Consider the following 72,089-nt stretch of genomic DNA (forward strand, 5'->3'; position numbering starts at 1 on the left):
TTTCCTGTGTTTCCATGGACATATGGAACCTTTTGGCTGCCCTTTCAATGAGGTTATGGAATCCGCCAATGTCTGCGGGTGGAGACTCCGTAGACTGTGGCTCGAGAGGCCGGAGAGTGAGTGACGTAGTCCTGGTCTGCGTCATCGTCGCGGACTTCCCCTTCTTCATGGTCCCTCTCATCGTCATCGGACGAGATGGTGTCTTGTGCTGGATCCTGAGTTGTAGGAAGGACCAGCGGAGGGGGCTTATGTCGTGGTACAGGTGCAGTCACCTGCGGAGCAACAGGAGTGGCTTTTTCTGGAAACTGCTCTTTATAGTCTTGAATGAGGAATCGTAGGTCCGAAACTAAGGATGCTGGCAGGCACACCATTGGTGTCACTTGTGTGTGTACCCGAGTATGGACAGCTTGATCCACAGGTTCCTCAACATCTTGCTCCTCATCTGTACTCTGGCACTTAAGCACCAGTTCCGAAGGGCTAGTGGCCTGGGTAAACGGTTCCTCATCCAGTTCCTGGTCTTGTAAGAAGCAGGATGGTGTTAGTTGTTGCACCTTACTAGGTGATGTCATGTCCGGCGTGATTGGCTTTTTAGTAATCCTGATCGTGACATGGGACGTCTGGGCATCCATAGCATGAGAGAGCAGCTCAGACTCCTTCCAGGCACTAGTTGCCGTCGACGCCTGTGCCGACGGTGCCAGCAAAGAGCTTTCCGTCGCCGGCGGAGTTTTACCCTTCGTCGACGGTATATCCGTCGTCGATGCCCTAGTCGACGTTCTCGCCGACGACAACTTTTCCGTCATCGACGGCTTCGTCGCCGTCGACTGGGTGCTCCTCGTCGACGAAGGAGGCTTCGTCGACGTTGTGGCTTTTGTCGACGGTGTCGTCGATGTCTTCGGCGTCGTCTACGACGTAGTCCTAGTCGTCGAGGGAACAGTGGATGACAGCGGTCTACTCGTCGACGGTGAAGGTGTCGTTTGTCGACGAGGAAGACGCCGACGAGGCAGTCGTCGTCGACACTTGTCGTCGACGTAGAGACGGTTTTCAGCGCTGAAGAGGCCATCGACGTTGTCGTGGTAATCAGCAACTGCTTCCTTGGGACAGGAAGGTCCTTGTCAGACACAGGTGGCTTGCCCTCTGAAGACTTTCTGGCCTTCTTAGGAGGGGTGTCTGAGGGGCCAGGAAAGGAAACCCTAGGCCTCTTCAAGGAGAACTGCGAGGCGCCAGATATGCTCTCACCTTCAGAAACCAAGTCGCTCTCTGGTTTGTTTTTAAGTCTGTCCAGCCATATCAGAAGTCGTCCTTCCCGGTCCTTCTGAGTTTTATGGGAGAAAGTACGACATATTTTGCAGTCCTTGGCCTGGTGGTGGGGGTAGAGGCAGTATAAACAGGTCTCATGTTTATCCTCCACGTGAAGCCTTTTTTTTACCACATGAAACAGGCTCGAAAGAGTCCTTTCTTTTGACTATCAGCCATAGCAAAGAAGTCGAGAAAATATAGAGTTTTGATGAAAAAATAAGTTTCCTGAGGAGAACTCAGGTGGAGACTCCCTAGCACAATGTGCGGTAGAAAATCTGAGAGACTGAGGCTCCTGACAGGAAGGTTCTGGAGGGAGGTAGTAGCTGATTGGTTGTTTCTCTTTACTTTGGTCCTTTTTACAAAAGGACACAGACAGGCTACCAAGGTGGGACCCTTGGGCCTACTCGGTTTGGTCCTTCCTACATAAGGACCTAGATAGGACACTAAGGTGAGACCCTTAGGCCTATTCTTTTATATGTATGCCTTAGGACATTACTTTTTTATATACCGGAGGCTCCCGTCTCGACGACGGGGAATGATTCAGGCATGTGAATCTATGAAAGACACCCAAATACTGGATAATAACTTGTTATATAAATATGCTACAAGAACAACAAGCATTGGCATAGCCAATAGGTCTCGCCTTTGGGACCTTATAAGTGTTTAGTCATGCAACAGTTTGGTTATCCAGCACAGTATCCTTTGTGCAACAACAAACACTTATAAGGTCCAAAAGGCGAGACATATTGGCTACGCCAATACTTTTTCCTTTTTAGTGCACCGCCCCCTTTTTGTCATGTGTAAAATGCCTGTACCACTGCCCTCATAACATGTAAATAAGAGGTGGGTTTGACTAATTGTTAAGTTTATTTTGTACCGGAAATATAAGAAAAATATGTCATACTCTGAAACAGTGCTCGCGAATAAGTTAAGTGTTGGCAAGAGCTATCCTATTCACTGAATCGGTGTTATCATGATGTATGTATGCAGTAGGATTAAAGCGAGTCACCTATGAGTGAGGTGTGTGTTGTGTATTCTGAGAGCTGTACAGGATCCCACATTTTTATTTGTGATGGGAGCATGGATTACAGCTCTTTTGTCTGATCTGTCTTTATGTGTATAAATGTGTATAATGCTTTAGATGAATTTGTAGGTGGTATTTGCATAGCGTTAACCTACGCGCAAGGAAGGCAGTGGAGTGCCCTGCTGGGTCAAAAGAAAAGCTAGTCAACAAGTGATTAGAGAGGGGGTTCTGTATTGACAGGGGTTCTGTATTGACAATGTGGTCACATCTTTAAAAGGATGGTTCTACTTCAATATGTTGTACAGTATACATGAACAGCATTGTGAAATGGTTAACAAGTGACTGTTCCTGGGCTGGCAGAGAGGGTGGGGACTTCTAATATAGCACAAACTCGACCCAAAGGTATCAGAGCGCTTTACATGAGCACCAGTTACGTTACATAAGGAGACGGTAATTTTTTTAACGCACGGGAGATGAAGTGATTTGCCCAGAATCACAGGATGTGGAGCGTCATTGCAAAGACTCGTACCCAGTTCCCCACATTTGAGGTAGACCACCCAAGCCGTCAGCCACGTCCTCCCCCAATAAATGTACAAACTGCATTGCCCTCACCCCCCTTTTGTGAACCTGGAGATCTGAGGGATTGCAGAGTCCTTTACAAATAGATGCAGAGGCAGTGCATTGTTTATATGTTCCTGCTCTCTAGCAGGCGAAGCTGCAAGGACCTCACACCCAGAAATGTACAAAAATTCACAAAGGTTAGATCCATGATCCAAAGTGTCACATCAATGTCTTCCATTTTGTTATGGTGGGTCACATTGATGAATAAGGGGGTAAGGCCAGATGAATTAAAGGCGTAGTAGGAGCAGGTGATTTCCTAGGATTGCTTCATGAAGGTAGACCGGTGCTCCGATGTGTCGGAAGGTGAATTCTCCAAAGCATTTAAATAGAACTTCCTTTGAGCCTTGAGACTATCACTTGCCCAGCCAAGTGCCGAGGCTTGAGCCTAAATACTAACAATTTGAGCGCTTCTGCAGTCCCCATGTGCATTAAATTACACTAAAAAACGCTTAGTCAATTTAATGGAGCCCAATTTACTTATCTTGCAAAGCCGAGTAGAATTCATGGCCTGCAATCACAGAAGATGTGAATGTTAACGTGCTGAACCATCTTTGCCCGCCTGTCGTAAGGGTTCTGCGGCTGCATGATGTTGTGCAGAAAAATTGTTGGATACAAGAGGAAAATAGATTTGACCAAAACTTGGACCCTCAAACTACATACTTGGCGCCAGATCACGAGATAAGAAAAGACCTGCTCCACGCATCCGGTTTACAGTGAGGTAATTTTTATGTGCCTTGCACATAGGTGGCCGCCACGTTGATCGTATTATTTCTGTCAGGATGGGAGATGTTCCAGCCCTCAGTGCGAATTCCACATTTTGATAACTGCACCAAAAAAGCCCACTGTTTTGCTAGCGCTCCGACTGTAGAATGCATATTATTGAAGTCATTGTTATATTCATATTATCATTCTTTGCATTGCCTATGTATGTGTGGCCCTAGATAAGGAGACAGAGGGGGCAGGACATATGAGTGACTTGACAGCGAAGCCCTGATAAGTACTTGGGCCGCCTTGCGCCACACCCAGACAAACCAGTGCGGCCATGAAAGCAATGAGGCTGTGCGGCCGTAAAAGTGATCACGCTAAGGGCCAGGCTAATTAAAACAAGCGTAGCCCCGCAGCTGTGAATGTTAAAGCGACGCACAGCGTTTACCTTATGGGAGCAAGCATATTGCACACAGATGGCGCTGCTGCACGCCCCCGCAAGGTAAACACCATACATGCAGGCGTACTGATTGGAAACAGTGCAGTACGTGCACAAGTTTCCCCAAAAAGTACGGCGCCATGGCAAGAGGTCCCTCCTAAGCAGCGCTTGCACGCTGCGTAGGGGAGACCTAAAAAGCTAAAACTATGGAAATCTAGTTCCACCAAAGCGGATGTTATCTGTTTCCTGCTGCTGAAATACGGTTAAGAGAAGCGGACTAGGAACAAGCATTGGTAAATGCAGGAAAATATGCTACAGCCAATAGAAATGGAGGAAAGTTAAGTGGCATGCTCAGGAACAAATGAGGAGCCAGAAAAGAGGAGGTGAAATACAAGTGAGTTTAAAGTTCATATTGGAAACAATAGATTTCTCAAGCACAGCGCAAGCGAAGTGCAGGCGAAACCTAAAACGTTAGCAGCACAGCTGGCTCTGGGTTTTACAAGTTCAGACAAAGTATTCAATGCAAACCAAAGAGTGGGGCAGGCAGAGCTGTACTGTGGTCACAGTTCTTCCGAGTTCCACATCTTTCCCTCGCAAATGGCAAGAATAAAAAAAAAAAAAAAAGAGAATAAATAAAGCACCTAATTGAAGGAGATGGAAAGATGGCTAACTGCCACAAAAAGGCTTAAAAATACCAAGTGGGTGGTAAACTAGAATTACATTTCTCTATTCTCAATAGCGTAGCGCTGGCTAGTATAATCTCTCGAATGTAACCAAGGCAGACTGGATATGGAAGGGTCTTCGGACTAAACAAATATACATGATTCATTTAGAGTAATAGTTTATAAAACAGCCAGGCTAGCCATTACTTAAGTCACTAAATTAAAAAAGGCGCACAGCATTTCAACTCCATACACCTAGTCACCACCTCAAACCCCAATAACCGTCCTCCCATTCTGTTAAAATCCAAAGAACACTGCCTCTATTTCACAACTGTTTACTCTGCAGATTGCGCTCAAAGAAAAAATATATATGACACAGGTGGTGGGTTTTAATGCTTGTTTATTTTTATTTATTCCACCAGCAACAAGAACAAACCAGTGAAAATGGATGCAAGCTGAAAATGTTGCAGCCCGCTACATGTCAGACCAATCTCCTGGGCTGCACACCACATCACACCTGCTGCCAGACATCCCTCAAATCAGCATCGCTGCACGCTCGAAGCAGTGAGGGAAACAAAGTTGCATACACCCTTTCACTTTCCTTCAAACAAAATATCAGTTCTCTTTTGACTAATTTATTTTTAAATTAAGAAAGAAAATGGGGGCTAGACTCGATTATCTGTGTGCACGTTTATTTACGACCTGCATGGAAACAGGACGGAGCCTTGACACAAGCACCAACTCACTGTGCCAGCCAGTACTTGGATTCTTTCTAACCCCCACCCCCCGCTACTCCTCCCCCCGAAAAATGTGGGAGAAAATAACTAAGCAATTTCTGGGAGATTTTTTTTAAAAAGTTGCGATATAAAAAAAATACAGTGACCCACAGCTTTTTAACACTGAAGTTAAGTGTGATGGCGATACAGTACATTAGCTACGATTTGGAGACAGCAGTCAGATATTTAGTATAAAAGCAGTTTTACAGCACAAATATACCGATATGGTCCACCCCCTCCAGTCCCCACTTTCGTTTTGAAGGATGGTTAAATCTTAGTAACGCATGGACGTGGTTCGATTAGGGGAGGAGCAGGAAGTGCAGTCCACCGAGATGATAGAAAGGGTTACATCAGGTCCCCTTGTGCTCAGAGAATGGCATATTTGAAGAGGGCCATAATTGCAGCACTAATTAGCCCAGAGATGGGAACAGTGACAAACCACGCCAAAAAGATGTTCCGGAAGAGACGCCAGTCAACAGCCTTCCGCGAGCGTAGCCAGCCGACCGAGACAACAGAACCGACCTGGAAGAAACAAGCAACATGTAGAAGCAGGCAAATCAAGCGAAGCCGACAGTGTTCACGCAAACATCTTCTAGGAGCTACAACTGTGCCCTTCATAGAAATGCCACCAAACCGGATCAAAACCAACGCATTGCGACAAAACAACCGAATAAGTCTGCAATGTATTCTCTGTAAATTGTCGAATTGAACGTCCTCGATCACCTTACATTTGCGCTACAAAGCAGTCTCCCATATACCCCAAATATACACCATGAGACAGTATATCCATTTAGGACTTTGTTCTCACTACAGCAATGTTTTAGCCCCCTAAAAACAAATGAAACAATACTTACTTTACAATGTGTTGTGCTAATGGGAAGGCCAACGTTTGATGCAATCATGACTGTGAGAGCAGATGCCAATTCAATACTGAAGCCACTGCAGGAAAACAAAAATTAAAGGTTAAATTACTGAATTCCTCCCAGAGCAGAAAAAAGGGCAGTATAATTTTGCATCAATGTATGCAAGAGTGGGATGCATGCACTGAGGAGTTAACCATGCCTACTGTAAAGCATGATTAGATACTACTTCAGGTAAGGGGCACCGAGTAAATCAAGACATTTTATCAAACTTCAAACTTCTCTGGATTGCAGAAAACTAGAACCGACTGCAAGCATTGTGAAAATTTGGATTGATTGGTTAGACCCGCTACCGAACTAATCTAGTATTTTGCGTTTTAACTCCAACTGACCAGGAAATACCCTTCCTGGACCCCAATGATCAGCCTAAAGCAAGACTAACTGGAAACAAGGAACTATAAAAAAAACTAGACAGCCATAGTTCTTTACTATTCAGCAGTTTCCACCCAAAAGCACTACGGGAAAATCTATCCCTATGGTCAGTTTCTTCGCATTAGATGGAGCTGTAGCAACCTGGAAGACTTTACCAACCAATCAGAGCTAACCACTTGTCTAGCAAAATTACAATACCCAGTCAAGAAAATAAGAATTGCTGAGAAGAGAGCCCGCAGCACCAATAGGAAAGGCCCCCTTGTAACACACCCAAGGCTGAAGAAAAGAATGACCTGCGTGACCACTTGGACACCTGAATCAAATATGATCAGACAGAGGTCATAAGAAAACACTGGTGGATCTTCCAGATTAGTGACTTTGCACCCAGCTCCAGAGATTTGCATTCAAGAGAACAGCAGACCTAAAAGATATGCTGATCAACACAAGACCCAAAAAGAAGGAGCCACAACAAAACCTACTGTGGGATCTACCTCCTGTGCTCGGCCACTACCTATGTGGGAAATGCATAGCCTACCCCCTCACAAGTGCCACTAAGACTGTTACATTGACCGATAAGTTGGCGTGGGCAAAAACATACTAATTGTAATACATGCAATTGCGTGCATCGCATCACCCGCACTTGCCAACTTAAATACGTGGGGAGGACGACTCACCCTGTTAAACAAGGATTACTGAACACAGGAGTAACATTAGGTGTAAAAAAAAAAACACACAAAGTGTGTGCACATTGCACAGAAATTAACCATACTACCAACTTACACTGGACAATTTTGGAATCCCACCCCCAAATACAAAATGAAGCACTGTTCAGAAAGGAGCAGTTTTGGATCTTTAGGCTTTCTTCCCACCTCGGAGGGCTAAAAGGACTATATTGCCAGGGGGGACCAGACCAGACCAATGCAGTGACCTGAGGAAAATTGCTGACAACTCCGGTCACGCCCTCCAGAGATCCATAGAGGGGACCTTTAGCACTGACAAAACCCCTGATTTAACACCACCTACCAAAACACTGAACATATCGGTAAGGGACCAGTCAATATGCATAGAGGGGTCACTACGTTTCTCTTGGACTCTTAATTTAATTATGCTATTAGACAACTTACTTCAAGAGCATCCCAAGCAAATATGATATATAAGGAGGGCCATTACCCCTCGAACCCCCACTCTACCACAACATTTCAGTTCCATCAGCGCTCCCATTGCTAATTAAATTCTAGGCTCAATTAACCAGCACCCGCTTAAAAATTAGAAAAGAACTCTAGCATCCTACGTGTCAACGAATTAGCAATAAAGTTTATTCCCAAAATGGCTGCTATCCCACGAGCACTAGCAGCAGCATGCCAACATGCAGTTCTAAATAACCCACCCCCTGAGTTACACTTCAGGGGAACCAGGACCGGGGTAGGAACACGGCTAGTTGCAGTGCCACCTTCCGCGAGTATGCATCTCTTTAATCCAATACTGCCGGACATTTTCAAGAGTCCTCGGTAAGACGAATATACTGTAATGCTATTGACTGCATGCTCTCCCTATACCCTCATTTCTGTTATAGGTTTTGAGCAATGAGGTGCTCTGGGGAAAAGCTTTGTCAGCCTAGACCAACTTACTAAGGGATGAGTCACCAACCAACAGTCCGTTTCGGACACAGCTAGGTAAGCGCTCCTGTTATTTTCTTGACCATCCTGTGCCCACTACCTAGGGGTAGCTTGCCTGAAAAAAACACGTCAATGTCTGAAACCATGTGTATGCAAATACACATGGTTGCTCACTGCAGGAACAACGGGTTAGATGGCTACCCCCAGTTTGATCCCTCCTCATGGAGAATGCATACCGTGTTTTTACCCCTCTACAAACAGTAGTTTTAACTCCATGGCTGCTAAGGCAATTCCCCTCCTGTGCTGGGAATTCGCTATTTTCATTGTTTTATGACGAGCTGGGCTCGTCATCAGTGTATGAGGAGGCTACACCATGACGAGCCCAGCTCGTCATGAGTGTGGAAGGGGTTAAATCACCTAGCACTTCACCTCCTAGTGTATATTGCTACAAGATCCCCAAGGGCTACTTGGATGGTGCATAAAATATTGATTATTGTGTGCACACTACTGTTTGCCACCGTCTTTGGAGCACTATGATGATTTACCATAGCATATACTAATTGTATGTATGTCCATATATGTTTGTCTGTATATTCTCTCTCCACAGGTGCTGAGACATCCCTGAATTTGGGGTTTTTTGAAACGAGCAAATTGCTCTTCTGATTTTTAAGCACTTTTTTCACTTTTCTTTTTTTCACTTTCACGTCCCCAGGTTAGGGTGGACTATTAGAGTGTCCATACCGCCGGGGTATAGTCCTGAAGAATGCCTTGGTGAATCTATACCACTAGTACGGCAGAAACATGTTGACTGATTAATATAACCACGTGGTATTTAGCTGAATTTAAACCAAACCCTAAACCTTGGCATGTAAATTCAGACACATATACCACTTACCGTGTCTTAGGGATCACTCATTAAAAAAAAATTTTGATACCCTTTTAGGCACTTTTAATCATTATTCCTTCACAACACGTCCTCCCCACACGACCAGCTCCGCAGTCTTTCTGGCGTCGTGGCACACCGAAGAGGCACTCGGTCTCTTCGGTGGGGCCCGATGATGAAGCAGGACACTGACCAGGTCGGTGTGTGAGGGCCTTCCTACTCAACTTGAGTGATTGTGTGAAAACCCTCCCATCATTTGCTCCATAGTCCTAGCAGTCCTATGACTGACTAGACCTCTCTTCTTTTGTTGTACTACCCCCAGTTTCTGCACTTAAACACATTCGGACACATCACAACTAATTAGTTGCTTCCACAGACTATTTGTGTTTGTCAGTCATGTTCTGTGGTTCACAATCCGGCTATCCTACGGATGGATATTCTTTCACACACTGTCTCCAGGACTGACTCCTCAAAGGATATATAATTGGAGCAGCTCACGCACTGTCCGATACTGACAACAGAAGTACATATTGCTATGAGCACAACGGATTTCTCGATAATACCAATGTTTTAGTAATTTCTCAATAATACCAATGTTTTAGTAATTTATTCTTTAACTACACGTCGATAGCGCCAAACCACACAGGAGTTTTCCAGCAATTTGGAGATAGCAACACAACAAGGGACAGTACAGGGAATAGAAATGAGCTTCCAACCTGGGCAATAAGGATCTCATCACTGCTCGACCTACATTGGGTTCACCTTTTTTGATACAGTTAGCGTCGCAAAAAACATTCTAAAGCGCTTTAATTATCACTTTCAGGTCACATAACACTTGGTCAAACCTGACCTAGTATTCACATGCAAAGCCAGTCATTACTTCACTGCGCCATTTTCAGAACCAGCATTACAGTAGCGTAAGAGTTGAGATAAACTCCCTATTGACTCTTGGCCCAGATGAATTGCCACTAGACCAGATAGGCAAGAAACAGGTCGACCTCCCATATGCCCGAGGACCATTGCATCCACATAGGCCTGCCTGTCTTTTTTAGTAAGGTTAATGCATCCCTGGATGCAAATTTATACTTAGGACTGCCCTAGACCTATTTTAATAAATTACCTCGCACTCACTACACTACTTAGTCCGCATGCACCTTACTGCTTTATCAAAAAAAGAGGTCTGCTAAAGAAACTCTTCATGGGTGCCTGTCGGGCATTGCAGCGCCGACCCGACGAGGAGCACGCTCATTGATGAAGCAGGACATCCTTTGGGGTGTGCGACGGCACATCAGACCTGAACACTCCCACCCACAATTAGGAACTGCACACTAGTTTGTTATACGAGTCACCCATGCATACTGTAAAGGCATTATTTGATACTACTTCAGGTGAGGCGCACCAAAGTAAAATAGCATTCGGACAGTAAGACGAGGACACTTGCAGAGTATCAAAAAAAGCACATTCATTGCGGTGCGTTTCGCAGTAGTGCACAGGACTGAAAGCATTGTGACAATTTGGATTAATAAATTGGAACGCAAATTACTAGTCTACTTCGGTAGCAGGTCTCAAACTGTACAAGATCAGAGTCGCAGTCTCATCTACGGTTTTGAACCCAAGCTACAGCATAAATCTCAGGACTACCTTCCACTTAAGACTTTGTTCTCTTATCTAAAATATAGAGGTCAAAATCTATTAAATCGTCCTTATTAGGTTCACAGTTGGTCATACTGGAGATTTGTTTTGGCTACCAAAAACTTTCAGAGACCATAGAGCTTTAGCTCGCAAGAGTCCAGGAACAATCAGTATATTAGAAGAGAGAAAACTGCCCACTTATGCTGTAAAGACAACTGCATCCACTACAGGCACTCTTTCGCCATAATAAACTAGAAAGAAAACGTTTAGATCTCTTGAAGGCTAGTTGCCATGTGAGACGTTCTGGGGAACATGACTAAGCTAGATATAGGAAGAAATTGTATATTCCTTGGCTCTTAAGAAATGCTCTCCGCCAACTGCTTTGAGAGTTAAGCTTTCTGTACCAATGTTTGAAACCCTCTAACCTATAACCATTACTTATAGTAGCTAGCACATATTAGTATTGTCACACAACACAATGCCAGAAGATTGCCACCCAAGGGAGTATGAAACGGTGGAGGCAGTGTTCAAATCATTATCAAAACAAACAGTGTAGCCAAAGGGTTATCAATCACCTCCGGTAGGTAGTCCTTTAGTGAACAGAAAGGACTAGGCTGCAGCTAGCAAGGCTGACTTCGATGCCTTTTCAATTCGATTTAGAACAAAGCCAATGAATGGCATGGATCCCTCTGGTGTATGTTCAGCTGAATTTCTGATATGATTAAGTCAGAACGGATTGATACTTACACATCAGACTTTAAATCCACATTGACATGGAGGTTAAAAGAATTTTAGGGAGCACCAAAAAGATTAACAGGAGACTCTAGAATCTCTTGCAGTACATTAAAGCTCAGTGAGGTTGAGCCACTAGAATGGACTCCAAGAAATAGCATGAGCTGCAGTTCAACAGAGAACTCATGGTTTTGTAGTGCATTTATCTACCAAGCAAGTTTTTCCAGCGCTAGACATTGGATAGGTGGCTTGGCCAGAAACATGCAAGAGTTAGAAGAGCCAAGTTTTTTTAATGTTTGCGGAAGGCGGTCAAGGATTGACAGCTTCTCAGCAGGTCTGGCAGCACGTTACAGAGCTAGGGGCCCAGATAAGACAACGAGCAAATTGCTGAACTTCGCTTTAACATTGTGGCATCAATCTAGAATTTCAATGGAGTATCCACTTTACTTTGAGACAAAGTTTGGAAACAGCCCTGGTAAATTTGAAAAAGCAGGGTCCTAGTGCTCAAAAACTGAGATCACTGCTTAGGGATGTGTATAGCCGTTTAGGTGGCTTTACCCTTCGAATCCATTCACCTTTTTCTTGTCCAATGCTATCAAAAGGTATTCAAGAGATTAAACTGTTACCTAGGTCAATAGCTTCCCACGAGTCTGGTGGAGAGTTCTCCCAAACAAAGAATCTTGATCCAAAGGGTAGGTAGGACATCTTCTCACACACCATTTTAGAGTCATTGACCAATGCTTCCAAGAACTTTAGGAAGCCTGTAACAAAGGGCCAGGGAGCCAAACTATTACAAAGTGGAGCTGTCAAGTCCAGAGGTCAATTGTTCAGGTGTCAAGCTTCAGAGGGACCACAATGGGGTACCAAGTGATCAGTCTCATTCACAAGAAATATTGCAGTGAAGACAGGGTCTAAGGAGTACTTCATACAGTAATAAGGTGGAAAATACAACAAAGTGCAGAGCATATGGGGTCAAGTTTTAGGTGGCAAATCTATCAAAGTTATTTGGGCTATATTTTAAAAACTGTCGAGAAAAAAGTGCCCAGTTAAACATTTCCCCTTCTTAAATTAACAAGATCCATTACGTGTTCCAACAAAAACACACTTGGAGGAATTCAACAAAACCATGATGGTGAAAGCCATTCCTAGATGTACACGTGGGCAGTGACCAGAACTGGTGTGTATCCTAGAGACTGTTGGTGCAGCTGAGGACTACTGAAGAAAAGACTGACTAGAGTGGTAGTGGTTATTCAGGGGTGGCAGGTAGGGGTGCTGAAGTGGTGCGATCAGATTGTATGCAGAAATGCTGTACCAGTTGTGCGAGAAGAATGGATACGTTTCGGCTGCTTATGCTGTGCCATATCCATTATGTGCATTAGTCAACATGCAAAACACAAACCTCAAAACCATCGGCTGTTTCACAAAATATTAATACCACTATCAAGAGATCATGTTAAGTGCTTTAAGTACCTTCTGATACAAAGAAGAATTAAAGCTACAAGAGTGCATTCATACTGAAAGGAGTTTGTAAAAGCAAGGCGTATGGTGAAAGAGCCGTTCAAATAAGTCTCTGCGCTTACCTAGAAGGTGTGATTGGCGTTAGATCTTTGCCCATGGTCTGAATCACTCTCCTGCCCCAAACCCACAGTCCGATGCAGATGCCTATGCCTCCGTACAGTAGCAGCCAGATCGGAGTATGCGCTTTAGTATTAACGTCACCGGTTTGATAGACCAGCCACAAGGCAACAAGGGGTCCAATGGCATTACTGAAATTAAAACATTCACAAGTTAGAAGAAAACAGCAATCGGTCAGAAACCTTATTAAACACTTGGCTCACCCTCCTCACTGCTCAAAACTAAAGCAGAAGTTTCTGGGAGTAAAGGAACTACAGTAAAACTGCATTATAAAAGTGTGATTGCAAACTTAGAGCCACAAATACAATGGTGCGTACGCGAGACATGCCAGTTGGTCAACCAGTTTCACAACTGACTCCTATTGAGCCAATTCTTTAGGAGTCCGTTCCAAAATCTAAATCCAGACTATGCATACAACTAGGTTGAAGGGAATTTAATAAACATTTTAATTGCTGATTTTTAAATGTACATCAATTGGCGAATGGGTTAGTCCTTTTGGACAGAAAGAGGGTGACCTGAAGCTATTTAATCACCGGAACACCACTAAAGCATTTCTGCACTGTGCTTTTACATATCAGTATTATCAGATGTTCGATTAAACAATTGTCACTCTAGAAGAACGTCACAGGGCACAAATGGCGGCAACACGTGTAAGCATACCACCATAAAGTTAATAAGCCTGTCAATAAAAAGGCCCCCCCACCAAAAAAATAAACCTTGCTGAAACTAAATCTCCAATAAGCAGTCTTTCAATTAAATGATTTTTAAAAATGAAATAAAAAGTGAGGTGTTAGAAGTACCGTTACTGCAAGGATATTTTCCTTTAACTAAACTGCGCCTATGGTACAGAGAAAAACTAGCTTGGGGCAGGCACTAATTGTTATAAGCTTGAAACATAACTGCATAGCTCTTTGGGACACACCACTAAGCCTCGCTAGGGAGGTAGGTAGAACGGATTGCAGGTTTGTTCCAGCACGGAGGAGTAGTGGGAAACCACAATCACAAGGGCCATTATGTTAGATCGATGCCTTTTACTGTGGCTGCTACAAACCGTTTCGAGCTGTTTTTGTGCATAACAAACAGGCATTGTCTTTGTGGGTGGCAGTTAGAAACAACGGGCCACTGGATGTCAAAGCAACAAGGGCAGCTTTGTTTCCCTATTTCGAACACACCAGCGCACAATGGAGACTAATTCGATTTCTGTCCGACACTTTCCTAGGTCGTGCTTCGATCACTGCTCAATCTCAACTCTACCAGACAGTTTTCAAAAAGAACGCATTAGGCTTATTTAAGCACAACCAAAAGTAGAGTGCCAAGTCACTAACAGGTAGAAATCCACTGACCTGACATCGTTGCCACCATGTGCGAAGGAGCCAAAGCAGGCAGTGAGGATCTGCAGGAACTGGAAGAGCATGTTAATTTCTGGCTTGTCCTGGTCGTGCCATTCCTCTAGAGAGTGGGTGCTGCCTTTCGGGTCTTCAGGCTCAGTCTCCACCTTGCTCTCGTCTACCTCAGCCACCTCTGGGAGAGGGTCTGCCACTGCATTGCAGTAGCTGGTATAGCTGTCCATCCGCGTACGCTTCTTGTTCTCCGCTCCAGTCCAGGTGAGCTTCTCTAGCTCATCCCCCTTTGGTTCATTATCCCTCGGGCGGAAGGAATCCAGAGGCATGCCGCATATGGCCATGGTGTAGGATGTGTAGCTGTTGTTGCGCCTCAAGGGTTTGTCTGCATTGTCCCCCATGCAGTCGCCCACCTTCGCAAGATGGAGCTTGTGCAGCAGGTCCTTGTACAGGCCCGAATCCTTGTGCACTGTATGGTACTGATACTGCCCGCTGGAGTTAATCTGGTTACTGACCGTTTGATTGAATTGTACATGGTTCCCACTAGGCAACTCTACACGACCTAGAAAAAGACAGGGCAAACCAGTTAGTGGCATGCTACAAACTGGGTTAAGTGAAAAGCGTTAGAAGCATAGAATACATGATGTAAATATAAAGGATGATGAAATTGCATAAAATACATTACATAACAAACAAAAAAGGTAGCACCGTTTGAGCTGCAGTAAAAAGGACGGTCCCCTTCACCCCACATTCATTGTGAGCTTTTCTTGAGGGATGCAGGAAGTGTAAGGGGCAGGCCGGATGCAGGAAGTGTAAGGGGCAGGCTGGCTGGCCAACCAATGAAAGAAAAACTAATGCCACTCCCTCAAAGCAGATATTTCAGGCGGCGACAGAAAACAACTGCTATAGATAAGGAAATAATAATCAGGACCCATTGATAGTGGGACGCAATTCACACATTTAGACATGCAAAACGATCTTAATCGCAAAGAGAATTGCTACAAACTGAAAAGTCATCTTTCCAGTTTGGGAATTGCAGCCAGCTGACCAAACTCACCATTCACTCCACCGTCGACGTTGGTTTCTTTAAGCTCTTGGCTGGAGGATTTCTCTCTCTCAGGCACATCGTCAGAGTCTCCCAGGTTGAAAGAAACAGTCCTCTCCTCTGTCGCAGCTCTCGGGATTACAGGAGTGTCCCCACACTCCACGGAGCCCTTGTTCTCAATGCAGATGCCATTACAAAGGGGAATCTTTACCTCTTCAGGATCCGATTTGCGCAAGGAAGAGTGTCGCTCTCTGGACTTGATGGCCATAAGTGGGCTTTCAGAAGGACTAGACTTGTGCCCTGTTGAGAAACAAGACACTGGAGGACGAGTTCCCACCAACAGTGGCATTTCATAGGCGTGGGTCAAATACGAGAAATCCCCATGCACAGTATTCCATAACGGACTTTTCTGAACTATGTTTTTTTTTAAATGGGTTCCTTCACTGATTACAATGTTCACTACGGATTTCAAAACAAAACTCTGGCAATCGAGGTCCAGTCACCACAAAGCTAGCTGAAGTCCTTTCAGATTCGACAGTGAAAGTCAGCAACCATCAGCAAATATTACATAACGTCCATACATTACTGTAAAGGACACTACTTCGCATTTTTGCAGCGTTTCCTTTGACAGCTGTGAACAGTGGAGCAGAGTGCCTCAAGCTTAATGGCTGCCATCACGTTCAGTTGGAAGAACGCTTAAGAGTTTCTAGGAGCAGCAATGCATGTTGTAGGCAACCAGGTTACAATAGTGTTGAAGTAAGGGGCCAGTGAAATACTTTGATCACAAAGAGTGAAATACTAACAGTAATGTTGCGCAACAGGTACATGGCAAGCCATGGCCTTCTAAAGTTTCCCATCGGAGTCAAACATTTCCACCATCCTGGTTCACCTTAACTGTATTCTGAAGCTATAAATTACCAGCCACAACAAACCTTGTGTATGCTATGACAAGAGTGGTTACTAGGGTACTTTACGCAATCCCTACACTTGAGTGACAAGTGCTGCCACCTGCACCATCAGCAGTGGGATTCGATCTCAACTTCAGGCTATCCTGGGAAGCACAAACTACAGAAGAGGCACGAAAGGTTAACCCAAGCAACACCGCAGGGTTAGATTCTTCCAATGTCCTGAAGGGGGCTCATGCAGCACTCACTTATAATCCTCCATGCCCGTCCGTAATACGATCCAGGCATGGTATGCCCAGAATATAGCAACAGCTTGTTATGACTAATGAGACAAGCCAACTAAGGTGAACATGGACCAAACGAATGCAAATATACTGCAGTGCCAAGTCTCGAGCCCCAATCACTTCAAATCACCACTCTAAACAAACTTCAAAGAGGCATGTCAGGTGAGCGGGAGCTTGTAATTTACTTCATCTACTAAACTAATACCAAAAAAAAAAAGCGCCAGTTTGCTTCAATTTAACATATACTATGTACAAATACAGCATTTTCTTCCAGGAAGGCTTAAAATGTGTTTAATACAATTACTTTCTTATCAAAACCAGACTACGCCCCATAAACATTGTTCCAGTAGAAATTGTATGGTATTACTTACGATCAATTTTCCTTCTCATCCGTGGACAAACGACGAACCAAACAATAAGCGCGCAGATCACAGCACATCCCACGGCAACCAGGATAACGCCCCACAGTGGAACCTTGTCGAAGCCGAGCACTATGGAATAAAAGCATCATTAGACGCCAAATATGACAGCAACTCGTTTTTATTCGTCAAACACTACTTTTAATGGTTCTAGCTGACATTCTACGATCATCACACATTCCTTGAAAAAGTGTGCTAAGCAGAGGTGAACGGTCTTTAAATCAGGTGACGGCTGCACATCTGATCGTACTGTTCAAGAAACTCTCCCCAAAAATATTCAGGCTGACTGGGGATTTTAAAAAGGTAAGCAGAACTGATGGCTGGACTAGAGGTTTATCGTGATAGCAGGGATCGAGAAATACTAAACCTCTGCTCCCCCGTTTACTTTGAGAATCAACTGAACACTGTTAAAGACAAATATCAAATGTATCCAGTGAGCAAGTGTTTCCAGTGAGCAAGTGTAGAAATTGGCAAACGCCACATCCACAGTGAAAGAGACACATGAAATTTAATAAAAATCGGCGCTATAGTCTGCAAGTACTCCCAAAAAAAAAGAAAAACCACAGAAAACTCAAAAACGACGATTGGCGAATCAGCTTAAAAGAGCATTCAATAAGCTAACGTGGCTTTATGCTGTGCTTACATCTGTACAAGCAGTACTGCAGAACCAAGGGGCAGCATTTAGCGCGATAGTTCACCATGTCCTTGGCGGAGTGACAGTGCACTTCACAATTGCCTAGATTCTGAAAAACTGTTTCAACCCAGCCATCTTATGGGAAGACGAATGACTAACTGCAAGTTATGGGAATTACTTTTGGCCTTCAATTTATTTATAGAACTTTTTCCTAGGACACTAATCTAATCAAAGAAGAAAGGAGCTACTGTATCGAACTCCCAAGCTAGCAGCAGTTCGGGGTCTCAAGAACACCAAATAGAGAAAGCGCCTGCATTATCGGTCGTGCGCCACACCCTGCACTTGAGCTTCAGTCGTGCAGCGCACAGATAAAGATGCAGCCGGTCACGTGAACACTGCAGCATCGCTCTTCCAAGCACTTTTCAGAGCCAAGTACTGACAAACATAACCATCAGTTTGGGGATGCAAAACAAGTAGCAGTAAACAAGCCTGGGATAGCCTCACAAATATGTTTGTGCCCACTTTTGACAAGGAGAGTCGTGTGCAGCCATACTAACTTCATTCTGCCTCCCTTTTTTTAATGGGGCTTGGGGGGCGGGGTCTAAGCACATGAAGGCCGGACTAGATGGAGTGCCATCAAGACATTCCAACCCCGTTTACAATAATCAATACACAACAGAAAATGGAATGCATCTCCAGTCAGAAGTGTGGTATGCGGATTAATAAAAGCACTAGTTGTAGCCAATATCAAAGTCACAACTAAAGTGAAAGGAGGTTTTCGTTAATGGCTCCACAAAAGGCCGCAGACTAAATTTGACTGGTGCTTTAATAGGCTACAAAACAAAGATACCATTTTACAGCTATAAAAGGCAATTGAACAAATGAGCCCAGTCAAGTACGTGTAAAATGCGTGCTGACTGGTCAGCATGCAAACCTCAGTGCAGTTGAGAAAGTACCCCCCCCCCCCCAAAGACAGGGTTCCAATACATTTACCATGCATAAATCCAGCTTCAAGCAATATTTACGCTCAGGTGAGCCAACTCTACACTTAGCTTTTCCTTTTGATCATCCCACCCTAGCAAAGGAAGGCCAACTGGGGACACAGCTGCTCCATTATTGCCACCAACACCAAATGAGAAAAAAGAAAGGTTCTCATTATTACTGTGAAACAGAGTCGCAATCTCCACACCATTTACCCCTCAATGTAAAAATCACCAGCTCTTTTGAGGACTACCGTTAAACTCAGTTGGTACCCCTACCTCAGAGACTTCTCGGTTGGCATGTACACATACCCAAAGCACATCTAAAATTTACATAAAACATGTAACGAGGAGAAAGCATGTGGCGCTTGAGGATTGGCAAGCATATCAAACTAGCATATTTAAACAGTCTCTTGCTTTCATAAGATTAGCCTAGAAATTACACCATCAACACTGGTGCTCATGCCAAGCGCATACCCCTTTGTACTTACACGGTGCACCAGTATACATGATGGAAAAGAGGTTGATGCCAATAGTGCAGGCATAGAAGACCGGTAATGCTCGCAGTCCATTGGGAACAGGATCAGGCTACAAAACAAAAGAACAGCATTTCTAAAAACATCCAAAGACCAGTTCACCGTAGGAGATAACATGTTAAATTCCTAAACCAAACAAAAACAAGTCATTAATTATATTTCTTTGGTGAGAGACTGCTCATAAATATCATTGGTGGAATAAGTCAAGGAAAGGGTTACCCTGTAAGCATCTGTTCGTGGCATATAGTTCTGTAGAATTACATGCTGTGCATATTTCTGCCATCTAGAGTTGGGCAATTTATTTTTCTTCAAAGAAGTCTTTTGAATCATAAAGTTAGTGAGATTACTCCTCTTGGTAATAATGCGCATGGGAATCAACTCTATTAAGACTCTTCCTGTACTGCAGGTGAGGATGCGAGTATGAAACGAAGAGATAAGTAGAATGATGTCCATGAATAAGAGGAAAAAGATCAATACTGTAACAGCCAGAGGCTACCGGGGAGGGCGCACTTGAATCTATAGCATTAAATTCCACGAACAGATGCTTACTAGGCACAACATTTTCTGTTAGAGACACGTGTGGCTGTAGATACACATGCTGTGCATACACTGGAAAGTAGTTCTCTCAAAAGCAGTGGCTAGCCTGTGGGTGTTGCAATGATTTAGAAAAATGTATGAACTGCCTGATCATCATTAGCTTATTGGCAGGCTAGAACAGCCACAGTAATATTTTGTGAAAGTGTAGCGTAGATCATGTAGCTGCATTGCATACATCAGCTACTGGGATGTTCAACAGGAAGGCCCTAGAGAAGGTCTTTTTTTTCTCGATTAGTGTGCTCATAAGGGCTCGTTTTACATTCAAAGTATGGAGAGCCCAATCCGCAACGGAATCTAGCTGTGAAGGGGAGGTTGGGGGTTCAGGTGGCGCGCACCATCTTGGGTAGAAATTTTGGTATGGTGCCGAGGACAGCCCTGTCCCTATGTATTTGGAAAAAGGTTCTTCCCGAATTAATGCTTGAAGCTAGCCGACTTGCCAGCGTGAGGTAACCGCAATTAGAAAGGTCACCTTCCAAGATAGGAATTGAAGGGGGCAAGTACGAGAAGGCTCAAATGAAGGGCCCAGAAGTCATGCAAGTACAATATTAAGATTCCATGAGCGTGCTGGTGAAACCAAGGGAAGAATCACTCAAGACCTTCCACGAAGGCTTTAATTACTGGTATTTTGAAGAGATCTGTTTATTTGGAAGATCGGCAGCTACTGCGGCTAGATGCAAGCGTATGAAGGTAAAGGCTGTCCCAGACATTTGTACGTGAAGCAAGTAAACAATACTCTAATGCAGCTTTGAACGGGTCAATTTGTATTGAGTGGTAGTATCAGACAAACTTTTTGCATTTGGCCGCTTAATAGGCCCTGGCAGTAGGTTCGAGGGCTTCCTTGTGCATGCTCATGCACTCGGGTGGAAGATTAAGGTACAAAAGTTCTACAACCTCAGGAGCCAGAAGGCAAGACTGAGGCACCGGGAATCGGGGTGCCCAATTTCTCCATGGTTCTGCGTGAGAAGACCCGGCCTGTTATGGAACCTCTAGATCGGGACGAAAGGTCAATCAGGTGTGAACCATGGCTGGCGAGTCATGTGAGAGCTACCAAGATGGGTGAGGGATGCTTACTGAAGCCTCCGAACCACAAATGGAGGGAGAGGAGGAAAAGTGTAGACAAATATCCCCGACCAATTAATCTATAGTGCATTTCTGCTGGACTGTGGAAATATGGAGGCAAAGTTTGGGCATTTGGTGTTGTCTGCCGTTGCAAACAGATCTTTGAGGGAACCCGCATTTGTGAAAGTAACAGTGGAAGACTTCCCAGTGGACTTGTGGCTTCATTCTGCTTTGGTCAGCAACACTTTGGTCTATCCCCAGAAGGTATTCCGCTAACAAATTAATGCTGTGGCGGAGAGCCAACTGGTCTGAGATAACAGCTGTAGACAGCGTCCCGTCCCCCTTCATGGTTTTCGATGGTAGTAAATGGCTGTCATATTGTCTGACTGGAAATGGACAACCTGGCTTATCACGTGAGGCAGGAAGGCCTTCAAAGCTAAATGAACAGCTAGAAGATCCAGGTGGTTGATGTGCAGAACTGGTATCTGGTCTCCCCCAGACCCTGTACAGTTAGATCCAGTTAGAGTGCACCTTACCCCAGAGCACGAGGTGTCCGTTGTAACAATGGTCTGAGGAACAGGGTCGAGTAAAGGAGAAGTAGCAGCCCCCTGATATGGTCTTTCTGGTTCGGTGGGACTACGGCGTAGGAGAGCTGGGCTGATCATAGGGTCCTTTGGGGTGCATGGAATTGGAGTTGGCTGTTCAGGTATGCTGGTCCGGTGTCGTGGAGGGCTCCAAGCGTGGGTGAGCATCTTGAAGGCGACTAGCTTCAATAGGGAGCCAGTGGAGCGTGCGTAGGTGCTGGTCGATGTGGCAGTGTCTTGAGGACCAGTCTTGCGGCGGCGTTCTGGATATTCTGTGGCTTGCGTATGAGGTTTCTTTATTCTGGCTTAGAGTGCGTTGCTGCAGTAGAGTCTGCTGGTGACCAGGGAATGAGTGACAGTCTTTCTGTGTTCGAGGAGATCCATTTGAAAGTCTAGCATAGGAGGCAGAGGGTGTGGAAGCAGGACGACGAGACTGCATTAATCTGGCGGTCCATTTTGAGTTCGGAGTACAGGATGATTCCCACTTTGGGGGTGGGGTGGGTGTGGCCAATACAAACAGACTGCCGAGTAGGTGGGAAGCCCTCAATCTCCAGGTCAGAGTTGCCTTCAAGGGAGAAAGTCTTAGTTTGCAGCAGATGGCTGTGGGTGTTCCCCCTAGACGTTGTCAGGGCTGAAAAAGTCTGGTGTATGTACTACCCCCTTTTGAGACGGATCAAGTAGACAGGTGCAACAGTTGTGTCTTTTAGGAGCAGATTGAGCGGCAGGCGACAAGTCGCTCCAGCAACAAACTACAGAGCTTATGTTGATTGGTCTGAGGGTATTTCGCGTGACAGCAAGGAGAATAGCGAAAAGGCATCCATTCCCACACCATCAAGGCATGGTGGAGAGACGACGTAGACGGAAGGGCTGGACAGGTGAGGAGTAGGTGTTGAGGTCAATATGAACACGGGGCAATGTAAGTTTTCAAATTCCAATCTACAGAGGAAAGAGCAATGCAAGCCAAGTACAATGCCAATGGACGGTAGGTACCATATTAAACGGGGAAAAAAATAAAATCTGTGTTAAACCAGAGCACACGTCCGAACCAGACGGTGGAAAGAAACCAATCTAACAATGTAGGAGTCTATGCCCATGTGCATTAGCACAAAGGTGTCAATACTCGAAAAACTTCGAAGAAAAACAAATTACACACATCTAGACCCAACACTAAATGTAAGGAGTATGCACAGCATATGTAGATGCAGCCACACATGCCTCGTACAGAGGATTTCTTTATGGAACTCAAAGCCTATTTAATTGCTACCTTTGCAGCATTTCCTCGCACTGCACAAGAAATTCACTGGAATCAACAATTTCATGCAGGTTTTCAAAAAAGGAGTCAAGACAACCCTCTTTAGAGTAGCAACATGTTCTGCTTTAACGTTAACCTACAGTGTACAACATAGCAGTCATGACTAGGTGCGTGGGTTTCAATATTGCTAGTGTGTTATCCAATGAGTGTATCGCACACAATGGGGTCCTGAGGTTTTACTACTTTAGCCACATGTCCCGTATTGTGCCTTTCAAAAGTAGTCCAGCACTGGATTAACATAGGGGGGGGGGGGGTATAGCATTAAGACGCCACAATGTGCACACTTTTGCAGCGCCAATCCAACCTGCATTAAGTGTAGTGCCCATTTAAACAAACACAAATGGGTGGACTAGAGCTCGATACTAAAACGGATCTACAAGAGTCAGTGCCGTATTACAAAAAGATCATTCAAGCAGCCCAGGAAAATGTATGGTTCACCCTTCATGCAGCCTGTTCAAGGAAGAAGCTACAAGATTTCAATAGCCATGTCAGAATGATCTATTGCGGTATCACTTCGAGCCAAGTCACCCAATCTCCCAGATTGGGCCAGAAACAAGTGAGCTGTAACAAGCCCTTCACAGCAAACTGAGGCAGCTCTTGACCAAACGCACAATAAAGCAAGTGATCAAAGGAGCGCAACCTAGCTGTCACAGATGACCACAATAAAAAGGTCTTGCAAAGGCAGTTATGCGACAATATAGGCTATTCTTAGACAGTTTTCATTAACAAATAAAAAACCATTAACAAATAGAAAACTAGTGGCAGATTTTTTCTCTTTTCAGCCAAGCAGCCTCCCCACTTAGTTGCGTTATATTGCAATAATTCTGCCGTTTACATGTCCGTCCCATATTAAATTGCTCTTCAGCAGAATTTCCAGTTCTAATGTAGCATACTCTCCCACTCTTTCGAGCAGTGCAGCTGTAAGTCTTTGGCCCTGCACTTCTCAGCCATCTCACCACAACAGTTAGGGCTGTGCTCCTATGCTAAAGCAGTTGTGTGGTTTCCATTCTGTAAGCAAAGAAATGTATAGGCCATAAAGACAATGGAAAAAGTGACCCAGCTTATTAGAGGTCTGAAATAAAAATCCATTCTTCACTGATAATGCAGTGGAGAAATAACATGCATGCAGGTTTATATCTGAAGCCCATTTTAGCAGAAATGGTTCATTACATCACTAGGCATGCTAGTCTGGCTCACTTAAAGGTGTATCTTCTGTTGTTCAGAAGCCCCATTATTGCAGAGCAAACTCCCCATTTCTTAGTCCAATAATAACCAAGGTATGCAGTGCAAAAAACAGGAACTCACCTTGCGGAGAATGAACTGACGGACGAGAAAGAAGAGCAAAGCAGACATAATACCAGAGAGAAGTGGTGAGATAAACCAAGATAAAACTGGAAAGGAGAGAAAAAAAAAAGACACTATTAACATTACAAACTGTAAACAAAGGAAATCATAGCCTTGTTGGAAAGTTGCATTACTTACCAATTCTAAGCAGCTCTATCCACTGGACTCCTTGCTGCCCTTTGGCCACCAGTGAGAAACCAATTGTGGCTCCCACAATACAATGGGTACCGGAAATAGGAAGCTTCAAAAATGAAGCTACTAGCTGCCATACAGCCGAACCTGAAAAAAAGAAAATGTATGCATTAGTTTACAGACTGATGCGGTCCGAGAGACACAGAGAGAGACAGATGGCGGGAGTTGCCTCATAGCTAGTTTAAGTGTTAGTATGTGCCCTTTCGATTATTGTTTCACAGTAATTTGAATTATATAGTAGGTCAAAACATTGGCAGTATTGGAGTTTTAAATAGGTCTAAAAACCTTTTCTACTTTAACGGTCACTCGTCTAATCTGATGACTATGCTCTGCAATAAAGGCACAATTAGAGTATGGATTACACATAAAACTTATACCTACTGCAGTGAGTTCAATATGTTTGCAACAGCTTTACTGAGCACATACACCATCTGCTTACTCTATAGAAGCTGGACACATACAGCACAAGCTGCTGAAGGAGCTTCAGAATTAAAGGAAATTAAATGCAGCTGAAGGTTTAAACTATTACAGGCATGCCAGGTCTCCCACTTGTCACCAACACAAATCAGCCAAAACAGAGGCTGTGTAACAGGAATGTCCCCGATATGGGGATAAGGATGAGCAACCAGCGAACTCATTATCCCAGTTGCATGATCGCTGGTATTCTGACATTCTTTCGGACTAGCACGTTTGACAATCGTGTGTAAACGATCACCCAGACAATCGTCCAAGTTGCTAGATTTGAATCTGGCTGTGTGGCCTTGAGAGGTGAACCAATGTACCTTGCTCACATGGCTGTTGTCTGTAGCCTGGGACACATACATTAAGAAATGAAGGAGTAAAAGGTTTCCAACTGATAATCAAAGCAGTTTTTTTCTAGTACGTATGGTGCCAACCGGTACCACATGCATTAAGTTCCAAGTTGACTGTAGTGACCAGACGCTGCTCTAACATCCAGATCAAATGCATGTGTGTATAGTCCGTCTAGCAGAGATCCATGTTCAGTTTGAGTGTATGCTTCACTAGACGAATGGGTCCCATTCTGGACGGCCCCTGGTACAAAATATCACAAGAAAGAGGTTGCAGCTTAGCCTTCCCAGGCAAGGAAGAATATTACGGACACTGCCGCACTGGGAGAAACAGCCCAGACACTAAACGATCAGGTAAAAGCAGCTTTAAAAATGTAGTGGAACCTCAGACGTTTTCGTAGATTCTCTCTCACGGTGCACTACCATCAGGGCCGATGGTAGGCAAGCACAGGGGGTGTAATAAGAATGGTTGAGACGGGGCTTGCTACTCCCACACAAGGACTAATGACAGCTATGTGCGGAGTTTAACACTGGATTGTGCTGCGGCTGTGGGTCCTTCAATTGCAGCCCCCACTCATTCAGGTCTAATGAGACAAGAACACTCAGACAAGACTGGGTCTGCTCTACAATTCGAATACAACCACTTCCAAGCGGGACCTGAACATTACCACTTAGTTCCAGTGCTTTTATTAATCAAGGAAGTTTCTACGCTACAGAGTAAAAAAAACGACACTCCGGACTGGTGTCTGGTTGGGTAAACTTCAGAGAAGATCAGTGGGTCTGTCTGTTAACTTGGAGTTGAAGACCTTCTGAAAGCGGGGGAGAATTGCCTGGCCCCTATAGGGAGGCAACCGCTATGAAGAAACTCAATGTAACTGGTACCACCCACTTGGTCTACCAGCCTCACCAACCTAACCTCAAGACACTCATTCATCCTACAAGAGGCATGACAGATATCCGCCAGTGTTCTGCAGCTATGAGCTACTGTTAACTAAGAACCTAAAGGTAAAAGCCTGAGGGACAGCTAAAAGTGAGCACTCTTATTCCCCCACCACTCCACAGGGAGGACACTGCCACTAACTGAAGTGCAGACTGCCACTGTATCCACCCAAAAAGCCAATAAAATCTTTTTTGGGGGCAGATCAAAGGTGGCCTGTCAACCTCACTTGTTAGGAGAATTTGATGGCAGTGTGGTTGCACATATCTAACAGAAAGTGCTCATTGAACCAATCAATACTGAGGTGAAGCCAAGAGCGCTGAAGACAGTGCCTCCCGTACCCAAATAAAATAGGTTGTGACAAAAACAATTTGAATTCTCTAAGGACGGTCTTACAGGTCACAGAACTAGAAAGCTACTTGTACACTTTGTGAGCCTTCCGCTTCTGTTAAACCAGATCAGTTTCTGTGCAGAATTCCCAATATTGCAGTTGTGTCTTAAGTTATTTCTGTGTAGCATTGTGTTTTGTAGTGCATTAAGGAACATATTTCATAAAAATAAGCACGGGACAGAAAGAGGAGTCCATAGACTCTGCCATCACACTACCTTACTGAAAATCTTTGCTTAATTGCCCTGCAACTAAAGAAGGTAAAGTGCTGAGTGGGTGTATTGGGTGTTCAGTTTGCAGGACCATTGTAGGTCAGGAAGCAGTAAACTAGTTTGTCTCATGAACCGCAGAACAGGCCAAGAGAGATTCAATTTCTTTAACACAAAGGGGGGAAGGGGGGGGGGGGGGGGGGGTCAGAAAACCCAGATACACCTCTGAAAAACCACATTGGCAACAAATGTTATACAAATATAGTGGTGGGGTTAGTATTCAGGTGACTAGATTCTGTAAGTCATATTTGTTCATTTAAGGGGGAGCAGCAACTGGTTATTCAAGGGGGGGGGGCGGAGACATATGCATGCCTTGGTTAGGCCTGCTTCTCGGAAGACATGCAAGAGTAAAAATAGACTTATGTACTCAAAGTATTCCACACATGCCACTACTGAAAAATGATCTGCACTTCTGTGGGGAATGGTTTAACATGTACAGATGGTGACAGTGAAAGGCACGGACTTTTTGGGATAAGGCAGCTGAGGAGCAGGTTAGACAAGTGATTAATACAGCTTTTTAATTTCACTAAAACCTACCTACAACACAAATGGACATTTTCACACAAAGCAGTCAGTATGAAGTAAAACGGAACAGGTCATAATTATAGTTTCCTCCAAAGACATCAAGTAGAGCTTCACCAAAAAGCATACTTCATAATCTGGTCACAGCCAAGTACCAGAATGCTTTTCTTTACGAGTTCCCTTACTTTTGAGGCAGTAATGTACGGTATGCAACCTATGGTCCTGGAAGCTAGCTAAAGAAACTAATTATTCCTGACTATCGTAAAAGTTCACCTAGGCAGAGCAAGTATTAGTAAAGAAAATCAGCGTGGCTTGAATTTTCAGTTGTAAACCAGACCCATTGGACTTCCTAAAGCCACCAGGTGCTAAATTTGCTTTTCATCATCATGCCAACAGCAGATGAGAGCTACTGGATGTGCTGAATCTTACTATCAGCCTGGTGGCTAGAGGCCACAAAGGCTAGTTCCTCGAATGAAAACCTTTGTAGTAACGTAAGTGAACCAATGAGCCTTGCAGTAAGAAGATGCATAGCATTTTTGTAGAGAAGGTATGAAAAAAAAAAGCAGCACGAGAGTGGGACTTTTAAGAGTGCTTATCAGATAATAAATATTCCTTTATGCATTTAAATAGAGCAGGTTTCGGGGGTTGAAAGTACCTAAACAGGATCATCCTCCTTTGTGAAGCATGTAAAAATTGGTCGAAATACCAGCCTTTACTGCAAGGAGGCAAAAAGAAAAGGCCCTAATGTTGAAAGAATGTTATGGATATTCTGCTAATGGGAATTTTTTACTTCCAATTCAGATACGTGCCCAGGTACAGCAATGATTGCTGAATATTTTCGTGTACGCCACCACATCCAATGCATATTTGCAGGAGCGCAACTCACTATACTGTAAAATCTACACTGCAGGATTTGTTTTCTTAGTAGAAACCAGCACATAGATAATCTATATGTGGAACTGCCATTGCCCACCAACAGTCTAGGATACAAGTTACTAAAGACCAGCAAATGGTGAAGTATTCTCCACAGCCAGCAACTGTGCAGAGCTAGGGCTGGTGAGTTAATATGCAGCCTTGTAAACATCTTCCAGCCCAGAAAACTGTTTTAGCTATTTGGCTAACCAGGATTGCCTCGATGTTGGTATGTACATCTTTTCAAAAACACTACAGACCACCTAGATCATTTAATCACGAAGGCTTTAGTGAAGGTAGCCAATTTTTGCAGGGAAAAGCAGGTTTAGAGTATAAGCAACACCACTGTGTAATTAGTTGGCTACTAAAAGGCGGCTGTTTTCAGTCTGACTGCAGTGTCTGGGGTGACAAGATGCAGTGTTCACCATTTAGAAATGTGTTTGAACAGATACTCAACAGCTCCCAAGAACACTGGTTGGGGCATTGCTGTTTACCCTAGTGGATCCTAGGAGGCATTTGTAAACTATAAATATCAACCACCAATGCACCGATTAGTAACGTGAATGGTTTCATGTATGATACTAAGAACCTTCATGCATGGGCACCAAGTTGGGCTAATGGGGATGGTTATACATGCAAAATTGGTTCCCAGCACACTGGGCCTACGTGGTAGCCTTGCTGGCAAAGTATATTAAAACAGTTTGACAGACCTTGGTGCTGCAATAGTTCAGACGAGAGGGGCACTTTAGATACCTTTTCAAAGTGGCAGAAAGTAAAGTGGATTTTGTTTGTGCAGCAGTTTCCATGCCATAGCAAAGTCATACAATTGACATACAGGCTTCATTTTAATTGAGTGTTGGACAAAGGGGGGGGAGTGCTTAAAAACGGATAGTTGGGCTTTATGGACAACTGTCAAAAGGGGTTCCTATTTTGTGATGCTAAATCAAAGGATTATGGAGATTTTTTTTGGGGGGGTGGGGGTCGGGGGCAGGAGTCTCCGCCTCACGAGCTTAATGTTGACTCAATTCTAAACGCACATTTGGGCATACACTTTAAAGCTTGACAGACACAAACTTACCAAACATGGCACTCACAGATCCTGCCATCAGTAGCTCTTGGGTGGTGTTGTACATTTCCACATCAATCAACCCTTTGCGGATGGTCTCGCTGACTTTGGCTCCCAAAAGGACTGAGCCCACCGTCTCAAAGATGGATGCCAAAATGCATGCTTGCCGGAGCGTCACCACGCCAGATCCCACTGCTGTCCCAAAGGAGTTTGCTACATCATTGGCACCCACAGAAAAGGCAAGGACGAACGCGATGATAAAGCCCACTATGAGCAGCCAAAGGAATGCAGTCAACGGCCCAGCACTCTCTGCGCCCACTATGCTTGTAACTAAACTCATCAAGGCTGTCGTTGATTCCATGTTTATCAAAATTAGTGGTTCAAAAAAATATTTAACTTGATATGTAAACAAAATGAGGTATGAAAATATTCAATAAATAATGTATTATAAAATTAAATAAGACTGTAAACTATGATATGTATTGAGGAGTTAACCTATTGCTATCCTCTACGTATCAGTGTCTGTTTTCTAGAGTTCGTGCAGCTCTGACGAGTTAAAGATGATGAATAAAGCCCCATGGTGAAGAGAGATATACGAGCAAGTTCTTCATTCTGTAGGGAAAAGGAAAAAAAAAAGCTAAAAACCAGTCACATACGTCTTAAACAAGAGAATGAATTAAGTAGTTCAAATTAAACATTTACTGAAACAATTTAAGCAATTAATTAAGTAGTTCAAATTAAACATTTACTGCAACAATTTAAGCACCTAAATGTATGGGCGAACTGGACTACTTTTTTGGCTAAGAAATTTAAATACCTGCTTAGTGAGGGTTATAGCAGAGGAGGTTTTGTATTTGAGTGCCTGCAGCAGTGCAGTTATTGATTCAACGTGCAACAAAGCATTCGATGATATAGGAAAAAAGGTATTTATAGTTATTAAACATAAACATGGGGTGGGGAGTGGAACTCTTAATACTTCTTTTCTTCAGCCGCTAAAAGTTTGAGACTAATCTGTAGCATGGAAACTACCATCTAGATAGACAGCTTAAACCTCACAAAGAGGGATAGCAATTTAACAAGGGTTTTGGATTGCTTTTCTTTGGGGGGAAATTAATTCGTTTCAGCGAGGTCTAACTGCAGCTACCACTATAAAAGGGTAGCTTACCGAGAATATCAACTTCAGGAAAGACAACACTGAACAGGAGGGCTGGAAGAGCCATTGTTACGAGACTCAAAACCACGCATTCAGTCAAACGCATTACATTAACTGAAACTGGGCAGACTATACTTGTCAGTGGAGTTGTGGATAACTGTATATTTTTAATAACTGGTAACGATGCATCATACAGACAGCTTCGCGGCTAAGCCAGAACTAAAAGCATCACCGAGAGTGATAGTGAGAACTGGTCTAGGTGTGTAGTCTGTTACTTCACTTTTAAGGCAGATTGGAGAACAGCGTTCATGCCGGGGAACCCAGTAAGTACACCATTAGAAGTGAGAGCTAACTGGCATTTCTTTTACAGTAGTCAAAATGAAAATTAGAGAACCCACAATGGCCGACAAAACAGTACAGCGCACAAAAAAAAAAAAAAAAAAAAAAAAAGTCTACTAAAACGGCTAACGGACTTGCAAAATTGCCCTGTCCGGGGAATCCTAAAAGTCAGCATGTATTACAGTACACATCAACTATTTCAATCCCAATGTCATTGGACACAGTTAATGCCTCAGGACCCTTTGAGAATCACAAGGGCAGCAACCTTCTCTAGTGCCGATGTCAATTTTAAAACTTCCTCATTGCCACCGATGGCTTTAATTATAAGTGAGGGTCGAGCTGAGATTTCGATGTACCTATTCCTATGGATATGCAACAAAGACAATTATGTAATGCTACACTATGATAGCAACAGTAGTGTTAAGAATGAGCTGTCTGATTATCTGAGAATTTCCATGGTTTAAAAAGAGTATTTAAAAAGTCAAACAACTGAATATTAAAGGTTAAATAAGAGGCCAAACGTGCGGTAAAGAAAGATAGGGCTAGCCTAGACAGAAATATTTCAGTAACCTAAGCGGCAAAGCGCTCAGCTTATCGAAGTATTAGCGATGGTACAGACTTCGAAATTCTGATTCCGCTCGAGGTTTCAATGCAAAAAAGCTCACCGGTTCACCGAAACATCCTATTAAACATGTAGAAGAATTCTGATGCAAGCCTGCATAGAACAGAAGGACCTTTAAATAGCAAAAAATGGTAGAAAAGCCTGCATTCCCAAAGATAACCCTTCCGCCGTGAATTTGAATTTGAAGTGACCTTCCCGCTCATTCCGAAGGTCTCTGCAGAACAGCAGAGAAAGAGGAAACGATTCTTCCCGCCCACGTCTCCCGCCCAGGCTGTCTAGTACGGCGCTGAAGGGCGAGAGCGTCAAGGCTTTTAAAGAAGGCTATCGGCAGTCTGGCAAATACTCCAACCCTGGCACGGGGATGAGAAAAGGTACTACACCCGAGGTTGGCAGAGAGCCATCGGGCACGATAAGCGCTGCGCGCTTGGCATAGAAGAGGGTAGGTGAGGAGTCTTAAACAGCAACAAAGAACTACCGCCTCCCTCTGATAGTACTCTCACTGTGCGCCATTATCCATTCATTGACAAGTCAATGCTACAGCTATAGTCTGATACTAGAAAATAATCCATTCTGAAATGCGTGCATTATAACGAGATGGTTGTCGTTTAGTTAAAAGATATGGGTAATTTCAATTCCCGCAGAATCCTGCCACCCTCAAACCGGATTCACCAGACAGACTACAACCAAACGCATGAAATCACCCGAACGACGGAAGATAACAAAAGCACGGACTGCAATTTTCGGACAGGACTGGGTTTTGTTTGCACCGCTACAGCAGATGAGTCCATTCTACCCTCCCATCCTCCATTAAGTCGTCCCAGCCATCTCAGAGCCCCCGCCGCCCGCTCCTCTCCCGGGGCACTAGGACAGCTGAATGCGAAACTGGCGCAGCCTATTTATAGCCTGCCCTAAACCAAGCATCTGATGCCTGCGCACCTTCACAATTTACCTCGTGTACTGATCTATTGTTTCCAATAGCACCCTATGTATTCGATGCACAATTGACGTGAATTGCGTCCATATTGTTCATAGGTTTCAACACTCAAGTCAATAAATAAAACTTAAGGATAATAAATCGCTGCCTGTCTGGATGAGAGCGGTTGTCACAGCAAAGCAGGGAAAGGGAGCATGAGGCGGTGCTGCAACTCCCCCTTTAGAGGAGAGTTCACAACGAGAAGAAGCCGGTTTTATCTGCTTTCAAGTTGAGTGAAAAGCCTTTACTCAAGGCGCGCTTTTCTTAACCCATTTACCCACCTCCCAGCATCTACATGTAATGTTAAACTTAAATGCACAGTTCGAGATGACCCCTTGTGGACTATCGGTGCCTTAGCATGCTAGGGCACGTTTCACATGAAGCACAGCCCGTTAACATGCAAAACCGACCAAGCAAGGCATTTTAAAGGCTTGCCATGCTGGGTGAGGCTTACTCCCGCCAGACTCCCCATAGGTGCGGACAGCATCAAGGATGCAAGCAGAATGCACCCTGTCTGGGTCGCATGCGGCCTTCCTGACCTTTACATGTGACACTTTGGTCAACAGCAACACTGGGCTGCTATTTTCTCGACTACGCACTAACATTGAGGAGGAAGTAACTAGGTTATCCTGGCCCGCCCGACTTTATAAACACTTATTTTTAAAAACATTGCAGCAAAGTATAAAAAAAAATATAAGGTCTCCTCAAAATTCAAAAAGTATATTTAATTAGAGGCAGAACAGTTTCACCTCAGACCACCACATTATAATAATGCATTTAAAAGTTTTTTTTATTTTTAACTCAATAGTTTATCAAGAATTTACACACATTCACTATTCACCCCACACTGACAACGTCAATAGTGAAATGAGATGCAAGTCAGTTAAGTGAACTCTGGGCTGGGTACCTATTATACATAAACATAGTCAAATAAAACACATGAGAAAGTTTTAGACAATACACGTCATGTACTTAGACATCCTCCATTGATATGATAATTAGGAACAAAGGAGGGAAGTGAACTTAAGGAATTGCCTATAATCACAGTGCGGTTTCAGAATTGTGCAATTAAGCTACTGGATGTTATGCTCCACTTACACTACACGCACATCACTGGCGCCGCCCACCCTACTGGCATCAATGCGGCCCACAATCACATCAGACAAAACGTTTTGGCCCTAGGGAAACTGAGTATCCATGGATAATGAGAATATAATGCCCAGATCATAAGTGCAAGTAAGTAAGACGGTTCTACTGTTAACAAGGGGAAGGGGGCATATTTAAGGCAGGTTTCGCATCAACAGGTTGCCGCAATGATACTGAACCATCTGACAGGGTACAAGTCTACCATGTTAGACAAGGGCTGCCCAAGAAAGAACGATTTGTGAAACCGAGCAAGTATCCGATCAGACACCCGCGAAGGCGTAACTAACGTCCTCCTGTGCAATGTAAGTCCAGGGATATATGTGGATTCCAACAAAGTTGGAAGGCATATTCATCATGGCATGGGCACCGCATCATTCGATGAATGGAAATTGTGCAATGATACATTAGCCCTGTTTTTATATGATAAATGTGCTAAAAGCTACATTTTATAACTGTGCTAAAGTAGATTCTGTATAGCAATGGTTTTAAGTAACAGTGCTAAATTAAATAATAATCAATTAATTAATAAACATGGCGAGTGGGATCCACGTACCAGAAAAGAGACAGCACAGCAAGCCACAACTGTAATCGTGTGGTGACTGACCTACCATGGGACACAAAACTGCCCTTTATAGAAAGATACTTGCAGTCGGGTAGATTAAGGCTCTTTTGATGCATAGAGATTAAGTTCTTTTTAACCAATTACACTTGAAGGGATAGAAACTATTTTTGTAGGATAACTGCTCTAATAGGAGCAACTCCCAATGACGTACACATTGTTCACTCAACTAATGAACATTAGGTTCCCAAGTATGTATGCTTGTGAATCACGTGTACAAACATCCATATCCAGCTCTTAAATGCACGACACCTTGTCGAAGCGAGAAAATGAAGCGTTATAGGTTTCCTTTGATAATTATGTAGGCAATTAAGCGTATTCAATGGCGCGTTACACGTTTTCTATGACAACAATGTATGGAATTGAGCGTATTCAACGATCCCAGTGTTGCCCTGTGGAAAAGCGGCAGAGTATAACATCGTCCGATAAATGTAACTGGTTTACTGAATTGTTGGGGAAATGGGCACGAAAGCCCCCACAAACACTCATGTATGCTGTCTGTAAACCAGCCTGCTGTACTACCAACGCTCAGGTCTAAAACTCTGCCCTGCAACAACATATCAATCACTGCTACTGCTGGGGGTAAGCCACCACCATATCGCAATTCAGAAAAAACTTCAGCTCCCACTTTCACTAAACAAACCACGTGCCTGATGCCTTGTTTCACGCAATAGGTCGGTCGTGCCTACATCATCCTAGTCTCCGCAAGACAGCCTACAGTACACAACCAGCTTCAGCTCCGTCACACTACGAGCCTCCTCGCGTGTGTGCTCCCAGCCTTTTATCATGTTGAACATTTACATTCTAGTTCAAATGGGACTCCATCCAACCATATTACAATTAATATCGCATTATTCTGTTACGTGTGAACTGCCTTCTTGTTCTAGAAACTCCCACTCCGTCTCTCCTCACATGGCACGGAGTCTGGGGCTTTGTACGCCCCGTAGTGGCATTTATGTAGGGCACGTAAGAAATCAGAGTATCCACAAGGTGCCGCGAATAAGGCGCCGGGGAACAAGATAGCACAGTCCGAGACAGCCATATTTCGAGCTTCAGACAGGAAGCTCTTTCTATGGCGGCGCCATTATGCCCTAGGAAGGACAGGCCTGACTACGAGCAGGTGGGATATATTCTGATTGATAATAGACACCTCGCGCTTACCAACATTGGAAACGTGAAAGCCGCTGTGCACAAGAAAGGGGGGGGGGGAGGATAAGCCCGCATGGTATATACAGTTTAATACACACTAGAATCACTGAACCCCTTTACCGGCTTCATGCCGGGTCTGTCTGACACGCACGCATACGTAAGATACCAAGCCATGTGACTAGTACCGAGGAAGAGAAGGAGTGGTTAACGGACTTAAAAGCGCGGAAGGATACGAAGTTGAGTCGAAAAATAAATACAACCGAAACTTGGTGGGAAAGGAGGGGCATGCACGGGATACAAAAGGAGCAGAGACGAAGAGCAAAATTACGGCGCGCAAGTACTCACCAAAGCCTATAAGGCCGCACTACTTCTCCTCCGCTCCTTAACTGGACGAACCACTGAGTTGACCGCGAGATTCCTCCTCCGCGCCTGCGCACAACCCGCTGCTGTGAACAGACTAAAACAAGGGGGGGGGGTAAAAATCGGGATGCTCGGGCGGGAAATCGCCGAGCTCGAGGCCTCCGTCACCGAGCGAGTCTAAAAAGATAAAAACAGAGCCGCGAACACCGCCGCCATTCACTGACAGATCCCGCGCGCCAGCTGTATTTATAGAAGGCTGGGCAAGGTTACGCCTCCCTGCGTCACCAACTCAACCCAGCCTGTGCCGCCCCGGGGAGTGTCTGCCAGAGGGCCCGCCTACATCCTGTAGGAAGGGGAGGACGGTCATAGAGCAGGCTAAGCTCAGTGACCTCCCCCCAGTGGAACGTGTCTCTCGGAGCCACGCCTCTTTAGCGTCTGCTGTCAGTATGCGGCTGTGCTCACATTTTGCAAGAAGGTCCTTCGCAAGTCCCGCCCACATCCTCTGAATATGTCACTCACAAGCCAGACCCCCTGCCCAACCCATCCTGAGAAGCGTCAGTCAACATATAGGCTCCACCCGCGTTGTCCACCGTAGCTCCAAAGCCCGTTAAATTTGGTTCACACACAAAATGTATTCCCTCATAATGCGACGTACAGTCAAGGGACTGGCCATTGACCGCATATTGCTCGTTGACGCTCAGACCCGAGCTCCCTTCCACATGTGTCAATCAGAGTAAAAGCCCCTCCCTCAGACAGCGTGCTGCAGGAATGCTACCGTGACGACACGCCTATCGCCCGCCGACCACCTAGGTGCCAGTCGAACTGTAGGCCTCTCCCACTTTGGAATAGCAACTCGAAACGCGTCACTGCTTGTAACCAATGCAAACAAAAGAGGGGCAACAAGGGCAGGGACACAGACATACGGAAGATAGGGTAACAAACTGTCCTGAAAGAGGATTGTTTAGGGGAAAGTTTACATTTTTGGTGTCCGTTTCTGAATACTTGCATATATAACACTTCGGATAATACTTTTGGTAGCCCGAGGAGGTTCAAGCCTAATCGCTGGTACAATGAAATCCTGAGAAAATCTATTTGTGTGTATATATATATATATATATATATATATATATATATATATATATATATATATATATATATATATATATATATATATATATATACACATATACATATATATATAGATATATCTATATAGATAACTCCAACCACTAGTATATGTAGTAGACCTTTTACTCAATACCATTCCTATGTGATTCTTAGAGTTTATCCATTTGTAGCTCTTCCTTGAGTGACTTTACAACTTGTACATTTGCAATTTTTTCTGTTTGTATCTTTTATGTAATTTATGTAATCCTAAATCCTTATGTATTGCAACTGGTTCTTTTGTAAAGCGCTCTGACACCCTCGGGTAATGTTCGCGCTATATAAAATCACATTAAATAAAGTGTGTCTTCGTTACGTGAGTCAAAAAACGCCCATCAAAATGTTTGTGGCTGAGCGTTATGTCTTCTAACAGTACAAGAAAAGGATGTTAGGGCTTTAGCCAATTTTTTTTAGGTCCCTTCTACCGGACACACTATTAACGTCCGTTCCTTGCACTTTGGGGCCCTGGTTTAAAGGGAGGATGTGAGGCCCCTCTACCTTCTAGTTCGCATGAGATGTGGCATCACAGAAGGTGACGTCACAGGACTATTAATCTTCTTTGGCACTGCTGAAGTTACAGTATGGATATCAGTAACATAGATATAAAGGTAAATGCCCAAATGAAAATAAGTCAATCTATTTTAAGGCGGTATTAAGTGGATTACATTAGCCACAATGGATGGAAAAGCTAGTTTCCGTTTTCAAAGAAATGCTCGATTTCCTTACTTGATAACTAATTGTTTGCAGATTACTACATGATGAAGTTGAATTCTGGATAATGGGTGCTCAGCCCAGAAAATAGGCTACCACTTACTAAGCATCATTGTAGCCATGATCCAGCGCTGTGAGTCCCAGGGAAGAGTGGGCCTCTCCTAGGACTCCTACTGCTACATTGTGGCTGGGAGGTGCAGGGCGGGGAAAAGCATTCCTTAAAGTAAGTACTGAACCAAAGTAAGGTGGGCAGCCTAAACCCAAGGTCATGGCTTTCAATGAGGCTGGTTCTCTGTTTCTCAGGTACAAAGGAATTAAATTGGACTCTGAAAGGGATCCCTATCAGCTCTGTATTTAAGTCCTTTACAAGTCAAAACACTGATCAATATCTCAACAATGACTTTAACACCTTGGCTGCTAGAGGCATTTTCCTCCTGTGCTGAAAAATTGAATATCTCATTGTTCATGACCAGCTCAACCGTGCCTCATGACGAGCTGAGCTCGTCATGAGCAGCGAAGAGGTTAAACAACATTAAGCTGGCCTCCACCATCACTATGGCCCTGATCTATGGCAGTCTATTGCCTCCCTTCGGATTATCTAGCTACACCACCAGAAACACGGAGCCTTGTCTTGAACATTGGTAAATGTAATCTGTAATATGTTATCGTGTCATGAGTTTTTGGATATGTAACCTGTAAATACAATGCCTTATCTCCCTCATGCATCCTGCACCTTGTCCCCTACTACTCGATCCATAACTGATTGATGTTAAACCTGTTCTGTTTATTGCTATATTTTCCTGTAAAGCTCTATGATACCCTAACGGGTCAAGTTCGCGCTCTATAAAACGTATAAATAAAATAAATAAAAATAAACATCTCAGTTTCAAAGAGGTAATCGGTGACAGGGAGTACTCGTCCCACATTTCCATTAAAGTATTGCCTACATCTTTACTTGCCAATATGTTAATACCAAAGAAGGTACACTTTAATATTTTTGGAGGTCATAGTTGGAGGAGGAAGTGGCATTTGGATTGCCACCTTCAAAAAATAAAATAAAAAGTCAATAAATCCATAGTTTGTAACTTAATTCAAATGCCATCACCTGATGCACAGACCTAATGTACACAGTAATAAACCATACTGTGCAGTCTAGTACCATTCCTGGCTTCTTTTTAAATCTTCTGATTCGAATTACATGGGTGATTGATTTTTAAGAAGACTTTAGAACTTCAGAGTTACATCTTATGCTGGATTTATACCAGTGTACTTCTCAGTGATATCGATCTCTCACAAGATGGTTTCTTGCATGCACCTCAAAATTACTTCATCTGCATGCGTGGAGAAAGTGTCTTTAATCGCATACAACGCTCCCTTTTATTATTATGGTCCTCGTCCAAGCTTTATAAAACTCCAACTAAATAATAATGGATATGTTCCAGACGTGGCACCAGGTACTAAACAATACTGCAAGTGACGATTCAACAACAAAAAACATTTTCCTGGAGCAATAACACCGAACCAGAATTTACTTGCACGAAAATCCATCCGCTAAAATCACATCGGGAAAGGTCTGCTTTGCAACCAGAACCATTCCTTGGCCCCGCCTGACACTCTGCCAAAGTATGTGGGGAGCATGGAATACACCCCCTGCCAGGACAATTCCACCCGTGCCCACTCAATAATAATGGCACATGTTCAACCACTGCTCTCTCTAGGATGGAGAATTCCCTGCAGAATTCTATCCAGTAAATTTAAGTCCACGCAGTTATTATGCCTCACTGAATCTCTTCACGGAATTCATTACTTGCATTCAGGGTCCAAATATCCCAGATATAGCTTCTCGTAATGTTTTCAGTCCTCCTGATAAGGAGTATATAACCAGACAGTAACCTCTAGAGGAACCCTCATCCTCCCAGAGATGGACATGACTCCAGAAGTGGCCTCCATAAATGGACCATTACACAAGAACCAGACTCAGCACACCAGATGATGTCTCCTGCGTGGTACACAACACGCCAGAAGAAGTCTCCTAAACCAGGCATCTCTCCAAAACTTGATCTACTACACTAGGTATGTGCCCTGCTGCAGTAGCAACACTCCAGATGATGCATGGAGGACCTGATACATTTCAGATAAGGCTTTCAGCACTTGACCCAGTATTCCAGATGAGACGAGACAACAATGCACATGTTAAAAACAAAAAGTGATGGGTGGAGTGCTTGATAGTTGCTGGTAATTACTAGCGTCCTCATTCCACCACACCATTTTTTGCCCACTGTGCAACCTCAGACAGAGGCTAGCCATTTTTAAATCATTCTTAGTCCTGCTTCAATAGAACAGTCTAGTTCAAACTGCCAAGCCATCTGAACGGGGACACAATCAAACGCAGAACAGTCTTGTTATTTTTTTCTAACGTAAACACTGAGTGCAACAGATATGCAGAGGCTGGTTCACTTCCTCACAATACCATTGCACCTTAATAACGAGACCAAAAAAGGCAAAAAGAGCATGGAGTTACCTGTGTTTCTGGAGAAGATCTGGCATGGCAGATTGGCTGGACAGCTCTTATTGGAGCAGGACCAAGGCTGATTTGCATTAAGGCTCGCTCAAGAGAGGCATGCTGGGAAAAAATAGCTCAATGGACTGGAATAAGGCTCAAGTAATTAATTACCAATCAATCATTTGTAAAGCGCACTACATACCTGCGAGGGTCTCAAGGCGCTGGGGAGGGGGTGGGGGCGCTACTGATCGAACAGCCAGTTCTTGAGTATCCTCCTGAAGGTCAGCAGGTCTTGGGTCTGTCGTAGGCTCTGAGGGAGGGTGTTCCATGTCTTGGCGGCGAGGTGGGAGAAGGATCTCCCGCCGGTGCTTGTTCTTCGGATGCGCGGGACGGTGGCAAGTGAGAGGTCAGCGTAGCCTAGCTGGCGGTTGGGGATGTCGAAGGAGAGCCGTCTGTTGAGGTAGGCTGGGACGGTCTTGTGAAGTGCTTTGTGTGCGTGGATGAGGAGTTGAAGGATATCCTCTTCTTGACGGGGAGCCAGTGCAGGTTTCTCAAGTGGGGGGTGATGTCGCTGTGTCGTGGTACATCGAGGATTAGACGTGCTGAGGCGTTTTGGATGCCTTATAGTCGTTTGATGAGCTTGGTCGGGGCTCCCGCATAGCGGGCATTTCCGTAGTCAAGTCTGCTGCTGATGAGGGCCTGGGTGACTGTCTTTCTTGTATCTGCCGGGGTCCATCTTTAGATCTAGCGGAGCATGTGGAGGGTGTTAAAGCAGGAGGCGGAGACGGCGTTGACTTGCTTGGTTATTGAAAGCATTGAGTCAAGGATGATTCCCAGGTTGTGTGCATGGTCGGTGGGTGTCGGGGCTGCCCCCAGTGCCGTCGGCCACCAGGAGTCATCCCAGGCTGAAGGGTTGGAGCCGAGGATGAGCACTTCAGTCTTGTCAAAGTTCAGCTTCAGACGGCTGTTCTTCATTCATTCGGTGACGGCCTTCATTCCTTTGTGGAGGTTGGCTTTGGCGGTGATGGGTTCTTGGTGAGGGAGAGGATCAGTTAAGTGTCGTCGGCGTAGGAGATTATGTTGAGGTCGTGCGTTAGAGCGACGTGTGCGAGGGGGGCCATGTAAACATTGAACAGTGTCGGGCTGAGGGAGGATCCCTGGGGTACGCCACATATGATCTCGGAGGCTTTGGAACGGAATGGGGGAGGCGGATGCTCTGGGTTCCACCGGAGAGGAAGGAGGTGGTCCATTCCAGAGCCTTGTCTCGGATCCCTGCAGCGTGGAGGCGTGCGGTGGCGGAGAGGTCTAGGAGGAGGAGTGCTGCGGTCTCACTGTTGTCCAGCAGGGTCCTGATGTCGTCAGTGGCGGTGATGAGGGCAGTCTCGGTGCTCTGGTTGCTGCGGAACCCTAAATGGGAAGGGTCCAGGATTCTGCTTTCTTTGAGGTACCGGGTTAGCTGTCTGTTGACTATTTTCTCAATGACCTTGGCCGGGAAGGGGAGCAGAGAGATGGGCCAGAAGTTCTGCCTTAGGTTTTTTGAGTAGGGCGTATATCTTAGCGTGTTTCCAGCTCTTTGGGAAGGTCGCGGTCTCGAGGGAGGGATTGATGACGTTGTGCAGGTGGGGTGCGATGGAGCTGCTTGCTTTGTTGAAGACATGGTGCTGGAATGGGTCTGACGGAGAGCCGGAGTGGATTGTTCTCATGGTCTTAATGGTGTCATCGACGCTCACGCTGACCCAGGCTAGCAGGGGGTCGCGGTCGATTGTGTGTGGAGGGTCTGTTGTGTACTTGTCTGTTGGGGCTGTCTGGGTGTTAAAGCTGTCGTGGATGTCTGCTATCTTGTGGTGGAAAAAGGTGGTGAGGGAGTCGCACAGGGATTGCGCCGGCGGTTTGTCGTTGGTGTTGGAGCTGGGGTTAGAGATTTCCTTCACGATATTAGAGAGCTCCTTGCTATTGTGGGCATTGTTGTCGAGGCATTCTTTGAAGGAGATCCTCTTGGCCGCCCTGATGAGGTGGTGGTGGTGGTGGTTGCGGATGGCGCCGTTGTGTGCTGGCGTGGCTGTCCGGAGTTTGTTCACTGTGCCATTCCTTCTCTACTTTCCGGTAGGCTTGCTTGGAGACAAGGAGTTCTGGGGTGAACCAGCTGGCCCTCTTGCTGGTGTCTCTGTGTGTGTGTGGGGGGGGGGGTTCTTCAGTGGACGAGGGTGTTGGCGCAGTCCTCGATCAAGCATCTGAGGCTGTGGGCAGCATCGTCTGTGTTGGAGGGTTCGGTGGGTGGGCCGAGAGCGAGGTTTGCATGGAGTTGGACTTAGGTGATTTTTCTCCAGCGGCGGGGAATCTGTTGGGTGCGGTGGTGTGTGGTGGGTTACTGGAAGGCGAAGTGGATGCAGCGGTGGTTGGTCCAGAGGAGTTCGGTGGTGTGGCTAACGCATGCAGCCTTGAGGAGAAGACTGGGTCGGCGGAGTGGGTGGGCGTTGTGACAAGTTGCTTCAATCCGAGATTGGCGAGGTAATCGATCAGGGTTGTGGAGTTGTTGTAGTTGTTGTTGTCAAGGTGAAAGTTCAGGTCTCCGAGGAGGATGTAGTCGGTGGAGGTCAGGGCGTGAGTGCTGATGAAGCCAGCGATGGAGTTGCTGAACTGGGGACGGGGTCTGGGGGGTCAGTAGACAAGGGTACCTCTGAGGGTGGAGTTTGGGTCTGTGTGGATCTGGAAGTGCATGTGTTCGGCGGTGCTGAGCGCGTCGTCGATGCTAGTCGAGACCCTGATGCTATTCTTTTGGATGATGGCCATTCCTCCTCCCACTCAGTTGGTGCGGATTCTGTGGGTGATCTTGTAGCCGTCTGGGATGGCTACAGTGATGTCAGGTGGCCTAGATCAATTCAAGCATTTCGCCATTTTTTGTTTTTTTTGTCTTTGCAATGTTATTGTGTCCCATTTGTAGCATATGTAATCAAATATATTGTCATTAATGATATTTATATTATAAATGCATTCAAAGTCATGTCCTAGATGACGACATCTATAGAAGCCAATATATATAGAACAAGCATTGGAAATGCAATAGGTCTCGCATTAGAAAGTTGGAGTTATTGGTCTTGTAAATGACATTTTATTTATTTGTTGGTTTTTAAAATTGCTAAATTGATGGCTTTGTCATTTACAATGCCAATAGTTATAACTTTCGTGAATGTGACACCTATAGCATTTGGAATGCAACATGTTTTGTATTTACGTGACTTAGATGGCAGCTCTGGTCGTTAGGCCACATCTCTAGAGAGCAGGAGAGTGCAGCAGGGGAGAGAAGCACAGCAATGCAATAGGTCTCGCATTAGGAAAGTTTGAGCTATTGGTATTGTAAAGGACACATTTTTTATTTATGTGCTTGTTTTGAAAATAGCGAATTAATAGCTTTGTTATTTACAATGCCAATAGTTTTATATTTCGCAAATTTGACACCTATTGTAACACAATATGTGTTGTGAGGGTGAGGGGTTGAGGGTGAGTGAGGGTGAGGGGTTGAGGGTGAGTGAGGGTGAGGGGTTGAGGGTGAGTGGGTGAGGGGGTGAGGGTGAGGGTGAGGGGTTGAGGGTGAGGGGTTGAGGGGGAGGGGTCGAGGGTGAGGGGTTGAGGGTGAGTGAGGGTGAGGGGTTGAGGGTGAGTGAGGGTGAGGGGTTGAGGGTGAGTGAGGGTGAGGGTGAGTGAGGGTGAGGGGTTGAGGGTGAGTGAGGGTGAGGGGTTGAGGGTGAGTGTGAGGGGTTGAGGGTGAGTGAGGGTGAGGGTGAGTGAGGGTGAGGGTGAGTGAGGGTGAGGGTGAGTGAGGGTGAGTGAGGGTGAGGGGTTGAGGGTGAGTGAGGGTGAGGGTGAGTGAGGGTGAGGGTGAGTGAGGGTGAGTGAGGGTGAGGCTGAGGGGTTGAGGGTGTGTGAGGGTGAGTGAGGGTGAGTGAGGGTGAGTGAGGGGTTGAGGGTGAGGGGTTGAGGGTGAGTGAGGGTGAGGGGTTGAGGGTGAGTGAGGGTGAGGGGTTGAGGGTGAGTGAGGGTGAGGGTGGGTGAGGGTGAGGGGTTAAGGGTGAGTGAGGGTGAGTGAGGGTGAGTGAGGGTGAGTGAGGGTGAGGGTGAGTGAGGGTGAGGGGTTGAGGGTGAGTGAGAGTGAGAGTGAGGGTGAGTGAGGGTGAGTGAGGGTGAGTGAGGGCGAGTGAGGGCGAGTGAGGGCGAGTGAGGGCAAGTGAGGGTGAGTGAGGGTGAGGGTGAGTGAGGGTGAGGGGTTGAGGGTGAGTGAGAGTGAGAGTGAGAGTGAGAGTGAGGGTGAGGGCGAGTGAGGGCGAGTGAGAGTGAGGGTGAGGGCGAGTGAGGGAGAGTGAGGGCGAGTGAGGGAGAGTGAGGGAGAGTGAGGGCGAGTGAGGGAGAGTGAGGGCGAGTGAGGGAGAGTGAGGGCGAGTGAGGGCGAGTGAGGGCGAGTGAGGGCGAGTGAGGGCGAGTGAGGGCGAGTGAGGGCGAGTGAGGGCGAGTGAGGGCGAGTGAGGGCGAGTGAGTGAGGGCGAGTGAGGGCGAGTGAGGGTGAGTGAGGGTGAGTGAGGGTGAGTGAGGGTGAGTGAGGGTGAGGGTGAGTGAGGGTGAGGGGTTGAGGGTGAGTGAGGGTGAGGGGTTGAGGGTGAGTGAGGGTGAGGGTGAGGGGTTGAGGGTGAGTGAGGGTGAGTGAGGGTGGGTGAGGGTGAGTGAGGGTGAGGGTGAGGGGTTGAGGGTGAGTGAGGGTGAGGGGTTGAGGGTGAGTGAGGGTGAGGGTGAGTGAGGATGAGGGGTTGAGGGTGGGTGAGGGTGAGGGTGGGTGAGGGTGAGTGAGGGTGAGGGTGAGTGAGGGTGAGTGAGGGTGAGGGTGAGTGAGGGTGAGTGAGGGTGTTGCAACTTTTTTTTGTTACTTTTGATCCACACTTTTTGTCTGAAATCGCAGCATTAGATAGCAGATGACCGATTATGTGGTAAATACGGCAAGCCCAAAGTAACGCGGGAACTGCCACAGCTTCAAAATCGCATAATTCCAGTGGTCCTGGGTATAGATGGGGCACGTGATGGTTTATTAATGCCTAGGCCGGCTTTACACACACAGGTTCATGTAAAGTGAAAGCAAACCCTCTTTCCCTCACCAACAAGCCATCTGCAGTCTCAGTGCAAAATAACATTGTCCATTACAGGAAGTGAGGTTTATTCTCAGGGGATACTCAGTACGTGTACTAACAGCATGGCCCTCAGTGCTGAAGACAGACGCTGCTGTCGACATGGCGCGGTTTTATTTGCCCCAAAAAACATGCACTAATGTATATTTATTTACAAGTCGTTTTATTGATTTTCATGAGCAATTTGCTGAAGCGATAACGTGCAAGTTCACCTAGATATTGCTAAGAGTGTTGGAAAAATCTAATGGATTTATTAAATAATGGGCAACAGCCTCTGGCAAAGCAATTGCCGTAAAAAAAAAAGTTGTTTGCTCTGTAAATTGAAACTAGTTCGGTCCGGGATTCTCCACCCTCTTAGTGATCGTCTGGCCTGACCCGTCTGTAGGCTGTCAATGCTTGGAGAGAGCAGATCGGCTGGGGGAGGGGGATCAGATTGCCACATGTATGCAGGAACAAGGGGGGATTCTAGCATTCACTAGTGCACAAATAAGAGAGGCTTTTAGTGTGGGTGTTTTTTTATTTTTTATTTCATTTTGGGAACACGTCATACGATTTGTTTTAAACCTTTAACCAGCAACAGAAAAGAGAAAAAATATGTTTACTTTTTTTACCACATTGAAAGAATGGCCGTTTGCAATCATGCAAGCTGCGTGGCGAAATGAATCCGTGTTATGGTATCAAACTGTTAACAAGACGGAGGGAAGGAAGATAAGGGGAGGGGGGAGGAGAAATGCGACACGGCGGGCAGGGGAGGGGGCGAGGGGGAGGAGAAATGCCACACAAACAAGACGGAGGGAAGGCAGATAAGGGGAGGGGGGAGGAGAAATGCGACACGGCGGGCAGGGGAGGGGGCGAGGGGGGAGGAGAAATGCGACGTGCGGATGAGGGAACTGATGTGCACGCGCTTTTAAGCTCAATGCGCATGCGCATTGAGCTTAAAAGTCACGGGCACTGCAAGGAATCGCCACGATTCCTTGCAAGTTAGTTAAAGAGTGGTTAAGCCCCCATAGTCTCGCAAGCTCGATGCGCATGCGCATCGACAGGCGAGACCTAATAAAAATCACATTTTTAAAGAGATAAAAAAAGGTCTAAACAATTGTTTGAAAATCTCTTTGGATTTGAATATTTAGCATTTTTGTTTCGAGATCTGAAATTATTTAATCAAATGTAATTACAGCGTCATTTCTAATAAGCCATAAAATCCTGTTTGTCTAGATTTCGAAAATGATATTTGTAATTTTCCTTAAAAGACAATGTCAACACTCCTGTTTTTTTTAATAAATAAAAAGGCTATGCTGTAAAAGATCGTACGAAAGTGAATTAATTGCCTTTCTACCTCATCCTAAATTTTAAAAACAATGTAGTAATGTAAGGATGCTGTGACAGTCTAACAAGCTGGAAACATGACATGGCCTACTCACACAAGCACTCAAGTAAATTCAATACTGCGCTCTTTTGCAACTCAATTTCAAATTGTAAAATTAATACATCTTCCCACCTTCATCTCTTCCTTGATCAGGGAGTACACCCCCACCAGAGAGCTGCGCTCCTCGTCACAGTCATTCCTGCTGGTCCCTCGCTATAAGCGCAAAAAGTGGAGAGGGGCCAATTTTTCTACCTTGGCACCCACCTTTTGGAACTCTCTCCCCGACCATCTAAGATTAGCCACGCATTATCTTCCCTTCCGGAAAGACCTTAAGACTTTTCTTTTTCAACAGGCTTTCTCTCTGTAAAACTGCTTCCACTCTCTTGAGGTTGTGGTTGTCATCTTTCTCCTCTGGTACCCTCCCTTCACAGCGCCAAGAACCCACCAGGTGAATGTTGCGCTCTATAAATATTTTAAATTCAATTTAAATTCAATTCCCTTCTGTTGACAGAATTAATTCCATACAGTCTTATTCTGGAATTTTGGGAAACTGGATAAAACAAAACATCATGCTATATAATAGTTTAGTTTGCAAACTATGGGCGAAAAATATATATGCACAATATTCAACTCAGTAACTAACAAAGACAACAAAAATGAACGCTGCCCTCTACCTCTGAAAGTATCAGCAATTAGCAAGGAAAGGTATGTAGAAGGGCACACAGTACTCTAGCCATAGCTTAGGTAAAATGATAGTACTTAATAGCGGAACGTAGCTGACAGGATAGCACAAATAAGTCCACACGTGGCTCCCAAAGTAGAACAAAGAACCACAGATGTGGCCATGAGAACTTGACAGAAAACTCCCAATGAGACATCCAGAACAAGACACAACCCTCTAGATGTAGCCTCCTGAACTGGGCACAATACATTACATGAAATGTTCAAAACTCGAAAGATTACTCTAGAGGAGACAGCCCAAATCTGGACTCAAAACTCGATATAAGGCCGATACAAGTTTATGTTTTAGCGGGGGCAAAGTATTGCATTTGCGTTTCAAGGAGATTGTGTCCCTGGCAGAAACTAAGTAATCAATTGGATCATATGTTTTGTCTCGCCACTGTGCTCCTTCCAAAGAGTGCTACCATTGCATGAACTCATGCTACCGTGGACATCTTTGTGGCATGTCTTGGGAAGTGGATAGCTGTACCCCATCGGCTTTTTTAGGCTGTCAATTTTAGGCTTCAGCTTTGGGTGTCACGTTTGTGTCCTGGTTAGTAATTGAATAGTGATACTTGTTCTCAGTATATTTTCTAATTCATATTACTTTACACTATGTGATGGGCTCAACGTAGGAAATCTGGTTCTTGGTGGACGGAGTGCTAGGTCTATGCTCCAGCCTCTTTGCTGCTCGTCGGAAGGTCAAAGAGTGAGCTACTGTCAATTACCCATCTCAGATAAACATATAATGGATTTGCCACCCAGAGATCTAATCTCAAATTGTCTTACTTCGGGTCTGAGTAGCTAACTCACTTCAGGGACTTAAGTGAGCCCAGGTCAGTTATGTATATCTCACCTTTTTAAAAAAAAATGTTTTTTTTATTGACAAATTCAAAAAAAACATTACAAAAAATTATCTCACCCAGTCCAGACATATTAAGTTGCCCATTCTCAGCTATGAGTGCATGCAGTAATATTTTGTATCTGTGTCTGTTTACACTTTAGCTTTTCCCATTCGAAATTTTAGACTGTAAATACGAACCAAAATACAAAATAAGAACCAGGACCGGATATTCCCCTCAAAACCGGATAATGGGCCGGTTGTGTCCTCTTATGTTAGTTCAGTCAATTTTTAACATTTATTTTGTTTAAAACGTTAAAGTTAGTTGATGCGCAGTGATTTCTCAATGCTCTTCAATTCAAGGAAGGGGGCGTTTCTATTGCAATCTCCGTTCTGTGCATGTAAAAGTAATCAGCCATGCCTGTTGTTGTCGTCATGTTTGCTGCTAATGAGTAAGCAATGACTTTTTTCATCCTGTTGTTGGTAACTTATTAGGCTGCAACAAGACTCTGGGTTCACTGCAGTTCAATTGGTCAACCACTAAGAATTGCATCATATATCAGTAGAGGGTTACACGGCAAGGTCTCTCTCTCTGCATTTAGCCAGCACAAAAAGATATTTACTTTATAGAGAAATGCATACTTTTATCAAACAGTTATGCACTGCAATGGCAAACCTTCTCTCATACCAGCTCTAGGCAACACAGAGTAGGTCACCATACTCAGAGTAAAACACAAGTGGTCCTCCATAAACCTGGCCTCTCAAATGTCCTCGCATGGATAACTTCAGTCGTATGGCCTGAGCCTAGGAAGGCCATGGTTAAACGAGGGCTACTACCCCTTATTATTTCCTACACAAACTTTTCCAAGGAATACAATGCAAAGGCACTCTGGAGTGAGTCTTCCTCTAGTTGCTTCTACAGCATTTTATGCCAAATTGATCGGTTTCTTTTTCGCCGCTTCCATGCTCGTGATGGAACCGCTCCGTCACGAGCCTCGGTTGAGCTGTGCTCATGACGGAGCGGTTCCGTCATGGCCCGCTCGGCGCGTTCTATTGAGCGGGCGGGGCCATGATGGAACCGCTCCGTCAGGAGCACAGCTCAACCGAGGCTCGTGACGGAGCGGTTCCATCACAAGCATGTGAGCGCCGCTCGGCCCCCAACTCCCCCCTAGCGCTGCGGCGGACTTGCCGCCGCAGCGAAGGGGTTAAAACCAACTGGCCATTGTACCACTCTGCATTTTCCTGCTGATCTGCAGGCTAGCGCGCTGCTTTCAAAGCAGGGGGCATCCATGAACCAAACATGCCCCCACGTTAAGATTCTGTTTGTGGCTTTCTGCAGCGTGGGGTGGTGTTGACATTTTTGCCAGGGCTGATTACCGAGAGACAGATGTTAGGGTTTTAAGTGAGTAGCTGCCTCTAACTCACGAGGAAGCTCATGGTTACCGCAGGTCAAGTCAGTTATAGCACTTAGATCTGCTTTATGAATACTGAACCATCGCAGTACCCATTTTGAAGTGGCAACATTGAGAAGAGTGTGTAAACAGGATTGGAAGCTGCACAATGAGGTGTGGCAAGCCTGGGGCCAAACTTATTTGTACAGTGAGACTTCTTCCCTCTGCAACCACTGTAGTGAAACACAAAGACGGTCCTTCTGAAGGTAGGGGTGGTGAGGGAGACTGATGCAAGGGTCACCGTTATGGCAGGGCCTTTTTCCCCAGAGAGGTGGCCCAGCTGAGAGGGTTTCAAACGTGGGACGCCAGAAGCATCTCTACGCTAGGGGACATCATGTGTGGCACAGTGCTCAAATTATTTCAAAAGGTGCAAACGGATTACCAGTTGCACAATAGCCAGTTCTACAAATACCTATAGCTGTGGCACACCATATCCCCTTATCTGCAAGACCTCCAATACCTGCTAGAGTTTAGCCTGCTAGAAGGCAAATTGTTAATGGAAGATCTTGATACCCACAAGATCACAAAAATGTATCCCCTCGTAATGAAAAGCTCCACTATGCTGCTGGCCTCTTTATGTGGCATGGGGGGGACGGGATTGGAAACAGACGACGACTGGACGGAAGCTCAAGAAGCCCCCCTGTATAGTGGCAATATCTTCCCGGCTCCGTATATCCAACTAAATTATTGGCACAGAGCTTATACTAGGAGCCTCCTATGGTGCATAGGACTAATTAGTTCTCCCATATGTGTTCATTGTGAGGCAGAGGAGGGTACCTTCCTCCATACTTTATGGAGCTGTGCAGCATTAACACGCTTTTGGTGAGGTGTAACTTCCTGATTGGGGAGATTTGTGCATGGGATATTCCACTGGACCCGAAACGATTCCTTCTTCATAGCATGGAGGGGATATGCGGGAACTGCTACAAACGACATGTGTTATATTTGGGACTTACACTGGCGAAGTGGGACATTGCCAGGTATTGGAAAGCAGTCACACCACCATCACTGGGAGCATAGAAAAGAGGGACGGACCACTGTATGGGACTAGAGGTGGTGGGGTTCCAGGCTAGGGGATGCACACAAAAACATCAAAAGATATCACATTGATAGGCAGATTACAGGGGTATAGTACTGGCCCCGGTCCACACAATGGAATATCAACAAGATGCAGAAACACAAAACTATGGAAACGCAACACAGGAAACTGAGATAAGTTCTAAGGTTACATCTGAATAGGGATATTACTAACGATTTGGGGAGGGGGCGTGGTTGGGGACACACTGCATGTTCTTGTGTTCTAGTTGTTCATGGGATTTTACATTTCTGTGTCCAGTACATGTATGTGGGCCGGCTTGGCCCTTATATATGGCTAAAACCCAATAAAATGTGTTATGAAAAAAAACCATTTGATATTTATTTATTTATGCAATTTTATATAGCGCGGACTTTACCCGAAGGTGTCAGAGCGCTTCACAGAAGGACCAATAATGATATACAGGAACAAAATACAAAATGCAAACTATAAGCTACATGGATCAAAAGTGACATTAGTGAGCAACCAAAATACATGAGGTAGCAATCGGTGCATTACAGGAGAAAACAGTGAAATGGGTGCAGGTTACAAAAATTTACAAAATACAAGTCGAAGTATAATACTGCAATAAAAGGCCGACACTCCATCACAAGAACAAACGTTACGTAGGCAATGGAGGCACTTGTGCAAGTATCTAAAACAAACAAAATGTGTGAGGTAGCAAACAGTGTGTTACAAAACAAAAGTGACGTGTGCAAGTTCCAAAAGGGTACCATACACAGGTATTGGGATATTACTAAACATTTAAACTACCAGAACACACTGGGGAGGAAGACCATAATCCTGGCTAAAAGACTTTCCAGTAATGGGAGGTCTTCCTTCAAACGAAGGCAAGGGTGTGAGTCAGACTTGGAGGTGTCTTTGGAGGAGGAGAACTTTAAGGTCCCGTTTGAAGGCCTGAGAGGAGGAGGTAGTCCGGAGCTGAGGCGGGAGTGAGTTCCAGATTCTCACTGCGTTGCCTGAAAAGGATTGGGCCATTGATCTTTCCTTCTTGAAAGTGGGGGGTTCAAGCAGAAGATTTTCCGCATTCCGAGATGGTCTAGAGCCTCCAGAGAGTTTCAGTTTATTCGACAGGTAGCGAGGAGAGGAGGAGTGCAAGGCTTTGTGGGTGATACAGGCAGTCTTGTAGATAGCTCTAGCCTCAATGGGAAGCCAACGCAGGGAGGATAGCAGCGGTGTGATGTGGTCGCTTCTTTTAGCCCCATAGATGAAACAGGCTGCTGAGTGTAGGACCGATTTCAGGGGGGATAGGTGGGATTTGGGGAGGCCAGTAAGAAGAGAATTGCAGTAGTCCAGTCTGGAGAGGACCAGCGATTGCACTAGTGTTTTAAGGTCATGCTCAGGAAAAAAGCGACAAATTCCCCAGAGAAGTCGCTGTTGGTATCGTGCAGACTTTGCAATGGAATTGATGTGAGGGATTAGATTGAGATGCTTGTCGAGTAAGACAACAAGGGATTTTGCGCTTTCAACAATGATATGCTTATTGTTGAGTAGATTCGTCTGATCCATCCAAGATTGAACCGGGGGAGGGGCAAGTGAGGAGGAGAGGAGGAGGAATTCAGTTTTGGAGGGATTCAGAATCAGTTGATGAGTTGACATCCAGTTTTGAATGGCGTCGAGAGTTGAGCTAAGGATAGTGAGATCGTGGGTGGAGGCAACTTTGAGGTAGATTTGAGTGTCATCTACGTAGAGGTGATAGTTGATCCCAGATTTACTTAGGAGATTTCCCAAGGGTTCTAGGTAGAGGTTGAACAAAGTTGGTGCAAGTATAGAGCCTTGAGGAACCCCTTGACCTACCGCCAGAGGAGATGAAAGGCTATTCGCTATTTTGATCATTTGGGATCTATCTGAGAGGAAGGAAGCAAACCATTTAAGCACATTACACTCCATGCCCATTCTCTGTTGCAGAGTGTTGAGGAGAGTGTCGTTGTTGACAGTGTCAAAGGCTGCAGAGAGGTCAAGGAGAATAAGGAGACAGGACCCCCCCCACCCCCCGAGTCGAGTATCCTCAGCGCGTCATCAATCACTTGCAGTAGGGCTGTTTCAGTGCTGCAGTTTTGGATGAAGCCGGACTGATATTTGTCAAGAAGATCATTGTCCCTGATATAACGAGAGAGTTGTTTCGCTACACATCTTTCTGTGATCTTCGCAAGAAAGGGAAGGTTAGTGATGGGGCGGTAGTTATTGAGGTCATTCGCATCAGCAGAGGGTTTTTTAAGCAGAGGGGTGACCTGCCCTGTTTTGAAGGAGACAGGAAGGGCGCCTTGGCAGAGGGAAAGGTTGACCAGAGTGGTCCAATAGGACAGTGAATGGGAATAGAAGTCGATAGCAATGGCACTAGGGATGGGGTCAAGAGAGTGGTTGGAGGGCTTTGTTTCGAGGATGCATTTGAGGAGGGCATCTTCAGAGATGATGTCAAAGTTCTGCCAAACGGCTAAGGATTTGCGCTCCTCAGGAGGGGTAGGGTGAGCTACCTGAGCCACAAGGGATTTCACTTTTTCGTCAAAGAATAGAGCAAAGTCTGTTGCTTTCTTTGGTAGAGTCCTCCAGCTTGGAGGTTGGGGGAGAGTGGTTAGGAATCTTGATGAGATCGAATAGTTTTTTGGGTCTATTTTTGGCAGAGTCAAGTAGGGTTCTGAAGTGCGACGCTTTCCCAAGGAAGATGTTCTTATGGTATTTGGATCTTGCACAACGAAGCGTGGCAGTTATCGGTGGAGGGCGCTTGCCTCCATTGTTTCTCCAGGTATCTTAGCTGCTTCCTTTCTTCATAGAGGGATTTGTTGTACCAAGGTGCTGAATGAGTGGGCCTAACCTTTTTGCTTTGGAGAGGAGCGACCTTCTTGATTTCGACTGCAAGGACTGAGGCATTGGGAGGGGAGTACGTCAACATCTAGGTTCGGGTCTAGCTTTGGAAGTGATAACAAGGATGATTCACAGAAGGAACCAATGTCAATATTTTTAACATCACAGAACCAAGAGGTAGCCCTCTTAGGTTGGCCAAGAGTTATAGAGTGTGAAAGGTGAAGAGAGAATGGGATGAGGAGGTAGTCAGACCAGTCAACATGAATAGGGGTAGTGATAGAAAGCCTGTCTGCTTTGGAGATAACAAGGTCCAGGATTGAGCCCTTAGAGTGTGTTGACTGTGTGCAGTGATGTATAAGGTCGTTTGCAGAGAGGAAGGTGGCAAGCGAGCTCGCAGAGGAGTCTTGCGGTGAGCCCCAATGGAGATTAAAGTCCCCCACAAAGGTCTGATTGTCACTTTCCGAGTATTGGTCGCTTATAAATGGCTAAAACCCAATAAAATGTGTTATGAAAAAAAAAGCATTTGATACTGCACTGACAGACTGTAACCCCAAAGACTGCAAAACAGTTAGCTTGTGAATCTTAGTAACTCTTCTTTTTAAAGAAAACACTTCAAAGATCTTGATAGGAATGTGAAACGAGATTTTAAATAAACTGAGGGATATACTCATGGTTGATAAGAACTTCGTCCAGGTTGGAAATCACATGCAGAGAACTAACAGAGGTCTCTATTTAATTATTGTGAGTACGCGACCCACGTCTGGGCGTACCTGTCGCACTCGGTGTGACAAATGTTAAAAGAACTATTGATGGATGGAATGCTAGACAATGTCAAACATTCACACCCAGTACAAAGTTCTGGCCCTAAATCCATTGTTTTTTTGCTCACCATGCCCTTACAGTTTGGACCCAGGATTAAACTCAGATTTGTGACTGGTGGTGAATGTTTGATTTGTTCAGTATTCCATCCATCTTCTGTTCATTTTGCTTTTGTCACCCTAAGTTGGAAGGGTATGCCCAGACATGGGACACATGCTCACAGCGACACTGGATTCCAGCTAGCCTGGCTAATGAGGGGTGGTATCCCGAAACCAGTCCTAGGATGATTGTTTCCGGTCCAGGGAGGACCTGACTTGGCTGGACTGTTCCCATCTAGAGCAGGAATAAGACTGATTTGCATATAGCTGGGTCCAAACTAGGGTGGTGTGGTGAGCAAAAAAGCAATGGACTAAACCCAGATCTGTGACTGGGGGTGAATGTTTGATTTGTTCAGCATTCCATCCATCATTTGTTCTTTTTACCAAGGGGGTTAACAACAAAGAAACAGGGTGTGAAATGATCACATCTGAAACTTGGCCCACATCCCAGCAAGTCCCTCTCCTGGAAAGTTAGTGCACCAAAAGTCCTATTTGATGGCTCACATGTTTCCACGTACTTGGAAGTTAATGCCTAGAAAAGATCCACACAGCTGCTACCTAACGAAACTGGGTCTGCCTTGAGCCCCCTAAACAATAGAGTCGTCATCAACAAAACCCTCGTCATCTTTGGTCACGCATTCTACTGGTGATCGAGATGCTGGTAGAACATGTCAGGGAACCATCCAGAACCTTTGACCAAAGACATGTAGGAGGTGAAGTTATTCAGGAGTGAGAACAGTTAGAAGTGTCCAAGCCAGACTATCACTTTGCTGGAGAGAGAGTGAAAGCTTTAGAAATACTCTGAATCACTCAGGACTGTCTGGAGAAATTCCTGGCTGACATAACAATTAAAAGTGAGTTCCAAGACTTGGAAAGTTGACTTCACGAACCACAGAAAAACATCAAACCAAAGCATGGGTTGTAGAATTGATGATGTAGAAATTAAGGGCAACATTCGTGCAGAAGAGCAACATTAGATGGAATCTAAGCGCTTACCTTACAGAAATATGAGGAATTAGCACCCAACCAGGATGATCTACTCTTTCAATGGGGCTATCCATTCCGAAAACTATTTATGTGGAAAGGGGAGAGAGGTGCATGAAATGTCAAGGTTACCATTGGCAAAAAAGCTTCTGATGAGGTCGGGCTAGGCTGATTTCAGTGGCAACCCATAAGTTCACTAGAACCGGTTTATGCCCATAATGATCACAACGGACACTTTCACAAGTCTACTAGATCTAAAGCCTTTATGTTTTCTAAATGGGAAGAAGTATTCAGAGGGCATCCAAATAGAGATATGGACAGCATCCGGGATCATTTTAGACACAGGTTTGATGGTAGGTTTCTATTTTGTACAGTTTCCAAGGGTGGCTTTCTTCTGTGGACCTGTTTGGTGCTTGGCGAGCTTAGAGCGGGACAGATAATATATTTGAATCTTCTGCACATAGGTCATATGCATGTTGTGATTATTTTTTAGTAAGAACAAGACTCTTCTCAGATCAGTGAAACCTCTGTATGCCATATCGCCTTATATCATGCACTGATCAACATCACACTCCTAATGACACAACCCCATAAAGGTAGACTTGTGTGGGTGGGGTTAATGGTCACCTCTTACATAATCCTGCAGTATTTTCTGAATGAGGCACAGCTATGCGCACTTTCGAGGTAGAAAATGGTAGAAAATGAAAGAAATAATGAGGCTTTACCAATGCCCTAGGATGCATGCAAAGTGGAATGAAGGAACCATTTTATTGATATGAAAGACAAGAGAGCACATCTTGAGAACCAGCTCACCCTGCCTCAAAAATGAGCACAAACATACACTAGGAATGAAAATGGTGACAAATAATAGTGCACAGGTGTGTGTTCTGACTCTAGATAAAGACCTCAATCAGATGTGAGGCTACAGAAGAACTCACCACTTTCTACAGGTGGATGAAAGATGGGGGTCAAAATAGATATATGATCTTAGCATGTAAGAAGATGCTGGTAACGACACAAACATTAGGTAAAAGTCGAGGCCAGAAGCAATGCGGAATGGAGATTGGATCAAAATTTACAAAGATGGAATTGGAAGTGTGGGCGATCAATGATAAAACTCTACAAAAAATACACCCTTATTGGTACCAAACACTTAGAGAAATCCCATGCTTGGTGTGAGAAGTTAGCCTGGTATATGATGTCCACTAGTTCTAGTGGGCACCTTGCACCAGTCTAATCGACCCTTATTGATGGTGGTTGTAAATTCAACCTTATAGAAAGCTATCCTAGGGGTAGCAATGGCGAGCAGTCATCAGAGAGCGAATTAAGCTAGTTATTTTACCAATAATAATCTCTTGAGCACCAAATAAAAGCACGCCACACAAGGTATATATCAAATATCTACGTTTTTATTCAAAACACAACCCCTCTGCACTCTTTATGAGGTCAGAGGTAAAAGTACAATACAAGGAACTTAATTAGCATACGATAAGTTGCACAGTATACGTTTTGCCCTAGGAGCCTCAGAAACCATATACTAAAATAGTGGTATAAGAACCACATGAGGAATAGAAAGCAGGCCTGGGGTCTGTAGAATCACTGGGGCTACTCGGGACAACCAAAGGTCAGGCAGTAAGAGGCCCACGGGAGACGCGTGCAGTGTCTAAACACAGCTGTGGTTTACCATTGGTTTTCTATGAGGAATGAACAAGTTACAATTTTAAAGAAAAAGGGTACAAGGAGGTGAACTGCGATGGAACCCTTTTAGACTAGGACACTTTGAGAGTCAATACCAATGGGAGCACTGGAGTACTCGTATTACCTCACCCAGGGAAGCCGGGTGCATAGGTGTCTTTTCGTGTCAGGTTTAGTCGTCAATTCCAATGGAGAGCTGCAAAGAAGTGCTGTAGGCGACCAGAGAAAAAAGTGTCCGGGTAGATCCAAGGGTGGATCAGAGATGTGAAGAACCTGAAAGCAGAGGAGACAGAGTCTGGGCCACTAGTCAGTGACCAGGGCGGCCATAGAAAGAGGCCACCAGATGTCAGGTGATTTCAGGTGAAGTTTGTCTCTTCAGCCACGAGGTCCAGGAGGCATCGACAATGACCAGGAGCTGGATTTGAGCTGTCCCTCGAAGGATCTGGTTGACTGCGGTGTCGGTATCTGGATTGGACCCAACAAGCCTTGGCAAACACAACCCACGCAGGATGTCAAGATTGGCTTTGGTGCAGACCAGCAAGGTCTGTGGAACTTCTCCTTTGCAGCAAAGTTGGGACAAGTCTGGAGCAACCAGGAAAGCAATTTAAAACAAAGGTTGGTCTTCTTGGGGGCTCACTAGCCAACGGAATAGGAACGGCAAGGATGCGTGGAGCTGAAATGCACAAAGCGGGCCCACGGTATCACTCGTGGAGTGGGGGCCTCTAAGCTTCGGTGCAAAAGGTGCTCGGGTTGGGGCTTCAAGCACCCCATAGGACAACTTCGGGATACCTCGGGAAGTCAATGCAGGTAGCAAAATGCAGGATGTCCAGGCGTTCTGGTCCCAAGTCTCTTGTGTCTGCCACGGGTCTCAGATTTGCTGTGAGCGAAGGTCAGGGTCAGAGATGTCTGGAAGTCCACGTCCAGTGACTTTGATTCTTCAGGGTCCGGTGGGAGCCTCAAAAATGCAGACCGTTAAATATGCTGTTGGTGCCTGTTTGAACAGGGTGGTCACTCCTTGACCACAAGGGAGTTTTCCTCCATCTTCCAGTCGATATGGAATGTCGAAGGTCCAAGATATATGTTGCAGAGTTTCGTCCAGGGTAATTTAAAGTCCTAGGGACTGGGGTTCTATACTTATAGTAAGTTTAGGGGTTGGACTAACTCTAAGGTCCCTCCTATGGGTGGACCTGGGGGGGGGGGGGGTGCTTACACCCCTTCTCCTTTGTCCAGTTTCGTGCCAGAGCTGGGACTGTGCACCCCAGCAACCGGTTTGAACTGGGAAATGCATGGAGCACCTTGTGTGCCCCAGGCAGTGTCTGGAAAGCATTCACTGAATGCAGCCCTCCCTGCCCCAATACACTAAGAGCCTGTCTGGGGACGTGCCAGCACCTCCCTGGGCAGGAAACCTATTGTCCAGGCCTCCCCTGCCGAAGTTTCGTCCAGCAGCAGGAGAGCAGACTCAGGTCTGTGGCAGCAGCATCCATTTTGTGATGCTGAGGCTCTGTTTGACTTTAACCGGATAAACCAGTAACTACATGTCTTCTCCCTCTAGAATGGTGGAATGTTACCCCCGCCGTCAGAACTGGCAGCGGGGGGGGGGGGGGGGGTAGTGTTCCAAAGTGTTTGACACCTAACACGGCATGTTTTGATAAAGCCAAACCAAAGTTAGCCTTAACTGCGATGATTATAATGCACTTAACAGTATATGGTATGGCTATATCATAGAACAGCTATTAGGAGATGGTTCTGAAAGCTGCAGAGGGGCTCAGCTCATGCTAGGGCACCCTCTCACATAAAAACAAGCACTCTACCTCCAGGATTGTTGAGGTCTGCCTTAGGGGTTGTTTATAGGTGTATATGTGTCTATATAGGTTTATAGATATAGGTATACTATATCTAAGTAAGGGGGTGATTACCATCTTACCCATGCTGTAAGAACAGACCTGTGGTGTCAGTTTGGAAGGCAAACCAAGGGTGGCATAATACATTACTCAACCCCTGGTAGGCCTAGGGTGCACCTATGCTCTGGGTACCTAGGGTACACTATACAGGGGCTCACTAGGGTGACCCAGTAACCAATCTGGTATGTACCTAAAGTACATGGTATCAATTTAGAGAGAACACAGCTGGGCTGTGGGCCTGATTAGCAGGTCCACAACCACACTAAAGTCGAAAAACCAGAGAATTACAGCAAAAAGTGGGGGTAATCATAGGAAGCAGACCCTACTCTCCTACACTTGGAACCTGGCAAAAGCAAACACCTGCTGGAAAAGTTGTGAGGGGATAGGTTTTCTGACTCCTTTTCTCATGCATGGTCCAAAAAGAGGTCATGCAAGCCACGAGTACCATGTTTCTCATCCACACAGTCCCAAATTGTAACTTGCCAGTCCTCAGTTCACAGGGGTCCTCAGTTCACAGGGGTTCCTCCGGAAAACATAACATTGGTCCTAGTCAAGACAATCCATCCGATCTTAGCATGATGGGGTAAATTGGAAGGGCCTGAAAGGGAAGAATGGGATATGAGATTCGGATCCAGTTGCAATGTAGAAAATGTCTTACCCATAAAAGCACAATCTCAAGAACATAGGGGGTAGACTGGTGCCCCTTCCTAAACGTTATCACTTCAGAATTTTGTTCATAACAATAGTATTTTTTGTAATGGAAAACTGTGTGATCTCCATAATTGTGCCCAGCATATATCCCTGGTTCACCAGTCGCCCTCTAATGCTTAAAAACAGTCTGTCTAACTAAGGAAAACAATCCTGTACAAGATAATGGTTATAGCAACCTGGAGTAGCAAGAAGGTACTTCTTAAGAAAGTTTGTGGAAAGCCACGAAGCATAAAATGCAAGCTTGTGCTGGGGCTGGGAATATCATGTTGTTCTTCCATTGTTGAGTATCATGAGACCTTTCTCATCGCAGGAATTGGTGCATATTGCTTTGCAACAGACAGCCGAATGCGGAGTCCCTAAAAGGGCTCCCACAAATAGCCTCAACGGATCAGAGCAGAAAAGGACACTTCTTATTATCTCTGGTTGAAAATATGTCTATATGCAGAAGTCTTTAAGCAGACATCTTGTACACACGTTTTTGGAGGACCAGGAGTTGGCATTCAGCAAACCTGACCTATCATTTGTGCATTGTGGGGTAACTGTTTAAGACCCTTTCATGAGTGTACCTTATGGAAACGGACGAAATGATACTGGATAGCTCCAGCCAGTAGGGCAAGGGTAGTCAGTGACCTGATCTTTGATCGATTCTGCCTCAACCCTGCCAGGGAATGACATGTCACTGACTTTGGCCTAGGTATAGATCTTTAGGTATAGGTCTTTGATAGGCAAAAACCTGCCATGGGAAAGGCTTGTCTGCAGCCCAGCCAGCTGCACCAGCGAATGAGCTCCAACAGTCAAGAAGAGGAACGATAAATTGTCGGCGTTAGGCCCGGATGTGAGTGCAGCATCTCAAATTGAGAAAGAAAAGTAACTGTCCCGCCTAGATCACACACCCTCAACACCGGGCTCAGATGTGCCCTCTTACCCTCCCCAACTTCAGTTAAACCCCGCTTCTGTTCTAATCCTAAATTGCTTGAGCCAGACTAGTGGTAGAGGGGATTGATTGTTTTTTTAATTTTTTTTACAAGAACGGACTAGAATGTTTTAAAAGATTAAAACAAACTGCGGTGATTGGAGTATTTCGAGAATTCCTCGAGGCTAAAAGGAATTCACCGAGGCCACAGGGGAAATTGTTTGTCTCAAATGTGCAGAGGAGTGCCAGGATGGGACCCTGAAAAATACAGTATGTTCTACAAGTACAGGAATTTCTCCTCCTGGGAAAATTGCCGCCTCCTGTCTCTAAACGCTCGTATCGTGAAAGTCGATACTTTTCTGGTCTGAACCAGCGCGTTAATGTTTTTGGAGCCAGCATTCACAAGCGTTTTTCCTTTGTAATTTTGCAGACCAGGAATGCGATTCCTGCCTGAAACCATTCTGAGGTCTCTGAGGAATTGTGGGTAATCTGTGGCGTCATATCCACGGGAGGTGGCCGAGGCTAGATGTGCTAAAGTAATGTTGTCCATTGAATGCTACAGTGTGGGGCGTCAGAAACCAAAACAAGCACTGGCAAAGCCAATAGGTCTCACCTATACACAGTGGCGTCACTAGGGTTGGGTCACCCGGTGCGGGTAACTCATGGTGTCACCCCCTCACGACTTACCGCATGGACCTTCTCCGGTGGCCCCACCTAATAAAGACCGGCTCAAATTAAGCACTGCCCAAAGTCCCGTAAAAGATCATAAAAGAGTGCCCTGTTCTTCTACTTCCCGGAACGCTTCTGTGAATCGACCAGAGTTGTCTTTTACATTGTTCCTTCAACGTGTAGAGAAATGGATGAATACACAAATTCTAGCTAATGTGATCTATATATATATGTAACAACATATTGGAAGATCAGGTTTACGGTGGTAACAGTGGTTACCTAGAAAGCAGCAGGTGTTCGGCTGTCTGTGGAGGGATTATTTGCAACTGTGGTTTTGGCTAAATGTTGACAAATATGGTCACAAGAGAAGTCACAAAACGGAAAAATACCGCTTGAGCATTGTGAAGACAGCTCCGGGCCAATGAGAAAGGTATGCCGAGCACCAGGGCCGGTCCGTACAAAAGGTAATTCGTCTGTCCATCCAGTCTCGACGAGTAGCCCTGTTTCCAAGGAGAAAACACGCCCGGGGTGTGTGGGAGAAAGTTCCCTGCTTGTCCAGGGACATTTGTCTTTCGTTTCTCAGAAGCAAACTCCAACTTTTGCGGTTTGCTCCTATAAAACAAAAAAGAATTGTTGAGCAGTTGACCATGACATAGTGATGAAAGATGTCACTGGATGCAACGTAATCTTACATGTCGAGCCAGAGGGCCAAAGAACCAAAATATGTCAGGATGAGTTGAGTTTTGTACAGCACCAGTGGCCTGTAAACCTTCCTCAGGTCTACATGACCCTCTAAGAGTGTCTTGCAAAGTATATATTATGCCCAACCATTGTATTAGTCTGACACAAATGCAAATAAAGTGTCCAAAAAGCCGCAATTTGTCTGCAAACGTGAATCGGAAAAGCTAGCCAGCTTCACAACGTTTTCCACAGACCCTTGCAAAGGTTGAAAGAAACTTTGAACTTGACTCAACCCTACTCTGATTGAGAGGCAGAAGGCATATATGTTGGGAAACCTTTTTTATTTTTTAATACACTGTAATAGACTGCTGGCTTTAACAAACTGTGTCTGAGCAAAGTTTTATAGAGTGTCCCATCTGCATAGTTGAGGGAGGCGCTGCGAGGTATTGTAAGGTATGTGACCACACAAGAAAGGTGTGCTGAAGCATCCGTACTAAGACTGAGCCTATTTGTATTGTATTGTACTGTAATTGCATTTATATAGCACTTACTGACCCTGACGAGGCGACAGAGCGCTTTTCAGCGAGTAGCACACGAACCCAAAAAGGATTAGTGGATCAGTATAGTGAAATTGTGTAATAAGAAAGAGTGCAACACGTGCCCTGGCAATCGGACTGAAATAATGTGACACCACTATAGTTACAGGTGTAGTGCCTAGTGAGAGAAACAGTGAGTATGTGTCATGGGTTTCCTGAACAGGGTGGGTTGGAGGTGTGGTGAGCCATGATGATGCAGAAGAATCAATTCAGTGGTGTAGCGCCGATTATCCCTAGCAGCACACCAGGAGCTACACAGAGGGTGAAATAGTTCTAGATTATTACATATTATTATTCTAAGAAAGTAAGCGTGGAGAAACTGCAGATAGGAGCTGCACATGCTCTGGAATACTGCAATAAGGGTCAAAGACTGTAAGAGGTGAGGAGGCCTGGACATTTGAAGTGACGCCCCTGAAACAGTTATTTTCGTTTATAGCACTGCCTGAATCTATAAAACGCCCGTTACTTAGCCCTGAAACAAGTCATCAATACAGTTTCTGAGACTAGCGTCAGTGCCACCGGAGAAATACGCACCTGTCAACCACCAAGGACAAATATTCTTAAATTGACACGATGGAGGCTGAGTGCCGGGGCTGTAACCAGAATCTTTCACGTTGTTTAGTTCCTCCATTTAGTAACACAGAAATAAAACTTGTTTCCCACCTCTTCTGAAGTCCTCCTTTTATTTGCCAAATCTAGCAACACGGTGACATATTAACATCTTTTCATTGGTTTTTGAATGTCACGTCACCAGCTAGTGGGGGCTTGACAACAGCTTTGCCGAAAACGTAAGTTTAGCAAAAACACTTACGCGGACACAGCTCTCCTTTTCTTTCGACTCGACTGTGGTGGTGGCTGGGGCCCTACCCTAGGGGCTCTGTAGTGCAAATCGCCCAGCAGCAGCACTCCCCCCGACCCCGAGACTGTCTCCTCTCTCAGTCTAATCGCGTGGAGGTGGCTCACGTCAGATAAGCACAGCACGGGCGCTGGTCCAGGGCCGTCATTGGTAGTGCTATAAGATTGACGGCCCTGGGATCCACAAACTACTAGGTATGCCGCCACTGTGAATCGCACCATCACCACTAAGCTAGGTGGTGCGTGCGTGGCCGTGGCATGCGCGCACACTGCAGTCTTTGGTGCTTGTAAGCAGGTGCGCTTGCGCAGCATTGGTGTCACCTCATGACAGTGGTGTCACCCAGTGCGGTCCGCACCCCCCGCACCCCCCTAGTGACGCTGCTGCCTATACAATAGCTATTGACTTTGTCAATGTGGTTTTTCCATGTTGTACATCAATGTGGCTGCTGTTCAGCATGTAGTTGACTGGATTTGTTGGAATAGAGTGTTACAGAGTGTTGTAGAGTGGAGCAGGGGAGCAGAGTCTAGAAGAGGGTAGAAGTGATCAGTGGTAGATAGTGTCAGAGTGCAGTGACAGAGAGTGTAGTGGTGTAGAGTGTAGTGGGCTGGAGTGGGCTGGATTGGATTTGGGTAGAGTGGTCTGGATTGAGTGGGGTGTATTGGAATCAGTGGACTGGATAGGATGGATTGAAATGGGGCGAGGTGGGGTGGATTGGATTGGGGTGGGTGGATTTTGTTGGTTTGAGGTGGTTTGGAGAGGAGTGAATTAGTGTAGGGGGTGGCGTGGGGTGGATTGGACTGCGGTGAGTCGGATGGATTGGATTGAAGGGGTGGTCTGAACTGGGGTGGGATGTATTTGTTTGGGATAGACTGGAGAGGGGTGTATTGGACTGCAGTGGAGTGAGGTGGACTGGATGGGGTAGATAAGATTGGGGTGGGGTGGATTAAAATGCGGTGGGGTGCAGTGGATTGAGATGGGGTGGTGAGTTAGAGTGGGGTGGAATGGAGTTGAGTGAATTGGGGTGGGGTAGAGTAGATTGGCATGCTGTGGGTTGGATTGGAATGAGTGGGGTGGATTGGGATATATTGGATTTAGGTGGATTGGACTGGGGTGGTTTGGAGTGGGGTAGATTGGATTTGGCTGGATTGGGGAAGAGAGAGACATTAGATTGAGGTGAGGTGGATTGGAGTGAGGTGGACTGGAGTGAGACGAATTGGACTGGAGCGGATTATTTTGAATTGGAGTGGGAAGATTGTTTTGGATTTGAGTGAGGCAGATTGTTTTGGATTGGAGTGGTACAGATTGGGGTGGTTTTGGAAGATTGTAGTGTGGTGGATTGGAGGGGATTGAGGTAAGTGGTTTGGATTGGAGTGGGTTGGGGTGGGGTGCACTGAATTGGTCTGGGGTGGATTGGATTGAATTCGGCGAATGTCTGTGGGGCGGACTGTAGTGTAGTGAACAATTATGTCGTAATGCATCACTTCAGAAATCGTACATATGAAAGAAACAATGTCACTTTGCAATGAAATAGTCATCATCTATTAACAGCGCCCTCAAGCAAAAACACAAGAGCACAAGTGAGAAAAGAAGACTGGGCAAAATAATAGAAAGTGAACTATAAAAATAAATCTTTGCAATTTTGTGTTTGCTGCTGGACACATTTTTGCCAGTCACACGCCTTCTGTTTTTAGGGCGCAGAAAGTTCAAAAGAACAAAGTATCACCTCAATCACGTTGGGAGCAGCGGACAGGGAGAGATTAAGTTGAATCGATCAGTGCTTGGTCTCTGCTCCACAGAGAGGAACAAAAATGATGTTCAGCCTGCCTTGACGAATTACGAAGCTGTAAAGAAGAGTGCCATGCAAGTCAACAAATGGTAAGCAACAGTTGGGTTCTAAGCCCTTTTTGTTAACAAGTGTTGTGCAAGCGAAACAGGCACTAGCACATGCTCTCGAAGGCTCGACCCTAAAAACATTGAGAAAGTTCAGCTTCTTTTGAGTTCTAGGCGTTATTCTCAAGGCACATGCTTCCACCAAAAGCAGATACTCTACTTATGCATGTGTGCCAGCTCCGGACTTTGGCAGCAGCCTAGCATTTCTTAGGCAGCTCTTACGGTGTACCGTTTCTTGTTTGAAACTAAAACTTTTTTTTAAGAACCGGAGGGTTGGTATGCCCATAACTTTTCTTCTTTTATGTGTGTTTTGCTATTATAGTTATCCTTGGTCAGATGCCATCATGAGCCTGCATGTATAGCTCAGAGCCCCACATGAATACTCTTTTGTATATATGTATATAATATTTCGACAGTGCAAACCCTGCCAAAAGGCAGCTGAGTGCTACGTGGTCAAAGACCAGAATAAGGTGAACAAGGAAAAAAGGATGTGGACAGTTAATGGATTGTAAAGAGGTGAGTCTTCAACTCTTTCCTAAATTGAATCTCCGTTGGGGTGTGCTAATGGAAACAGGGATGCTGTTCCAAACCCTGGGAGCATAGGTGGAAAAGGCCTGCAGTTTATTTTTATTTTTTTACACTTCTTAGGTTGTCATCTGACTGTGTCCTGGTTGCGGGGTGACTCAAACAAACCCTTCTGCTGTTCACAGTTTCCCAGTCTGTTAAAAACCAATGGAGGGACGTATCTCACTTTCCTTTTGCTATGACATCCCAGGTCTTCTCACGTCTAGACAGGGCTTTACGTGGGATAAAAAAAAGGGGGTGGTCTCTCAAAGGGGTGTGGTCAGTGTAATTAAGGGCGTGGCTTAAATATGTAAGCTAAAAATCTGTGCTTAGCATAGTGTGCCACCTGACTTGTAGTTTTCTGTTTCTGTCATTGCATCCAGATATATGATACAACAAGTAACATAGCACCTACAACGAGTCAGGACTATTGGCTTGGTCAGTGGTTGTTAGTTGCATAAGATAAATAAGCAGCAACTATGGCTAGTATACAATATTGAAAAGCTGCCACTTAAAGCCCTAGTGACACAAGGACAGTGTTGCTGCTCCTGAGTTTCAAAAAGAGAAGGGAAATCCAGAGAGAAAAGAGACTTGCTTCAAAGGATTTTCCTTCCTTTACAAAGCTTACCTAGCATGACATGCCATAACTTCACCACTAGTGAGACGTGAGCAGTGTGAGCAGGTGCACATGATGTGCCTGCTGTCACTGCAGTTCGGAAAAAACCGACCGCTTGTGCCAGGGCACAAAACAGAGCTCGATAGAGACCCGTTTCGAGGCCCCCTTTAAAAAAACTGCTGTAGCTCAGCACTGGTGCGACCCGGCCCACTTAAAGCCCTGCATCTAGAATCATCAACACCCTTCTACTGGGCCACCGGCATCGGAGGCCCTAATCAAGCCGACAACCAGCACGTGGTCACAGTGACGCTGCAACTTACGGAGTGATGTTTGTTTAAGGTCCTCAGCGCAGACAACAATGGGAAAATTAGACCGTATCATTTCCATCCCATCCCATTGATCAATATTCGCCACAGCCGCACGGATTACATTTACAACCAACCACACCTTATTCATTTGTTGCTGAAACAAAAGAGGGTCAGCGGGAGCGTGAGCCCCTTCGAAATACCCCCAACGTGGGCTGGAGGTGAGGTCATTCTCCCCGGGCTCAGTGACCGAACTCTTGCGCTGGCCTTGTGTAGGTTACGTGGCCAAGTGGCCACTGAAGAAATACTCCTCAGTGGGCAGTGTGGATACACTAAAGGGTTGTCTGTCCCCTTCAATGTCCCCCTGTGAGGGATGTAGCTATCCACCATACCTCAGTGAGCAGATCAGGGTTCCCACTAATGCTATAAATGTATATGAGCGCCCTAGGCCTCAGCAATCACAGAGAGCTGCGACTCGCATGCACAAAGCACACTGCCCGTGGGCCACAATTTTAAGCAATCTCTACAGCTGCATCAATAGAAAGTTCAATAAGCCTGTTGTGTACATGCCCTCCCCACAAACCTATTCAGTTGCTGGGACTTATTACATATTTCTCTGCTGTATGTTCCAACTCCAAATAAGACCGACTCTTTCAATTCAATTTCAATTTTATTATGTTTTGGCTCTCAAAGAGGGCCACATAAAAATTCACAATAAAAGAAAAAAAAAAAATACATATCAAAGTAATGACATTCAAAAACACATTTGAATACAAAATAACATACAATGGCAAATCTACAACCGGAAGCAATGTCAAACATCTCCAGAAACATATTAATAAATAGTTAAAAAACCTTTGAAAAAGTTAAAAATATAGAAACAAAACATTTCATTAGGAGGCCAATAAAGTGCTTGGAGAAAGCTGTTCAGGGTAGAAATGCCCAGACGAAGACAAATAGGTTTTAACCATTTGAGACGCAATATGCGAAGCTCAGGGCAGATCAACAAAACATGCATGCGATCCTGGGTGCTCAGGTTACATAAATTGCACATAGGGGAAGAACCGTACCATTTGGATAATAGTAGATTTAAAGGTAATAGATCATAACGTAAAAGAAACCATAACCTACGAATACCATGCGGCAAGTTCCATGTAACATATGGTTGGGCCAATTTAATCGAGTAAGAATTAAGGAGAAGGTCTACTTCCCTTTTTTCACAAATTGTATTCATATCTGACTGAAAACACAGTTCCCACGAGGCCTGTTTTAATAGGAGTTTTAACTGTAAGGGAGACTGCAAAAACAAAGTGTTTTCATCTAACTTTAGAAGAGTTACAGCTTTTCTAAAATTCCTTACAATTTGTGAAAACTCCTTAAAATTACCCAGTAATTCAGTTTTAAGGAGAGCTCTCATCGTCCCCAGTTCAGCTCTAGCCAGGCAAGCCACCCATCTTACCAGGGCACATAATCCCTGTACCCAGCTGCTCCTGAGACCGAAATCGAGCCTGCAAGCGGCCAAAGGACACGCAGTATTCAGAGAAGATAGGGATCTTAGGAGTTTCCCCTCAATCTTATGGCAGAAGTCCCAATATTTCATCTCAATAAGTTCAATACCATATAGTATCGTAGCGGGAATTTTGGACCTATATACCTCCAGTAAACACAGAAAGTGCCTTTTCCCCGTGGCCTGATACAGAGAATTTAAACCTTTACCATGTGCGAGGGCTTTGCGCGAACTATGGTCAATATGAGGCCTCTCGCTCAAGTTAGCCGCAATAATTTTCCCCAAGAAAGTATAAGATTTAACCACCGCCAGTTTTTGACCGCCGATATACCAACCAAAATTTTCAGATCGGCACTTTTTTTTCCCGGCTATGCACATAATTTTGCTTTTGGAAATGTTAATCTTCATACAATGAGCAACAGAAAAATCATGAAGGGCATGTAGCCGATTTGCAAGGCCTTTGGGAGTCAGGTCTAAAATAAGGACGTCATCGGCATACATCAGGCAAGATATTGGGGTCCCCCCAATCACCGGAGCAATACCTTCACTGACAGACAAGGCAACAGGCAGGTCAACAGTATACAAGGAGAACAAAAGGGGAGCCAATAGGCAGCCTTGTTTTAGGCCATTCAGAGAAGAAATTTGATGGTAGAGCCCCCTTTCGCCCCCTTGCAAGACACTACACCAGGTCTCTGTATGGAGTGTGCGAATAAGCTCCAATAGATAGGATGGAACGCCAAGCGCTGCCAATTTTCTCCACAGCTTTCTACGAACCACTTTATCGAACGCTGTGGAGAAATCAATAAAAGCCGCATAGACAACCCCCCCTCTCACCTGCACATATTTATCAGTTACCACCTGGAGAGTGATGAGGTTGTCTAGAGTACCGTGCCCCCTACGGAAGCCAGTTTGTTCAAGAGGCAAGATATTGTTCTCCTCGACCCAATCGGAAAGAAAACTTAAGAGACATTTCGCAAAAACCTTTCCGATAGAGTCGAGGAGGGCGATCAAACGATAGTTACTGGGGCTGTCCTTAGTTCCCTTCTTAAAAATAGGGACCAAAATACTTCCCCTCCAGGAGGCAGGTACCGTATTTGACAAGAAACAGGCTTTAAACAATGGGTACAGGATTTTACTCCAAGACCGACTACTAAAGTGTGTGTGCCACTAAACACTTTGTGAATGGGCACCTACTGAAGTTGTGTCCCTGCACTTATTAGGTATGTGTCCCTCCAAGTGTTCTATCTAAGGGGTCTGTTCCTCTGTACACACGGGTGAGCGTTTTCCCTGTACTTATTGCTTGTTTTGTCCATTTGTGTGAGCCCTGCTCATATGCCCGCTACATCTGTGCCCTGATGACTGTGCCAGTTTGAGTGAACTCAAACACCAAAATAGCTCTGATTTTGAATTTGCTGTGTCACACATCACAGTGCTCCCGCCTACCACTCCACTCATCTCCTCCTTGGCTTCTCACTACTTATGGTCACAGGTCTTCCAGGACAGCCCGAATTTTTGCTCCTCTCACTTACACTGGCCTGCTTATAGTAATCTTCCCAGTGATTCACCCAAAATAAATCCTTTACCCACAGCCCCCTAACTTTATTACCTTTCCATGGCTCAGCATTCAACAAACTCGCTATTCTAGCTAAAAAAACAGACTTCTATAGCTTATGGCTTTCCTGTTCCATCTGAAAATAAATTACATATGTTGCGGTTCACTTCACTCACCCCAGTTTTGTTGCTGGCTTTCTATCTTGGACTTAACCCAAAGGCTAGATCATATATGCTTGCCTCTGCATCCTCTCCGCCACATTGTCAACACATCCAGAATGCGTACTCCTAGTGGAAGAGACAGAATGCTGAAAACATGTTTTTGTTCTTTTCCGCCATACCTAAATCTGGTTACCAGTTACTCAGCCTTATCAAAGAAGATTGTGTGTATTTGCCAAGAGCCACCAACTTTTTTCTTGTACAAGATTGATTTGATCCTCCACTCATGTTTCCTTAAACCTACCCCTGAGTTTAAACAGGCATCAACTAACTCTCTTGAACCAGTTTCTTTCCAGTCAGTCCCTCATCACACCAACTCTGGCCTCACACATTCTGTCACTGTCTGTTCTCTTTCCTGACGTCTCTCTTGCAGTCGCGTGCCCACCTTGGTCATCAGTACATCACCTTTGAACGTGCTTAGCTCCACATCTACCTTGATGTACCTTCTGCCCCGGTCACTAGATGTAAATCTTTCATCTGCACATGCAAGGGCCCTACCGATTCCCTCCCAGATACCTTTATCAAACACACATCACCATCCCTCACTTACTGGAAACCAAATACATTGTCTATTTTCATTACAGACATCTGCCACTATCCCCTCAGTAAATTTACTTCCTCTTTCTTCACCCACACCCATGAAGTACACCAGCCTTATGGACAATAAAATAAACATGGAAATTAGTTCTCAAACAATTGGAGGAAATCACGCTCCTAAAGTGGACCTCTTTGCCCGTACAACATTCTTGGACTCAGCAAAGTTTACTTCTGAAGTTTTCGTCTTATTTCAATATCATCTCTAGCTTTACTCTACTCAACAACTTCACTACTCGCAGAGCAACCACCCAGGGAATTCTACCTTCTCCTGCAAGCTTGCCACCATAAGGAATACACTTGCTACTGTTTTTCTGCCCCATCCATAAAAAAAAACAACCCAACTATGTTCCTTTGCTTCTCCCTCTTCCACAGAACCAGTGCCCCACAGCGCCATCGCCCTTCCGACCTGCCAACTTTTCATTCCAGCAACGATGCCACTGGTTCTCTCCCACAGAGTCCTAACACATCTCTCCTCACTCTTCAAGATCATCTCCTTTCTGGTGATTACTCAGCCTGCTTCAAGTCCATTATAGCAGCAACCTTAGTAAAACCAAAGCAACAGCTAACCCTCTTCTCACTCTAACCATCAGCCAGTGCCCCAGCTACCCTTCGCGGTGGCTGGTCTATATCTGTTGCACAAATAACCTTTTGAGACGATAATCTGCTCAACTCACTCCCAGTCGGAGTTCACTGGCGATCTGTACTGGATCCACTCCCCATTTCTCCCTATGTACTCCTCTCAGTGAAATGATACACTCTTAGCATTTCCCATCATCTCCGTGTGAACGACGCACTAACATTCTTATCCGTCACCGTCACTCACATCCCTCCTCTATAATTGGACTCTCTGCCATTATACACTTGGGGCCCCCCTTCTCTCTGATGTCAAGGGTATAATAGTGGGAAAGTTTTAACTTTCCAGCTACCACTACCCTGGATCCCTTGATATCCCATCTCCTTCATTTATTTATTATTTATTTATTTCCAAGGTTTTATATAGCGCTACTGGACCCGGGGGTTTCAGAGCGCTTTACAAGATAGGTAAACAATTGCAATAAAGTAAAACAATGTGCATTAAAACATGAGTTACATAAAATAGGGTAATAGAATGTGTTGGGTGTTTAGGGGCGATGGAGATCAATAGGGGGTGGGGGTGTCGAAGTTCAGAGGGAGAAGGGAGTGAAAAAAAGGGGAGAGGCAGAATGAGAGGCGGGGAAGGGGTTGGGGAGGAGGCAAGAACACTGACAAGAACATTGGTGTCCTGTTTAAACGAAGTACGAGGATTGA

The 72,089-nt window shown here is 45.2% G+C and overlaps 1 protein-coding gene across 1 annotated transcript; it reads right to left on the reverse strand.

Moving 5' to 3' along the window:
• Positions 1 to 5,130: 5,130 nt before the first annotated feature.
• Positions 5,131 to 36,029, reverse strand: SLC20A1 (solute carrier family 20 member 1). The gene is made up of 11 exons (XM_086943415.1): positions 35,794 to 36,029; positions 29,460 to 30,059; positions 24,491 to 24,631; positions 24,314 to 24,399; positions 19,412 to 19,508; positions 17,259 to 17,378; positions 15,711 to 15,998; positions 14,657 to 15,215; positions 13,259 to 13,444; positions 6,378 to 6,462; positions 5,131 to 6,045 (listed from the first exon to the last, which is right to left on the reverse strand). Exons 2-11 carry the CDS (start codon positions 29,806 to 29,808, stop codon positions 5,890 to 5,892), a joined length of 2,067 nt encoding a protein of 688 aa, XP_086799541.1. The 5' UTR covers positions 29,809 to 30,059; positions 35,794 to 36,029; the 3' UTR covers positions 5,131 to 5,889.
• Between the last annotated feature and the right edge of the window lie 36,060 nt (positions 36,030 to 72,089).

This window comes from Lissotriton vulgaris, chromosome 11 (genome assembly GCF_964263255.1).
Source record: "Lissotriton vulgaris chromosome 11, aLisVul1.2, whole genome shotgun sequence".
NCBI lineage: Eukaryota > Metazoa > Chordata > Amphibia > Caudata > Salamandridae > Lissotriton > Lissotriton vulgaris.

Bases quoted from the DNA above. Each gene is read 5' to 3' on its own strand.
- SLC20A1 (XM_086943415.1), bottom strand. From the start codon at position 29,808: ATGGAATCAACGACAGCCTTGATGAGTTTAGTTACAAGCATAGTGGGC. The intron at 24,632-29,459 runs GTAAGTTTGTGT...TCTTTTTTTCAG, and splicing joins ATCTGTGAGTGCCATGTTTG to GTTCGGCTGTATGGCAGCTA. The intron at 24,400-24,490 runs GTAAGTAATGCA...TCTCCTTTCCAG, and splicing joins GATAGAGCTGCTTAGAATTG to TTTTATCTTGGTTTATCTCA.